At 33.6% G+C, this 62,568-nt stretch overlaps 4 protein-coding genes across 7 annotated transcripts; 3 read left to right on the top strand and 1 right to left on the bottom strand.

Annotated features, from left to right (window-relative positions):
* Positions 1,539-5,561, top strand: LOC109353835. The gene is made up of 8 exons (XM_019596196.1): positions 1,539-1,580; positions 3,125-3,235; positions 3,429-3,494; positions 3,851-3,970; positions 4,444-4,527; positions 4,613-4,731; positions 4,817-4,918; positions 5,420-5,561. The coding sequence occupies exons 1-8, from the start codon at positions 1,557-1,559 to the stop codon at positions 5,559-5,561; spliced, it is 768 nt and encodes a 255-aa protein (XP_019451741.1). The 5' UTR covers positions 1,539-1,556.
* On the top strand, positions 15,549-28,571 carry LOC109353765. The gene is made up of 7 exons (XM_019596132.1): positions 15,549-15,662; positions 26,407-26,475; positions 26,565-26,631; positions 26,733-26,786; positions 27,421-27,510; positions 27,648-27,683; positions 28,216-28,571. Exons 3-7 carry the CDS (start codon positions 26,575-26,577, stop codon positions 28,309-28,311), a joined length of 333 nt encoding a protein of 110 aa, XP_019451677.1. The 5' UTR covers positions 15,549-15,662; positions 26,407-26,475; positions 26,565-26,574; the 3' UTR covers positions 28,312-28,571.
* LOC109354276 (zinc finger CCCH domain-containing protein ZFN-like) lies at positions 33,264-40,135 on the bottom strand. Of its 4 annotated transcripts, none has more exons than XM_019596656.1 (7): positions 39,849-40,135; positions 38,040-39,433; positions 37,433-37,495; positions 36,539-36,658; positions 35,949-36,239; positions 34,842-35,171; positions 33,264-33,804 (listed from the first exon to the last, which is right to left on the bottom strand). In XM_019596656.1, exons 2-7 carry the CDS (start codon positions 38,427-38,429, stop codon positions 33,523-33,525), a joined length of 1,476 nt encoding a protein of 491 aa, XP_019452201.1. In that variant the 5' UTR covers positions 38,430-39,433; positions 39,849-40,135; the 3' UTR covers positions 33,264-33,522. The 4 variants fall into 4 exon arrangements, with proteins under 4 accessions (XP_019452201.1, XP_019452202.1, XP_019452205.1 ...); XM_019596657.1 differs by having other exon boundaries at positions 38,040-38,197; positions 39,849-40,132; XM_019596660.1 differs by lacking the exons at positions 37,433-37,495; positions 38,040-39,433; positions 39,849-40,135 and adding an exon at positions 37,404-37,427.
* On the top strand, positions 51,830-53,753 carry LOC109353659 (probable tyrosine-protein phosphatase At1g05000). The gene is made up of 5 exons (XM_019596004.1): positions 51,830-52,130; positions 52,230-52,323; positions 52,564-52,621; positions 52,711-52,754; positions 53,301-53,753. The coding sequence occupies exons 1-5, from the start codon at positions 51,982-51,984 to the stop codon at positions 53,556-53,558; spliced, it is 603 nt and encodes a 200-aa protein (XP_019451549.1). The 5' UTR covers positions 51,830-51,981; the 3' UTR covers positions 53,559-53,753.

Below are 62,568 nucleotides of genomic sequence, written 5' to 3'. Positions count from 1 at the left end.
GTGCTCGTGAGAACTTGGAAGGGAACATAGTAGAAGAATTGCTTGGTCTTCATCTTCATTTTTAACATCAATATTCTTTAGATCAAGAATAATTTTGTTAAATTCATCCAGATGATCTTTTATGGACTTTCCTTCCTACATTTGAATAGTATATATATTTTTTCTTCAAATACAACGTGTTGGTGAGTGACTTCGTCATGTACAGGCTTTCCAGCTTCAACCATAATGAAGCAGTTGTAGTTTCATCTGACACTTCTCGTAGAACTTCATCTCTCAATCACAACAAAATTGCACTATGTGCTTTTTCCAAGTTTTCATCTTTCTTGTCCTCGGTCAGACTCTCTGTAACTTGTTTCTACCTTCCAAGACTTTGCTCAAGCCTTGATGAACTAGTAGAACTTTCATCTTCAATCGCTAGAAGTTGAAATCATTTTCTCCATTAAATTTCTCCAAATCAAATTTAGCACTCATCATGATAACTGTATACCGAAACAATATCGTAGTCCATGAACATACACCAGTTCCTAGGAAAGAGAGGTGAGTCTTAACAGACACGCTTAAATACCATGTTTTCCTAAGACAGAACTTTCATAGACATGCACTTTCACACTACTATACCTTTCCAATAACAAAAACAATGTTTTTCTGGTGTGTAAGATCAGACAATGCTGCAAACACAGAGCATACTAAGAATTTTCTTATCGTACGACTTAGCATGCAAGAGCTGTACGAGCTCTGATACTAGTTTGTTGGAGCGGAACATCCATGGAGAAAATATAATAGAGAAAATGAAACCGAGAATTTAATGTGGTTCGACAATTTGCCTACGTCCACAGCTGAAGAGCAAAAAAAATTATTTCACTATGATAAAAGAGAATAACAAGTGTTTCACTAACTTCTCAAAACAAACCCAAGTACAATCATTTCACTCTCACTCAAGTATTTCTCATACAATTAGAATAAGAGAACAATAAGACAATAAGAAAGAATATGCATGAAGCACTCCTATTTATAACCAAAGTTCTTGAATATTATGTGGTCAAGAGAAAATAACAATGTTGGTTTCATCATAGTCACTTCTCTTTTACTTGGTTAAAAAAAGTCTTTTCATCATTTTTTTTCTTTTGTCGATATTCAATAATATAACTATATTAGTACTCTAGTTATACGATAATTGTTACCATATTAATATTATTAATTGATTCGTTTTGATGTATAGATGTGAAAGAAAGCCTTATAGCTTTTTTTAAAGGAAAGAAAAGGAAGAAGAAGAACGTCGTATTTGTGTTATTGTTTTGTGGCGGTGATATGCAGAGATCCCCGCGTTGTTCGGTTCCCGCGCGGATCAGTTCCCGCTACTTTCGGCGTCAACTAACTAACTATTAATCTCCGATCTCTCTTAATCTATTTTCTCCTATTATCATTCCAAAACTTACCAATCAGAATCACCATAATCTTTATCATTATGTATCTTTTCATCCTTTCAATCTCTTATACCACTTTTATTTGAATTTTGATCTTGATGCACATAAAACCCTTCTTCTCTTCTCTGCTGAATGACAACAATGAAGTCTCCTCGGGTACACATTAGCCACACCTCTTTCCTTCTTTCTCTCTCTCTCAGATTCATACTATTACTGTTTCACGTTACTCTTTTCTTGCTTTTTAATCTAAATATTCATCCATCAACACCACACATATTTTGGTTGGTTGAGTGATAGATAGTTTTTCTTCCATAACCAATAACATCTCATGAACCTAATCCTTTCTAGTTTGTGAGTGTCACACTCATGATGAGTGTTATTCATACAAACTGAACCCTTTTGACTTTTAATCTACTTAGATTTAATAAGTCTTTATATAACTTATCAACTATCCCATTGGGGAAGTTTTTTTGTTACCAGAATTTTATATTATAACTTTTTGTATTGAATAATAATATCATAATTTTCTATCTGTTATTTCACAATATGTACCACTGTGTTAGTGATTATGATTAATTGAAAAAATGTATTTAAATTAAAATTTTAATAATGAATCATTTTCTGATCAATCATAAACAGCAACAACACAGTGAAATGAAATTGTACATCGTTACCATGATAGTTAGACTCTGGTTTAGTTTTACACAAAGTATAAATATATATGCAGATTAATTATTGAACAACTATATGTCACTGTAGCACTACTACCAATATCTGGATTTATATATTACATATGGGTTATATGTGGTTAGAGTAACACTATCTTTGCTATGACTTTTTATTTTAGTATAGTACAATTGTTTGGGCTTTTGCTTTTATATAATGACTTGTGCTAATTTTGCTAATATTTTTTAGCAAGTTCTATTTTTGACAAAAGAGAAAAAGATGTATAAGAGTTTTTTTACACTATCATTGCATCATTCACTACTATTCACTACTGATTATATATAAATTTTTATCTTGTCAATGCATAGATACTACACTATTTTGTAATTGAATGCCAGATTCATTTAATATATTTCACTACTTCAATCCACAATTGGGGTAATAAAATTTAGAAATATTATTATGATATATGGAGTGCATAGATACTACACTATTTTATAATTGAATGCCAAATTCATTTAATATATTTCACTACTTCAATCCACAATTGGGGTAATAAAATTTAGAAATATTATTATGATATAAAGTTTTACATATGGGGTGAAATTGAGCTTATTAAAGATAAATGGCAATGAAAAGAAAGCATTCCTTCTACATCTTACGGCAATAGTTTTCTTGTCCGGGTACATCTCTCATACTTAATAAAATTCTGGAATCTTTGATTACTAATTGCTAGAATAGTGATTTTTGTATACCAAGGATTTGAGACAAAAAATTACTGTTTCTTCTTTTTTTCTTTCAATTGGAGACTAGTACTTGACATTAACACACAAAAATTAAGGACTTAAAGACAAATGAAAATTACTTTTTCATCCACTATTCTATAGGACATATTGATATGCTATAATTGAATCATTCATTTTCTGATGCTGATTACTTGTTTAAACCTTCATGTAGTAGTGTTTCATTGATTCATTTACAACATAACATTACTTTATCTAATTAGTTAACCTCTGCTTATGTACTTGAACCAGGCACCTACGGTTTTTTATTCAAAATCATGTCTTTATGCCATCTTCCCAGCAATTTTTTTAATGTGTCTTATTCTGTTCTTCACTATTTCCTTCTCTCAAGGCTGCAATCAGGTATGTACATAAATCCATAACTTACCATAAACACTACTCACTGGTTTCTCTACTCAGTGTGTTTTAGTATCTGAAGTTATCATATTATCCATCTTGAAAATCAATGCTTGAAATTTTCGTGTCTTTTCTTAGTTCAAGTAATTGCATGGGTTTTACTTTGATTAAGTAGGATTCATGTTCTTCTATATCTCAGAGACTGCAGAAACTATCAAGCTGGAAAATGGAAAAACAAGAGGTGGCAGAAATTGATCAATGCAAGGTTTATCTCTAACTGTGCTATAGCTTGTTCATGGGAGCACCTCTCCCAAAAATTGTGTCACTCTATGTGTCATCATCTGTGATTGGTCGAAAAATATATATTTTAGTTAAAAGTTTAATTATTATGTATTTTCCTGTTCAATCACAGCTCATGACACATGAAGTGACATACATTGTGCCACATAAGATGTGTTCCCCTTATTCATCACATACAACCACCAATAACCAACCAAACCTTTATCCCACTAGATGGGTCAACTACATGGATCAATGACGTGATAATGCTTGTTCATCACATACTATTACTATTTCATAAGTTCAGATTTGGTGCTTATATTTGTTTATCTTGTTTAGTAGAACCAGTGCAGGCCTGGAGGAAGTGAAGCATTACCTGCTGGTATAGTCAACAGCACTTCCAGCTTTGAAATGAAACCTCTGTGGGAACTTGCTAGGAGGAAGCGTCATAACACAGTTGATGTAAGTTTCATTGGGTCATGACCAATCAACTTTCTGTATATGAACCTATGGAGAATAAATTATTAGTGCAATGAAATCTTGTTAGTTGTGATATGTGTTTCTGAATGCAAAGTGTCAAGGTCACATCATACTATCCTTACTTTGGAAATGTAGTCTAAAGAAAAAGCAAATAAATTATGTTCTCAATTATGATCATAATATACTTAGTTTTCAAAGTTGGCTTACTAATATCAGTTTAAAGATACTTTGTTGTGTTTAAGTAAGGAAGAATTCAGTATTCCGATTTAGTGTCCATTAAATATCTTTCAAGTTTCTACTCTTATATTTTTTGGCTTGAAGTTATAGGTGTAGCCATGTATAGCCTAATGTAAACTCTGTATTTGGTATAGAACATATATCACCATCTTTGTTCAATGGTCTATGTTATTTTTTCTTTGGTTAATGTATGCACTGACTTGCTTACATTTGAACAGGTTAAGGCAAATGCAACAACCAATTTGTTTGCAATGGCAGTAGGGATAAAGCAGAAAGATCTTGTGAACAAGATGGTCAAAAAGGTGTTTTTTAATGAGTTCTGCAAAGCTTATTCATTACTCATTACTAATACTCTATTTTGGGACCCTCTTTCTACATGAATTGCAGTTTCTAGATTGTAATTTCATGGTGATGCTCTTCCACTATGATGGTATTGTGGACAAATGGAAGGATTTTGAGTGGAGTAATCATGTCATTCATGTAGCCGCAATCAACCAAGGCAAATGGTAGGTCATTTCCCATTCATATTTTCAATAATTTCAGCTATCCTAAATGTTTTTTTCTTCTCATGGACATGTTTTCAATGAATAGGTGGTTTGCCAAGCGTTTCTTGCACCCAGATATAGTTGCAGAATATGATTATGTTTTCCTCTGGGATGAGGACCTAGGAGTCGAAAATTTCCACCCAGATAGGTATGTTGAGTACTTTTTTAACTTCTTTAAAATACAAGTATATAGTTTAATGCACTTGTATTTAGTTAAAATAAGCTATGATAAGTTTGTTAAAATAAGCTATGATAAGTTTATATATATATATCTTCTGGTTTTTAGTTCTGACCATCTGAAGATAATATACTTAAGAACGACATGACATTTAAGATAATAAACTATGCTCCCATCAAGTGGGGTCTAGGACTAATAGGTATACATTGACCTAGTACACAAGTCAAGGTTCACATCTAAACCATTGACCTAGTATACAAAGCTTTCACCTAGTGAGTGTGTGGAGCGTAAATGTACATGGCCTTAGTCACTCAAGCAAAGAAGTTATTTTTAAGATTGGATACATTATCTTCAAAACATAATGTAAACAACCTTATTGTTGCCCGAGAGACATTTAAGAAAAAGAAACACTTATATTTGTAGACCATCTTAAGAGCCAGTGCTTGATATGTGTTCTTAAATGTTTTTTAGGTATGTTTCTATTATCAAGCATGAAGGGCTAGAGATATCACAACCAGCACTGGATCCTAAGAAATCAGAAGTGCATCATCAAATTACTGCACGTGGGAGGAGGTCAACAGTGCACAGGTTACCCTTACTATGTTGTCAATAGTGATATTTTTTAAATACTTTTCTAGTTACAACTTACAAACCCAAAATTTAAGGCATTAGTTCCACGAGTTTTTTTATTTATAATCTCTTTCACTCATCCTCGTATATCCAATGTGAGATTTCACACTTGAATAAACTCAACAATCTCCCGCTCAAGTGTGGGTACCACATACTTACGAGTTCACCCCTCTTAAGTTCACAATGTCTCGGCCGAACCATCGGCTCTGATACCAGTTGTTGGACCAGACTGCACTGGGGAGCCTCCAACCATCGGGAAGTTTCATTGTTATTAGGTATGGGAAGAGTGAAGAGCCATAAGTGAGACATCACGTCTTGAATCAAAACCTTAAGGCATTAGTTCAATGAGTCTTTTCAATTTATAAACTTTTTCACTTCTCTCCTCATATCTAATGTGAGACTTCACACTTAAATAAACCTAACAATTACAAATACCACTTTTATAAAGAAATGGGTTCTCTTACTAAAATCCAATCGTCCGAGGCTTCCTTCAGATCACCAAATACATGATTAGAAAGAAATGTCAACTAGGAAAAGGTCTAGGAAAGTATGATTAGGGTCTCGAGGATATAATAGTGCTCAACGCCAATAAAGACTGATACAATTTAGGATACAAGTCCATTAGAGATGTCAAAATAAGGATTGTAGAAAAGAGAAGAAGAAGAGGGTGGCCCATTAGGATGGCTTGGTTATGAACTTGAGAGCATTCATACCCAAGCCATCCCAAGTGGGCCAATCTTTTCTTCTTCCTCTTTCCACAATCCTTACTTTATCATCTCTAGTAGGTATGTATGGTTTGTATCCTAGACGGCGTTGGTCTTTAATAGTGTTGAGCACTATTATCTCCTCAAGACACCGCTCTTACTTTCCTAGACCATTTTTCAATTAATACTTATTTCCAACCATGTCTTTGGCGATCATGAGGGAAGCCTCAGATGGTTGAGGTTTTAGTAGGTGGAACCCCTTCCTTCGCAAAAGTGGTATGTGCAACCTCTAACACTTGGAATGAGATCTCAAGGTATTCTTCGATGGCTTCAATATATGGAGTGTTGGTGGCAGGGAGACTAACATTACTTCTTCTCCTAACATTGTTATGAGCTTGCCACCTACAAAGAACATGACCTTATTATGGTATTGGGTTGAGAGTATTGTTGTTGAGCAATAGATCCAAGGCCTTCCCAATAAACAACTATATGACACGTTGATATTCATTGTTTAGAATAGGACCTCTAAAGTGAATGACCCTATATTTATTAGTAATTTTATCTCTCTCACTAACTTCTTATTTAATCCATCAAAACATTATGACATTTGATCTCAAATGAGCAGAATCTACTGACTACATGATCATGGTTTCCTAGTCATGACATTTAGCGAAGAACCATTGGCAATAAAAATTTTGTCAAACATGTGATCAAAATGCATTACACACACATGAAGGGGTTGACATATCAACCCCTTCTTGTGTCTGTAATGCATTTTGATTGCATGCTTGGCAAAATGCTTATTGACAATGGTTCTTCGCTAAACGTCGTGCCTAATAGGACCATATTGAAGTTGTAAGTGAATTCCTCTCATACGAGACCAAGTTCCATAATCGCTAAAGCCTTTGATGGATCCAAGAAGGAGACAACGAGAGAGTAGAATTGCCAACAATGATCGGGCCATGCACTTTCCAGATCTTATTCTAAGTGATGGATTGGATCTATTGCTCAAGAGAAATACTCTCAACCCTACACCATAAGGTTATGTTCTTTGAAGTAGGTAAGCTAATAACAATGTTAGGAGAAAAATATATTTTTGTCGCCATGCCATTCCATACCCCATATTTTGAAGATAGTGAAGAAGTCCTTGAGGCGTTTTCCACGTGCTAGAGGTTGCAAATATCACTTTTTTGAAGAAATGGGTTCCCCTACCAAAACCTCAATCGTCTGAAGCTTCACTCATGATCACCAAAGACATGATTAGAAAGAAGTGTCAACTGGGAAAAGGTCTAGGAAAGTATGATCAAGGCCTTGAGGTGATAATAATGCTCAGCGCCAATAACGACTAATACATTCTAGGATACAAATCCACTAGAGATGTCAAAGTAAGGATTGTAGAAAAATAAGAAGAAGAAGGTGTCCCCTTGGGATGACTTGGTTATGAACCTGAGAGTATTCATATCCAAGCCATCCTAGACGGGCCAATCTCTTCCTTTTCCTCTTTCCACAATTCTTACTTTATCATCTCCAGTAGGTATGTAAGATTTGTATCCTAGATCGTGTTGGTCTTTATTGGTGTTGAACACTAATATCTTCTCAATGCACTGATTATACTTTCCTAGATCATTTTCCAATTGATACTTATTTCCAATCGTGTCTTTGGCGATCATGAGGGAAGCCTCAGATGGTTGAGGTTTTAGTAGGTGGAACCCCTTCCTTCGCAAAAGTGGTATGTGCAACCTCTAACACTTGGAATGAGATCTCAAGGTATTCTTCGATGGCTTCAATATATGGAGTGTTGGTGGCAGGGAGACTAACATTACTTCTTCTCCTAACATTGTTATGAGCTTGCCACCTACAAAGAACATGACCTTATTATGGTATTGGGTTGAGAGTATTGTTGTTGAGCAATAGATCCAAGGCCTTCCCAATAAACAACTATATGACACGTTGATATTCATTGTTTAGAATAGGACCTCTAAAGTGAATGACCCTATATTTATTAGTAATTTTATCTCTCTCACTAACTTCTTATTTAATCCATCAAAACATTATGACATTTGATCTCAAATGAGCAGAATCTACTGACTACATGATCATGGTTTCCTAGTCATGACATTTAGCGAAGAACCATTGGCAATAAAAATTTTGTCAAACATGTGATCAAAATGCATTACACACACATGAAGGGGTTGACATATCAACCCCTTCTTGTGTCTGTAATGCATTTTGATTGCATGCTTGGCAAAATGCTTATTGACAATGGTTCTTCGCTAAACGTCGTGCCTAATAGGACCATATTGAAGTTGTAAGTGAATTCCTCTCATACGAGACCAAGTTCCATAATCGCTAAAGCCTTTGATGGATCCAAGAAGGAGACAACGAGAGAGTAGAATTGCCAACAATGATCGGGCCATGCACTTTCCAGATCTTATTCTAAGTGATGGATTGGATCTATTGCTCAAGAGAAATACTCTCAACCCTACACCATAAGGTTATGTTCTTTGAAGTAGGTAAGCTAATAACAATGTTAGGAGAAAAATATATTTTTGTCGCCATGCCATTCCATACCCCATATTTTGAAGATAGTGAAGAAGTCCTTGAGGCGTTTTCCACGTGCTAGAGGTTGCAAATATCACTTTTTTGAAGAAATGGGTTCCCCTACCAAAACCTCAATCGTCTGAAGCTTCACTCATGATCACCAAAGACATGATTAGAAAGAAGTGTCAACTGGGAAAAGGTCTAGGAAAGTATGATCAAGGCCTTGAGGTGATAATAATGCTCAGCGCCAATAACGACTAATACATTCTAGGATACAAATCCACTAGAGATGTCAAAGTAAGGATTGTAGAAAAATAAGAAGAAGAAGGTGTCCCCTTGGGATGACTTGGTTATGAACCTGAGAGTATTCATATCCAAGCCATCCTAGACGGGCCAATCTCTTCCTTTTCCTCTTTCCACAATTCTTACTTTATCATCTCCAGTAGGTATGTAAGATTTGTATCCTAGATCGTGTTGGTCTTTATTGGTGTTGAACACTAATATCTTCTCAATGCACTGATTATACTTTCCTAGATCATTTTCCAATTGATACTTATTTCCAATCGTGTCTTTGGCGATCATGAGGGAAGCCTCAGATGGTTGAGGTTTTAGTAGGTGGAACCCCTTCCTTCGCAAAAGTGGTATGTGCAACCTCTAACACTTGGAATGAGATCTCAAGGTATTCTTCGATGGCTTCAATATATGGAGTGTTGGTGGCAGGGAGACTAACATTACTTCTTCTCCTAACATTGTTATGAGCTTGCCACCTACAAAGAACATGACCTTATTATGGTATTGGGTTGAGAGTATTGTTGTTGAGCAATAGATCCAAGGCCTTCCCAATAAACAACTATATGACACGTTGATATTCATTGTTTAGAATAGGACCTCTAAAGTGAATGACCCTATATTTATTAGTAATTTTATCTCTCTCACTAACTTCTTATTTAATCCATCAAAACATTATGACATTTGATCTCAAATGAGCAGAATCTACTGACTACATGATCATGGTTTCCTAGTCATGACATTTAGCGAAGAACCATTGGCAATAAAAATTTTGTCAAACATGTGATCAAAATGCATTACACACACATGAAGGGGTTGACATATCAACCCCTTCTTGTGTCTGTAATGCATTTTGATTGCATGCTTGGCAAAATGCTTATTGACAATGGTTCTTCGCTAAACGTCGTGCCTAATAGGACCATATTGAAGTTGTAAGTGAATTCCTCTCATACGAGACCAAGTTCCATAATCGCTAAAGCCTTTGATGGATCCAAGAAGGAGACAACGAGAGAGTAGAATTGCCAACAATGATCGGGCCATGCACTTTCCAGATCTTATTCTAAGTGATGGATTGGATCTATTGCTCAAGAGAAATACTCTCAACCCTACACCATAAGGTTATGTTCTTTGAAGTAGGTAAGCTAATAACAATGTTAGGAGAAAAATATATTTTTGTCGCCATGCCATTCCATACCCCATATTTTGAAGATAGTGAAGAAGTCCTTGAGGCGTTTTCCACGTGCTAGAGGTTGCAAATATCACTTTTTTGAAGAAATGGGTTCCCCTACCAAAACCTCAATCGTCTGAAGCTTCACTCATGATCACCAAAGACATGATTAGAAAGAAGTGTCAACTGGGAAAAGGTCTAGGAAAGTATGATCAAGGCCTTGAGGTGATAATAATGCTCAGCGCCAATAACGACTAATACATTCTAGGATACAAATCCACTAGAGATGTCAAAGTAAGGATTGTAGAAAAATAAGAAGAAGAAGGTGTCCCCTTGGGATGACTTGGTTATGAACCTGAGAGTATTCATATCCAAGCCATCCTAGACGGGCCAATCTCTTCCTTTTCCTCTTTCCACAATTCTTACTTTATCATCTCCAGTAGGTATGTAAGATTTGTATCCTAGATCGTGTTGGTCTTTATTGGTGTTGAACACTAATATCTTCTCAATGCACTGATTATACTTTCCTAGATCATTTTCCAATTGATACTTATTTCCAATCGTGTCTTTGGCGATCATGAGGGAAGCCTCAGATGGTTGAGGTTTTAGTAGGTGGAACCCCTTCCTTCGCAAAAGTGGTATGTGCAACCTCTAACACTTGGAATGAGATCTCAAGGTATTCTTCGATGGCTTCAATATATGGAGTGTTGGTGGCAGGGAGACTAACATTACTTCTTCTCCTAACATTGTTATGAGCTTGCCACCTACAAAGAACATGACCTTATTATGGTATTGGGTTGAGAGTATTGTTGTTGAGCAATAGATCCAAGGCCTTCCCAATAAACAACTATATGACACGTTGATATTCATTGTTTAGAATAGGACCTCTAAAGTGAATGACCCTATATTTATTAGTAATTTTATCTCTCTCACTAACTTCTTATTTAATCCATCAAAACATTATGACATTTGATCTCAAATGAGCAGAATCTACTGACTACATGATCATGGTTTCCTAGTCATGACATTTAGCGAAGAACCATTGGCAATAAAAATTTTGTCAAACATGTGATCAAAATGCATTACACACACATGAAGGGGTTGACATATCAACCCCTTCTTGTGTCTGTAATGCATTTTGATTGCATGCTTGGCAAAATGCTTATTGACAATGGTTCTTCGCTAAACGTCGTGCCTAATAGGACCATATTGAAGTTGTAAGTGAATTCCTCTCATACGAGACCAAGTTCCATAATCGCTAAAGCCTTTGATGGATCCAAGAAGGAGACAACGAGAGAGTAGAATTGCCAACAATGATCGGGCCATGCACTTTCCAGATCTTATTCTAAGTGATGGATTGGATCTATTGCTCAAGAGAAATACTCTCAACCCTACACCATAAGGTTATGTTCTTTGAAGTAGGTAAGCTAATAACAATGTTAGGAGAAAAATATATTTTTGTCGCCATGCCATTCCATACCCCATATTTTGAAGATAGTGAAGAAGTCCTTGAGGCGTTTTCCACGTGCTAGAGGTTGCAAATATCACTTTTTTGAAGAAATGGGTTCCCCTACCAAAACCTCAATCGTCTGAAGCTTCACTCATGATCACCAAAGACATGATTAGAAAGAAGTGTCAACTGGGAAAAGGTCTAGGAAAGTATGATCAAGGCCTTGAGGTGATAATAATGCTCAGCGCCAATAACGACTAATACATTCTAGGATACAAATCCACTAGAGATGTCAAAGTAAGGATTGTAGAAAAATAAGAAGAAGAAGGTGTCCCCTTGGGATGACTTGGTTATGAACCTGAGAGTATTCATATCCAAGCCATCCTAGACGGGCCAATCTCTTCCTTTTCCTCTTTCCACAATTCTTACTTTATCATCTCCAGTAGGTATGTAAGATTTGTATCCTAGATCGTGTTGGTCTTTATTGGTGTTGAACACTAATATCTTCTCAATGCACTGATTATACTTTCCTAGATCATTTTCCAATTGATACTTATTTCCAATCGTGTCTTTGGCGATCATGAGGGAAGCCTCAGATGGTTGAGGTTTTAGTAGGTGGAACCCCTTCCTTCGCAAAAGTGGTATGTGCAACCTCTAACACTTGGAATGAGATCTCAAGGTATTCTTCGATGGCTTCAATATATGGAGTGTTGGTGGCAGGGAGACTAACATTACTTCTTCTCCTAACATTGTTATGAGCTTGCCACCTACAAAGAACATGACCTTATTATGGTATTGGGTTGAGAGTATTGTTGTTGAGCAATAGATCCAAGGCCTTCCCAATAAACAACTATATGACACGTTGATATTCATTGTTTAGAATAGGACCTCTAAAGTGAATGACCCTATATTTATTAGTAATTTTATCTCTCTCACTAACTTCTTATTTAATCCATCAAAACATTATGACATTTGATCTCAAATGAGCAGAATCTACTGACTACATGATCATGGTTTCCTAGTCATGACATTTAGCGAAGAACCATTGGCAATAAAAATTTTGTCAAACATGTGATCAAAATGCATTACACACACATGAAGGGGTTGACATATCAACCCCTTCTTGTGTCTGTAATGCATTTTGATTGCATGCTTGGCAAAATGCTTATTGACAATGGTTCTTCGCTAAACGTCGTGCCTAATAGGACCATATTGAAGTTGTAAGTGAATTCCTCTCATACGAGACCAAGTTCCATAATCGCTAAAGCCTTTGATGGATCCAAGAAGGAGACAACGAGAGAGTAGAATTGCCAACAATGATCGGGCCATGCACTTTCCAGATCTTATTCTAAGTGATGGATTGGATCTATTGCTCAAGAGAAATACTCTCAACCCTACACCATAAGGTTATGTTCTTTGAAGTAGGTAAGCTAATAACAATGTTAGGAGAAAAATATATTTTTGTCGCCATGCCATTCCATACCCCATATTTTGAAGATAGTGAAGAAGTCCTTGAGGCGTTTTCCACGTGCTAGAGGTTGCAAATATCACTTTTTTGAAGAAATGGGTTCCCCTACCAAAACCTCAATCGTCTGAAGCTTCACTCATGATCACCAAAGACATGATTAGAAAGAAGTGTCAACTGGGAAAAGGTCTAGGAAAGTATGATCAAGGCCTTGAGGTGATAATAATGCTCAGCGCCAATAACGACTAATACATTCTAGGATACAAATCCACTAGAGATGTCAAAGTAAGGATTGTAGAAAAATAAGAAGAAGAAGGTGTCCCCTTGGGATGACTTGGTTATGAACCTGAGAGTATTCATATCCAAGCCATCCTAGACGGGCCAATCTCTTCCTTTTCCTCTTTCCACAATTCTTACTTTATCATCTCCAGTAGGTATGTAAGATTTGTATCCTAGATCGTGTTGGTCTTTATTGGTGTTGAACACTAATATCTTCTCAATGCACTGATTATACTTTCCTAGATCATTTTCCAATTGATACTTATTTCCAATCGTGTCTTTGGCGATCATGAGGGAAGCCTCAGATGGTTGAGGTTTTAGTAGGTGGAACCCCTTCCTTCGCAAAAGTGGTATGTGCAACCTCTAACACTTGGAATGAGATCTCAAGGTATTCTTCGATGGCTTCAATATATGGAGTGTTGGTGGCAGGGAGACTAACATTACTTCTTCTCCTAACATTGTTATGAGCTTGCCACCTACAAAGAACATGACCTTATTATGGTATTGGGTTGAGAGTATTGTTGTTGAGCAATAGATCCAAGGCCTTCCCAATAAACAACTATATGACACGTTGATATTCATTGTTTAGAATAGGACCTCTAAAGTGAATGACCCTATATTTATTAGTAATTTTATCTCTCTCACTAACTTCTTATTTAATCCATCAAAACATTATGACATTTGATCTCAAATGAGCAGAATCTACTGACTACATGATCATGGTTTCCTAGTCATGACATTTAGCGAAGAACCATTGGCAATAAAAATTTTGTCAAACATGTGATCAAAATGCATTACACACACATGAAGGGGTTGACATATCAACCCCTTCTTGTGTCTGTAATGCATTTTGATTGCATGCTTGGCAAAATGCTTATTGACAATGGTTCTTCGCTAAACGTCGTGCCTAATAGGACCATATTGAAGTTGTAAGTGAATTCCTCTCATACGAGACCAAGTTCCATAATCGCTAAAGCCTTTGATGGATCCAAGAAGGAGACAACGAGAGAGTAGAATTGCCAACAATGATCGGGCCATGCACTTTCCAGATCTTATTCTAAGTGATGGATTGGATCTATTGCTCAAGAGAAATACTCTCAACCCTACACCATAAGGTTATGTTCTTTGAAGTAGGTAAGCTAATAACAATGTTAGGAGAAAAATATATTTTTGTCGCCATGCCATTCCATACCCCATATTTTGAAGATAGTGAAGAAGTCCTTGAGGCGTTTTCCACGTGCTAGAGGTTGCAAATATCACTTTTTTGAAGAAATGGGTTCCCCTACCAAAACCTCAATCGTCTGAAGCTTCACTCATGATCACCAAAGACATGATTAGAAAGAAGTGTCAACTGGGAAAAGGTCTAGGAAAGTATGATCAAGGCCTTGAGGTGATAATAATGCTCAGCGCCAATAACGACTAATACATTCTAGGATACAAATCCACTAGAGATGTCAAAGTAAGGATTGTAGAAAAATAAGAAGAAGAAGGTGTCCCCTTGGGATGACTTGGTTATGAACCTGAGAGTATTCATATCCAAGCCATCCTAGACGGGCCAATCTCTTCCTTTTCCTCTTTCCACAATTCTTACTTTATCATCTCCAGTAGGTATGTAAGATTTGTATCCTAGATCGTGTTGGTCTTTATTGGTGTTGAACACTAATATCTTCTCAATGCACTGATTATACTTTCCTAGATCATTTTCCAATTGATACTTATTTCCAATCGTGTCTTTGGCGATCATGAGGGAAGCCTCAGATGGTTGAGGTTTTAGTAGGTGGAACCCCTTCCTTCGCAAAAGTGGTATGTGCAACCTCTAACACTTGGAATGAGATCTCAAGGTATTCTTCGATGGCTTCAATATATGGAGTGTTGGTGGCAGGGAGACTAACATTACTTCTTCTCCTAACATTGTTATGAGCTTGCCACCTACAAGATTGGATACATTATCTTCAAAACATAAGGTAGACAAGCTTATTGTTGCCCGAGAGACATTTAAGAAAAAGAAACACTTATATTTGTAGACCATCTTAAGAGCCAGTGCTTGATATGTGTTCTTAAATGTTTTTTAGGTATGTTTCTATTATCAAGCATGAAGGGCTAGAGATATCACAACCAGCACTGGATCCTAAGAAATCAGAAGTGCATCATCAAATTACTGCACGTGGGAGGAGGTCAACAGTGCACAGGTTACCCTTACTATGTTGTCAATAGTGATATTTTTTAAATACTTTTCTAGTTACAACTTACAAACCCAAAATTTAAGGCATTAGTTCCACGAGTTTTTTTATTTATAATCTCTTTCACTCATCCTCGTATATCCAATGTGAGATTTCACACTTGAATAAACTCAACAATCTCCCGCTCAAGTGTGGGTACCACATACTTACGAGTTCACCCCTCTTAAGTTCACAATGTCTCGGCCGAACCATCGGCTCTGATACCAGTTGTTGGACCAGACTGCACTGGGGAGCCTCCAACCATCGGGAAGTTTCATTGTTATTAGGTATGGGAAGAGTGAAGAGCCATAAGTGAGACATCACGTCTTGAATCAAAACCTTAAGGCATTAGTTCAATGAGTCTTTTCAATTTATAAACTTTTTCACTTCTCTCCTCATATCTAATGTGAGACTTCACACTTAAATAAACCTAACAATTACAAATACCACTTTTATAAAGAAATGGGTTCTCTTACTAAAATCCAATCGTCCGAGGCTTCCTTCAGATCACCAAATACATGATTAGAAAGAAATGTCAACTAGGAAAAGGTCTAGGAAAGTATGATTAGGGTCTCGAGGATATAATAGTGCTCAACGCCAATAAAGACTGATACAATTTAGGATACAAGTCCATTAGAGATGTCAAAATAAGGATTGTAGAAAAGAGAAGAAGAAGAGGGTGGCCCATTAGGATGGCTTGGTTATGAACTTGAGAGCATTCATACCCAAGCCATCCCAAGTGGGCCAATCTTTTCTTCTTCCTCTTTCCACAATCCTTACTTTATCATCTCTAGTAGGTATGTATGGTTTGTATCCTAGACGGCGTTGGTCTTTAATAGTGTTGAGCACTATTATCTCCTCAAGACACCGCTCTTACTTTCCTAGACCATTTTTCAATTAATACTTATTTCCAACCATGTCTTTGGCGATCATGAGGGAAGCCTCAGATGGTTGAGGTTTTAGTAGGTGGAACCCCTTCCTTCGCAAAAGTGGTATGTGCAACCTCTAACACTTGGAATGAGATCTCAAGGTATTCTTCGATGGCTTCAATATATGGAGTGTTGGTGGCAGGGAGACTAACATTACTTCTTCTCCTAACATTGTTATGAGCTTGCCACCTACAAAGAACATGACCTTATTATGGTATTGGGTTGAGAGTATTGTTGTTGAGCAATAGATCCAAGGCCTTCCCAATAAACAACTATATGACACGTTGATATTCATTGTTTAGAATAGGACCTCTAAAGTGAATGACCCTATATTTATTAGTAATTTTATCTCTCTCACTAACTTCTTATTTAATCCATCAAAACATTATGACATTTGATCTCAAATGAGCAGAATCTACTGACTACATGATCATGGTTTCCTAGTCATGACATTTAGCGAAGAACCATTGGCAATAAAAATTTTGTCAAACATGTGATCAAAATGCATTACACACACATGAAGGGGTTGACATATCAACCCCTTCTTGTGTCTGTAATGCATTTTGATTGCATGCTTGGCAAAATGCTTATTGACAATGGTTCTTCGCTAAACGTCGTGCCTAATAGGACCATATTGAAGTTGTAAGTGAATTCCTCTCATACGAGACCAAGTTCCATAATCGCTAAAGCCTTTGATGGATCCAAGAAGGAGACAACGAGAGAGTAGAATTGCCAACAATGATCGGGCCATGCACTTTCCAGATCTTATTCTAAGTGATGGATTGGATCTATTGCTCAAGAGAAATACTCTCAACCCTACACCATAAGGTTATGTTCTTTGAAGTAGGTAAGCTAATAACAATGTTAGGAGAAAAATATATTTTTGTCGCCATGCCATTCCATACCCCATATTTTGAAGATAGTGAAGAAGTCCTTGAGGCGTTTTCCACGTGCTAGAGGTTGCAAATATCACTTTTTTGAAGAAATGGGTTCCCCTACCAAAACCTCAATCGTCTGAAGCTTCACTCATGATCACCAAAGACATGATTAGAAAGAAGTGTCAACTGGGAAAAGGTCTAGGAAAGTATGATCAAGGCCTTGAGGTGATAATAATGCTCAGCGCCAATAACGACTAATACATTCTAGGATACAAATCCACTAGAGATGTCAAAGTAAGGATTGTAGAAAAATAAGAAGAAGAAGGTGTCCCCTTGGGATGACTTGGTTATGAACCTGAGAGTATTCATATCCAAGCCATCCTAGACGGGCCAATCTCTTCCTTTTCCTCTTTCCACAATTCTTACTTTATCATCTCCAGTAGGTATGTAAGATTTGTATCCTAGATCGTGTTGGTCTTTATTGGTGTTGAACACTAATATCTTCTCAATGCACTGATTATACTTTCCTAGATCATTTTCCAATTGATACTTATTTCCAATCGTGTCTTTGGCGATCATGAGGGAAGCCTCAGATGGTTGGGTTTTTTAGTAGGGGAACCCCTTCCTTTACAAAAGTAGTATGTGCAACCTCTAGCACTTGGAATTATGTCTTGAGGTCTTTTTTAATGGCTTCAATATAGGGGTATTGATGGCAGGGAGACCAACATTACTTATTCTCTTAACATTGTTATGAGCTTGCCACCTACAAAGAACATGACCTTATGGTGTTGGGTTGAGGGTATTGCTCTTGAGCAATGGATCCAAAGTCTTCCCAATAAACTATAAGTCAGATTGATATTCATTACTTGGAATAGGACATGTAAAGTGAATGATCATTCTTTATTGGCAATTTTATCTCTCTCAGTACCTCCCTATTTAATCCATCAAAGGTATTATGACACTTAATCTCAGATGAGCAAAATCTATTGCGAAGAACCATTGTCAATGAACACTTTGTCAAACATGTGATCAAAATGCATTACACACACATGAAGTGGGTTGACGTATCAACCCCCTTCTTGTGTTTGTAATGCATTTTGATTGCATGCTTGACAAAGTGTTTATTTGCAATGGTTCTTTGCTAAACGTTGTGCATAATAGGACCATATTCAGGTTGTAAGTGAATTTCTCTCATACGAGACCAAGTTCCATAATCATTAAAGCCTTTGATAGATCCAAGAAGGAGGTAACGAGAGAGTAGAATTTCCAACAAAGATCGGGCCATGCACTTTCCATATTTTATTCCAAGTGATGGATATCAACGAGACATACAATTGTTTATTGAGACAACCTTGGGTCTATTACTCAATAGTAGTACTGTCAACCCTATACCAGAAGGTCCAGTTCGTTGTAGTTTGTAAGCTAATAACAATGTTAGGAGAAAAATATATGTTTGTCTCCATGTCATTCCATACCCCCTATTTTGAAGGCAGTGAAGAAGTCTTCGAGGCATTATTCCAAGTGCTAGAGGTTGCAAATACCATTTTTATGAAGAAATGAGTTCCCCTACTAAAACGCCAGTCGTATGAGGCTTCCCTTGTAATCGTCATAGACATGATTAGAAAGAAGTGTCAACTAGGAAAAGGTGTAGGAAAGTATGATCAAGGCCTTGAGAAGATTATAGTGTTCAATGCTAATAAATACCAATACTGTGTAGGATACAAACCTATTAGAGATGTCAATGTAAGAATTGTAAATAAAGGAAAAATAATAGGGTGGCCCTTTCGGAATGGCTTGTTTATGAACCTGAGAGTATTCAAATCTAAGCCATCCCATGCGGGCCAATCTTTTCTTCTTCCTCTTTCTGCAATCCTTACTTTGTCATCTCTAGTAGGTAGGTAAGGTTTGTATCTTATACCGTGTTGGTCTTTATTGGTGTTGAGCATTATTATTTCCTCAAAGCCTTGTTATACTTTCTTAGACATTTTCCCAGTTGATACTTATTTCCAATCAAGTCTTTGGCAATCATGAGGGAAGCCTAAGACAGTTGGTGTTTTAGTACGGGAACCCCTTCCTCTAAAAAAGTGGTATGGGTAATCTCTAGCACTTGGAAGGATGTCTCGGGGTCTTCTTTGATGGCTTCAATATATGGGGTCTTGAGGGCAGAGAGACCGACATGATTTCTTCTCCTAATACTATTATGAGCTTGCCACCTATAACGAACATGCCCTTATGGTGTTGGGTTGAGGGTATTTCCCTTGAGCAATTGGTCCAGGGCCTTCCCAATAAATAACAAGTCATGTTGATATCCATCACTAGGAATAAGATTTGTAAAGTGTATGACCCAATCTTTATTGAGAATTCTATCTCTCTCGTTGTCTCCATATTTAGTCCATCGAAAGTATTATGGTGCTTGATCTTAGGAATCTACTGACCACCTGGACATATCTCTTAGTCATGACATTTAGCGAAGAACCGTTGTTAATAAGTATTTTTCCTATCATGTAGTCAAAATTTATTACAGTGTTCCCTCAGAAGACATTTCCTAGTTGTTGAAGGAGATATGATTATCACCCACAATATTATTAACAATACCTCCCAATATTAAATATGGCACTTTTCAAGGAGAAGTGCCATATTTCAAGATGATTTGGACATCAAAACATGGGATGCCGAGGTGGATTAATGATGAAGAAAATGGTTCATAGAGACATATGCTTCTTTTGTCTTAAATAAGATACACTTATAAGGTTTTGAAGAATTTTAAAGTAAAGTATTACAATACCTCTATAGTGGACTTTTAGGAGGTTATAGACCTTTACAAGGTTCCTAGGTTGCATCCAATATTAAAGAAAGGAAACTCAAATATCATAGGTTAGAAATGAGACATCCATTTTCTCAAGTGCTAACTCATGATACTAATGATAATCAATATGACCCATCATGTAAATACAAGTGAGAAGTGATGTCCATGTTGACACTCTGGTACCCTATAATAATGTCTAATATCTGAGTATAGGACATATATATGTCAAGATGTGTGTCAAAAGCATACAAATAATAATAAAAAACTCTAAGCTACAAAATAAATTAAAATGTAATATTTTGATATTTGGGAAGATTTCACAACAATAAAAAAACAAGCTTTAAATGTATAAATATATCCATGTAATCAAAGGTTTTGGTCTCGACTCTTTTATGAGTTTTCCTAGTGGAGCCTCAACTATCGCGTTGGGCCCCTCGAGTTGATTGGGAAGATGTGGTGGTCGGGTTAAGATTTCATCCTATACCTAAAAATTGGAGAAGTTGCTAAGCTTTTGAGGATAAAGATAAGAAAACTTCATTATGTCCAATTGGGTAAAAAATATATTTGTGGTTTGGGTGATTTTTAATTATATACGCATTAAGAGAATAGAAACAATATCAACCGTAATTTATCATCCGCACCTTGAGAGAGTAAAGTAGCAACCTGATGTGTGTTACCACGTCTCAAATCAACGAGAGAGAAATTATGATGTTGACTGTCTTCGCTCCTCCAATATTTATAGGATTTTCAATATAAGGTTAAATGCAATGTTATGAAACCCGACTGGGTACTAAAACGAAAATGTCTCGTATAAGGTCTGGCCGGTTCAACCGAGTAAGTCGTTTGTTTGAACCGTACAAGTGTACAACGTCACACAAACACACACATATATATAATAAAAGTATTCAGAAGAAAAAAGGCCCAATAACCTCCTCAACTAAATATCCAGCCCAACATTTGTTAAAAAACCTAAACCTAGTATTATAGTGACCAGCCTAAAAAATGTTTTTATTTTTTCTTCTTTGGTGGCGATTCTACTTCTTCTGCTTATTCTCCTTGTTATTTGTTGTGCTTCTTCTCATTATTACCTATTGTGCTTCTTCTCCTCATTACTTGTGCTTCTTCCATTAATAAATATGCATTCTTCTTCTATATGCACCCCGTCTCACCAACCATAAACTTGTGTTTTTACTTCTTCTACTATTGTTCACGGATCCCTTTTCTTTGTCATGTCATTTCCTTATATTGGATTGAAACCGCCCGATTTACTGATCTGGGTTATTCCAAGTTATCTCGGGTTAACCCAGTTGAGTTGGAACTTGAACGGTCTAAACACCATCTGGTTAACTATTCTAGTCATGGTCGCTTCCGTCATTCAAATGTTCGACTGGTCAACCGATCGGTCTAATCCAAGTTGCATATCATTGGTTAAATGAATGTTCAAAATTTATCATCAATTATTTATCTACTTGAAGTGAGTAAAGTAGCTATTTATGTCTGTTACCACATTTTAATTTGAAGTGGTGGAAAATATGATCTTAGTCACTAGTGCCTTTTTAATTCTTTAAGCATTTTTTATTTGCAATTTTTAATTAATTAAATATAATGAAACAACTGAATTTACATCTGAATTGTTGTATATTTTTTATTATTAAATAACTTATTTTATGAACAAAATATCAATACATTACATTTTAGGAATGTTTCATTAAGTATACTTTTATTACTATTGTTATTATTATAAAATATATCACTTTAATTATTACTTCAAAGAATAAAGTCTGAATTATATGAAAAATAAAGAAGAGAAAGGGAGAGTCCATTGTGTTAAAGTCAAATGACATTTCTAATCATTATCGGTGTGCGCAAATATCAAAATGACGATTACAACATGTTAGATTGTATAAATGCAGTGTCAGCACTTAATACATGACAACCAGCGAGATGGGTCAAGTTGTGTGAGTGATCTGTGGCCGAAGGTAAACACTGCATTATTATCACTAGGGTGGCAATACGGGTCAGCCCGAGAGCCAGCGGATTATAATTCTGTTGTGCCGGTGCGCAAAGCAAGCACGCTTAGATTGTGATGTGCAATCTTTGGTCTGCCTATCATTGTCCATTAAAGGCTGACTCCGCTAGGCAGGAGGACGGACTGGCCCGCCTTTGGCCCGTCAGAATATGGGCTGGCCCGACCCGGCTCTTATTGTTAAAATGGCTCAAAATGCCAGTTTGCCCCATATTTGGCAGGGCTGACCCGTTTTGTTTTTTTTTTTTAAACAGACATTAAAGATTTTAGACAAAAATAAATAATTCAAACAATTCAAAAATGTCTTTTAAAACAAAAAAAATCACAAACAAAAGACACAATCTCATTATAACATATTGCATTAGTACAAAACTTGTAAATTCTAAACAATAAACCATCATAGTCTTAAACTTTTAAACTCCTAGTTCACAATAGAGCTTACAACTCTTAAGTTTTAAAAAGTGTATAAGAATCAAAACTATTATATTATAAATCAATCACAATAAAGTATATATATTACTCAATTTAATTTGAATTTGACTACATTAAAAATATAAATTGAAACCCAGACGAATTCAATTAATTTTCCAAAAGAAATCAAAATCAGTAGTTCTGTTTGAGTTTCCAATTTTCCATTTCAATTAATTAAATTTTTAAATTTGATTCAAACACCCCTAATTGTTAGTGAAACTCCACCTTTATCCGATAACAAGTACAATAATTGGATAAGAGTGAAGATAATATATAACTACATAATGAGATATTAAATGTTCATTTTACAAAAAGAAAGAAGAATTATATGCTTAAGCATCCAAACATAAGTTAAAATTGTAAAAGTTTAATCATAATTGCAATGGGCAACATGATAGACAAATGAACTTTAATCTTAATGTTGGTCCGCTGGGCCAGCTCGGCCCGGCCCGACCCTTCGTGGCCCGTCTAAAAAACGGGCTTCCAAAACGGGTTGAATACGGGCTTTTGGGCTAAAACCCTCAGTCTGACCCGCTAAAAACACCTATCCGAACGGGCTGGCCTGTCGGGCCAAGCCCATTATGCCATCCCTAATTATGACATTGGTGTCTAATGGGTAGCATATAGACAAAGATTTATAGTAAATGATCCTTGTGAACATATAGAAATGAATTAACATTGAAATTGAGGCATGTCAATGTGGTAAATTCGACCTATCAAAATTGATGCACCTTTTTGTGCTTTTTGGTTTTTCTTAGTGTTTCTTTAGTGTCTTTTGAACCACTAGAAATTGAGTAGAGTATTAATAATCGGAAATATATGCTAACCAGTAAATAGGAGTATAAATACTACTTAAGTGTCACAAAAATATAGAAATCAAGTTTTTTTATCGTCTCAAAATACTAGCAAGTGGCAAATAAGTCCATGTCTAGCAAATGCACTATTTGCTGAGTAATGTAAGTTGACGCAAAAAGTAACTTACGCAAATATTCTAAAATCATGCAAAGAGTTGATCAAACTAAATGCAAGTTGTAAGTAAAGACAAAACTCAAATTGAATCGAACTTCATGGATTAATATTGAATAAAAGTGTTTACATTCAACCCCAACTAAAAAGTGTTTAGCTACTCATATCCACACAATGCAAGTATGATAGGGATAACACACTCGTTGAGTAATAAAACCATGCACAATTGAGTAACGATTATCACCTATAATGCTTATACTTAGTTTCAATGAACTAAGCGCTAAACTCACTAAAATTTAGCTAAAATAAAATTACAATTCGAAGAAGAAGTAAGTGTGTTGAATGAAGTGGTTTAGGAGCCTATAAATATGTTTATGATGTTGGCTTCTGTGCTCAACGCACCACTCGTGTTTTGATTGTGGGATTCAGTTGTTTAGGCGCGACTCTTGGACACACCAGGTTGCATTGAGCGTGGGATTCGCGTTGAGTGTACTGTGGACATTGAGTGTGGCTTCTCTTCTTCTAGGGGCGGATTCGGCGTTGAGTGCAACTATTAGTATCTATCATTTTCACTGAGCATGATTTTGGCACTGAGTTTGGCCGATTCTTGCCTAGTAACTTACAATTTTGAGCTCCTTTGTCCGAATTAAGCCTACAACATTATTTAGGGGTAACACCTAGCCAATTAAATGAGTTTTTAGGGAGCACATCTTCTGTTCCATAATGAGTGTGACTCTATGTGTCATAAGCTATAATTTGTCAGAAAAATACTTAAAAAATAAATTTTAACTTAAATATATTTTTTCAACCAATTACAAGGTTATGACGCATGAAGTGACACTTATTATGAGACATGAGATGTGCACCCAAGTTTTTAAGGAAATGTGAGTACATTCCCAATTATTTTAGTTGATTAAATTGTAAAAGTTTCATAGAATAAATGTAAATACAATATGTCATTTTCAAATTAAGGTACTCATAAACTTTTTATCGTACTTTAAATAATACTGATAACAATCAGTAAAATTTATTAGTATTTATTTGAAAATTTGATTATGCACCCTTATTTTTAAAAAATGTTTTCTATCATGTAAATTGAACATTGTAAATTATTCTCTATTATTTTTTATTTAAAAATCACTAAAACATTTTTATTTTCTTAAAAATTTATTTTCTCCGGGAAAGCACCCAAATGTCCTTATTTATCATGTAAATTACCAAAATGTTCCAAATGGATAAAACCCATAATATCCTAAAATTACCATGATATCCCGGTAAATATAATTATTTGACATTATAAAACCAACTCAAACTTGATGTTTTTTATTTGTTCTCAAGTTTCTGAAGAATCTAACTTGCATTCATGATGGTTTTGTTATGTTCTTATTTTCCAAGTTCTAATAATACCCTGTCTTGCGATAATGAATGTAGTCAAAACTCAATGCAAATTATGATATTGTGTTGTTACCGTAACTTGCAATAATTCTAAATAACAAGAAATAATACTTACCGACTGAATCTCCAGATCGTTCTCTTGACGATGTTTTGTGATATTGCCCAAAACGTTTAAGCAGACTATCAACGACGTCATTCCTAGGATAAAACAACACAGTTCTTTGTTATCGAATTCTTACTGTACCATACCTACAATATGACTATTCGTGCCAATTCTTTTTCCACTATCTGATTTTCAATGGCAGTTCTCAAAATTCCTATAATTTGGTTACCTAGGGAGAGAAGTTTGCAAAAATGCATTGACAAAAAGTATAAGAGAGAAAAAAAAAGTTGAGTAAAAACATATTCTAACTTGGGACAAGAAATATAAAGGAATGAAACCTCTATTTATAATATGATTTTTTTTTTCATGTTCCTCCACCATCTAATGTGGGACTTGTGAGTTCTTTTTTCAAAACTTTTCTTATGTGGGACTGAGTTTTTTGATTTCACACCAAAACTCTTCACTAATGACCTTCAACAAAATAAGTTCCAACATGTTGGTACACATATCTAGATAAAGAAGCATTGTCATGTAAGTTATATCCACCTTCATGAAATTAGCGTTCAATTTTTATTTGTTACATCAAGAAATCATTCAAACTTCAGTTTGATTGTTATCTAGTAAGCAACAATTAAAAAAGAGTAATATTGAACACCTATTTTTTCCAGCATAAAGTAAAAAAGAGAATAGAATAAAGGACAAGAGGGTAAAATTTGTGGCTTTATGAAAACAAATTATTACTTTTACTGGTAGGGTTGCTACTTTACTCTCTTGAAGTCTACATTTGACTGATAGTAAATGTTGGATGTGATCAATTTCATATTTTCTCTCTCCATAAGTTGACAGTAATAGAGATTGAACTGCTATTTCACTCTTTTGAGCTAAGAGATCATAGATTACCTAAGGTCGTGACTCGATTTTTCGTTGGAAGAACAGCTCTGCGACTCCTAAGTATTGATTTCATTCAAACTCACAACATTTTTTTACTCAAGAACTACCAAAGTATTGATTTCTTGATTATAATGATAGAGATATTTTTGAGTAAGATAAACTAAAAGAACAAAAATCCTATGAAATCTTAACATGTCCATCACTACTCAACTCTAATGTTGTGCATTGCTTTGGTCATTGTGGTTGCAGAAGGACATACAAACCTGCAAATGGTGGTAAAGGCTGTGATAAAAGCAGCACTGCTCCTCCTTGCACTGGGTAAGAGTTTCTTGTAGTAACCAGCAACTAATTTAATGTGGATTTCCCTTATTCTACTGCAATTGAAGGAAGTTTAACCATTTTTTCAGGTGGATAGAAATGATGGCTCCTGTTTTCTCAAGACCTGCATGGCATTGCGTTTGGTATATGATCCAGGTGCACAATTCTTTTCTATTAATGTTGCTCCTAAGCACTACCATAAAGCATTGTTATATAAGGGTTGCACATATATTCACCATATGTGGTTTATTTTACAGAGTGATTTGATCCATGCCTGGGGTCTAGATATGCAGCTTGGCTATTGTGCTCAGGCAAGTTAAGCTCATTATTTTTTGGTTCAATTTCATGATTTCCTATTTTGAATATTTCTCTGATGTAACTTTGTTATATATTTTTTCCCACTACAGTGGATCTATGCAATAAAATCTTTTATTTAGAATGGTATTAGAAGTCAATAAATCTCAATGTATAAAAACAATAGGATCATGACTATATAAACCATTGAGGGTAATTCTATATATGATCCAAGATGAAGTGAATGCATTGAAACCTGAAAATAGTAAAGTAGTTGTAGGGTGGAAAACCACTCTCTTGATTGGTGTTGCAATAACTCTATTTGGGATATTTCTAGTATTTTGGAGATTTATAATTAGTTAAATAGATACTCTCAGTCCCTCGTACTTTTTTGACTTACCAATTTGATCCCTCCAAAATTGAAAATCTCAAAATGGTCCCACAATTTTTAAATATGGGTTAAATTAGTTAGGTTTAGCATATATTACAACATTTGATAGATTTGACCATAAGACTAATTTGATTTTTTGGGTTTTTCATTTTTTTTGAAGAACCAAACTAGTAATGTGAGAAAATATGAGGGACTAAAATGTGTATTTGATCTAATTAGTTGGATATGAATTTCTATCTGACCTTATTTGTGGTGGACAGGGTGATCGAACAAAGAAAGTTGGTGTTGTGGATGCTGAATACGTAATCCACTACAATCGTCCTACTCTTGGAGGCATAGATAAGACTACGGTCAGAAATGTGGCATATGGAATGTGTCTCTTATTTTTCTTAAGATTATAATTTCATAACATGCTTCATTGCTTCTTATGTGGAATGTGTCTCTTAGTTTACCACCCTTGAAATTGAGACTTATCTGTGACTTGCAGGTTACATCTAATAAGGAAACAGATCATAGAGTTGATGTAAGTCCACAATCCAGTCATGATTTGTCAATTGATTCTATTGTCTTAAGTTTGCTTATTTATGTTAAAAGTATGTTTCACTTTGCTCTTTGAATGATTTGTTCTTCTTTGCTCAATTGGAAAAACAAAATAACTCTTGTTTTAGCATTAGAAAATTGTCCACGAAACAATTACTGTCTCACAACAGTAGTAAGGTTGTACCAACAAGATCTAGTAGTATAAGGTCCCGCTAGATACCATGATGATCAAAAGGTCAAGGGTTCGATTCCTGGGAGCGACACTTGTTGGGAGGGCAGTCACACATTTCGAAATGTATTAGTTTCTCACCCAAAAGGTGAAGAGATATTATTGGTAGTACCAAAAAACAACATGGAGGTTGTTGCTTAGTGACAATGAGGTCATAGGTTCAAATCGTGAAAACAGTCTTTTCACTTGCAGGGCAAGGTTGTGTACATCTACGCTCCTGCATTGTGCCGCCCTTTTTCTCATTATCTTTTTTTGTTTCTGAGATATCACTTTGGTGGTGTTGTAGGTAAGGAGACTTTCCTACAGGGAATTAGATGTCTTTAGAAAACGTTGGGAAAAGGCAGCTGATGAGGATAAATGTTGGGTGGATCCATATCAATAGCCAATGCAGGAAACTTATCATCAAAGTTTTGTGTATATTTGTGAAGACACTTCATTTGTGCACAGGGAAAAAATGCATGTGGCAGCTACAGCAAGTGTTATTGATCATGTATGTGATGAGATTTAGAATGAGAAAGCTCATAGGATTTCAAGGCCAAAGGCAACATGACTCCATGGATAAGATTTTATCTGAAATAAGTTGGAGCATCTTGTGGATTTTTTTCCTAATTCAATCAGTTTTGAAGCTGAATAAAATAAAAATGTGGTTTGAGACTTGAAGATGATAAATTTGGTTAACACAATTTGAAAAAGTGAGAAATAATATAAATCATATATATACGGAAGTTATATGATTATCTACCACAAAGATAATAATTTATATGATTATCTACCAACAAAGACAGTAATTAAAAATATGGAATAACCTTAATATTTGAAGACATTGAAATGTATATTGTGAATTTTGAATAAGAACGAACAAAATAAATAGTCAAGTACATTTTGAATTTTTTTAATTGATTGATTTTTGTTGTTGAACGTGTAGATTTGATTCCCTTAAATCATGATGTCATTAATGTCATGCTCTTGATTCCCATAAGAATTAATAGTAAAATTATTACGAGAATTACAATTATGGTTATTAATGCTAATAACAACCTCCTTATTAATTTCAAAAAATTAAATAGACTTAATGAACCTTCAATTTTTGCTATTATAAGAATTATGTTTATTGTTATTAATGTTAATAACACTTTCGTTGTTATTAATACTAATAACATCTTAAAATTAGGAATTAAAGTTGAAACTGATTTATTCTCTTTGGCGTTGGCGAATGAGGAAAATGGATTAACATCTACCACTTTAATGTCATTAATATTGACATATTATTTCTTGACAATTTTCTTCTTCTTTCTAGTAACAGTAACTAATTTCTTAGGAATATTAACAACATTTATTTTATTATATGTATTTAATATTTTTAATATATGAAAATTATTAATAGTTTAATTCGTTTTGAAATACTTTTTTCATAATGAACAATAAAAGGAACGTTACAATGTACATATAATTATATATATAATTTTTGTTAGAGTAAAAAAAAGCATCCTAAGAAAGAGTTATAATTACACTCAAATAGTATTGGCAATCTCTAATTATTGTATTCTAGGAGGTGTGTTTTCTCTTCTACAAATGTTGAAACAAATATCACGACAGATCCATAATTTAAGTGAGAACAATAAACATATAATAAAAAATACAATAGTCTTGTACACTTATATAGAAATTGCAAATTATACCTCAACAAATGAAAATCTGAAAGAGTCTACAAAGAAAAAATTGAAATAATATAAAATATATCTAACAACAAAGACAATAATTAAAAGAATAGAAAATTATACCTTGAGTGAGTTTGAGAGTTAAAGATGATAGATTTGTTGAATAAAATATGTGAAATTTATATGATGAATAAATTATATCTATCACAAATGAAGAAAAAATTGAAAGACAACAAAAATAAAATCATGCCTATGATTTGGTTTGAGATTTGAAGATGATAAATTTGGTTAACACAGTTTGAAAAAGTGAGAAATAATATAAATTATATACATATGCGAAATTTATATGATTATCTACCAACAAAGATAATAATTAAAAAAATATGCGCAATTTACATGATTATCTACCAACAAAGATAGTAATTAAAAGTATAGGAAATTATACCTTGAGTGAGTTTGGTAGTTGAAGATGATTGATCTGTTGAATAAAATATGTGAAATTTATAGGATGAAAAAATTATATCTACCACAAAAGAATAAAAAATTGAGAGACAACAAAAATAAAACCATACCTATGATTTGGTTTGAGATTTGAAGATGATAAATTTGGTGAACACAATTTGAAAAAGTGAGAAATCGTATAAAATATATATATATATATATATATATGCGAAATTTATATGATTATCTACCAACAAAGACAGTAATTAAAATAATAGAAAACCATACCTGTGAGTGAGTTTAAGGCTTGAAGATGATAGATCTATTGAATAAAATATGTGAAATTTATATGATGAAAAAATTGTATCTACCAAAAATGAAGAAATAATTGAAAGATTATAAAAATAAAAGCATACATGTGAGTTGGTTTGAGAATTGAAGATGATAAATTTGATGAATACAATTTGAAAAAGTGAGAAATAATATATAATATATCTACCAACAAAGACAAAAATTTAAATATTATAAAATCATGTAGTGGCAACAAAGTGTTGAAGATGAGAGATGTGAGAACAAAATATGTGAAATCTACATCATGATATACCTCAAATGAAGAGTATATATTATATTTACCACAAATGAAAAGTGTCATTTTATTAATTTTACCAACCTTTCATATTGACAAAAATGCCTTTAAAATATCTAGTTTTATAATTTCACCGGCCCTTTCTTTTCTTATATAGATAATAAAAGAAGTCATGCTTCTATCATGTTAACCTTATTTGCTGCACAGCAACTTCAGTTATGTACTGCATTTGATTGAAAATATTAAGTACCAGTGGTTGTATTGTACATCTCACATTAAGACCCACGTTTATTCTTAAGTCATGACCACTTACCTTGTGCAAAATTAACCAATGCAGTAACTAGTAACCAATGAAGATTCTCCACTCACGAGGCATGACAAATATCAAGCATGCAATTCAGTAACAATGTAGAAAGATCCACACAAGGAACAATATGAACAAAGACTATATCGAGTATAATAATAAACAAGATATTATTCCCCATGTTAAAATGTATTACTTCCTCAATCTCATAAAAACTAAAAAATATTCGTTATCCAAATTAAAATTATGATAATAAATAGAAAACCAGGAAATTACAAAGGAGTAAGAGCAACCATAATGGTTGTTCTTAACTGAATAAAACATTTTTACTCTATTATCCATTGTGTTGTTATTATTTACTGACTTTTGTTCTTAAATAAGAACAACCCTAAACCCAAAAAAAAATTAGGAGAGATGTGGATGTTGTGGAAAAAAGGTAAATGATGTAAGACCCAAACAAGAATAACAATGATGTTTCTCGTTACGAGAAAAAAATGAATATTGTTCTTTTTTCATGAAGAGTTGTAATAAATTATAAAATAATGTGTGAGACTCAAATAAGAATTAAAAAGTTGTTTATCAGATGAGTAATAAATGGAAAAAAAAAGTTAAAGTGGGAACTTGATAATTGACTATTTATTATACAAAACATTACAAATGTGTTCTCTTATTTCTCCGGACTTTTTAAAGTTTTGCCATCTTTATTTAAGGAAGTATTATTTTAAGATACTAAAATTCAAAGTTTGGTGACCCTTACTTGGTCACTTTAAAAAACATTAAAAAAATCTAAAGTAGGGAAATCAATCCAATAAATTGTGCTTTTCAATATACTACAAACTTACACAATGGACATAATCGAGTAAGTACCTGCACAAGATTATCCATATCATGAACTAAAATTGATAGCAACACAAAATTATCCCCTCGTTTTGGCCAAAACAGGAGTTTGTGATCCCAGCCTTAGATTAGTAGGCATTCTTGGTCAATGGCTCATGACATATTTAATCTAAAGACACTATTTCACTCTAAAACTAATCTATTAGATGAAAATGCTCATGGCTTAAGTAACACAACATTGAGTTTGCTATATTGTCCAATGCGGTACTCCTAACAAGTTCTCCTTGGCCAAAAAATTTCATCCCATATAAATAGTCATTCCTTCTTCTCTGGTTGCCTCAAAGGAAACAATCTCCCTAGCCCAAACTGGCTATTCACCATTGCAGCTGGCAAATCCATCAAAGCCAGCATTTTTATATCCAGAAGAGAGGGATTTGAGCATGACCCCATTTCAGATACTCTCATTTTCCACAACAGGGCCAAGTGGTTAAATCATCTCAACAAGGTGTTCCTTTTACTGCCTCCAACATTCGCGATAAAAAATCTTTACCATTCGACCTCTGCAAAATAAACTCTATCAGGAAAATCAGTACAGATGGGATAAGAAATAATGAAAAAATATAAATTACAAATTAAATTCATTTCCTGCAGTTATCAGTAGAACTAGAATATATACAGATATAAAAGATCAAGGTGGACCTTATTGGGATGCTGCTAAATTCAGGCACTGATACTGCTGGTTTGCAGCTTAAAAAGAATTCTAACATGCACAGTAGACAGCATAAACTCAGGTGTATTGAGAAAGTAAAGGTTAGTGTTTCAATCCTGCAGGCATGGTTGACAAGATCAAGATTTTACGTAAAATCGAGAGAGGGAGATAAACGCATAAAACTTATGATCGTAACACAAGTTTCGATAACATCGTGATTGTAGCAATCTTGTGATTCAGTAGCTTCCTAAAAAATGTAAGATCGAGGGATCCCACGAGGTAAATTGCGATCTTGTCAAGCATGCCTGCAGGTCCAGCAACCAACAAAGATTTTGAGCAGGTAAAATTTGGTCATTATAGATTACCAAAAAAACATTTTTTTCATATTGAGAAAAGGCTCATAAGGAAGACCGGAAACTTTAGGACAAAAGAAATGCTCATTGGGTTAGATCAAAACATGAAATATTTTCTTAATTTATGCAATGTGCAACAATAACTCCAGCAGTTGTCATTTTGACTTGAGGGAAATATACAGATATACAGAATGAAGGTTGATTTCATTCAAATTCGGCTAAACTCAGGTATCGATGAAACTGCTGGCTTGCCGCTAAAAAGAATTCTATACATGAACAACAGACATCATAAACCCAAGTGTATTGAGAAAGTAAAGGCTTTGTAATGTGTTTCAAACCTGTAGGTCCTGCACTCAACAAAGATTTACAGAGGTTAAAATTTGGTCATTATATATTTTCCAGAAAGAGATTTTTACATAGTAAGATGAAGTTAATAAGAATGACTCAAAGCTTAAGGACACAAGAAATGTTCCCAATGGATTGGCTCATTCACCAAATGTGACAGTATTTGCTTAAATTTACATAATCTGGCAACATTAAATCCACAGTAATTGAAATCTGTCAACTGCATTTAATTTCAGATTGACTGAATCAACTTGACATGAGCACTGTACATCTCCAGCAATGCGAAAATAACTTTACAGATTACTTGATTCTCTCCCCCAAAAAAATTGTAAAACCCAAATGACCCGTTTCCAAGAATCATCACTCATCATCATCAATGTCATCATCATCAGAAGGAACCTGTCTTGTCTCTGATATTGAAAGCCTTCTGGGCTTTGCTGAGCCTGACTCGGCATGTCCTTCTGATGATAAATTTAATGCAGCTGTTCCTGATGAAGAACCTAACAGACGCCGGCCTGGGGCCTCGGTGGAAGGCGATGCAGATAAATTATAGGTGAAGATTCCCATTGGATGGTCAAACTTGCAACTTGGGCCAAATTTACATATGCCGTAACGCGAATAGAAGACACACAATGGCTCTCCCTGCAGGAAATGAGACACTGAATCTATCAACTTCTACTAAATCGAGACATCAAAATCTGAAGAGAATAATGACAAATATTTGCAGAGGAACAAGTATACATATAATAAGATACTCTAAAAATTTCACACATTTAAAAAAGGAAATAATATCAAAATTATAATGTTTAAAAATGTTGTGGATGAAATGATAGATCAAGAACCGTAGGGAGCAATCACAACATTGCCAGACATCATAGTTTGATTTATATAAGTATACCGAAAAATCATACTTCAAAGAACTCAAGATGGTTATCATTGTCTTCAATTATCTCTCATGTCTTAATTTTTATAATTGCTGCAAACCATTCTATCTTATGCTGGCCTCAAACTATGGTTACGCTTAAACTAATTTTTTTCTGTATCCACATCCAAGGACTCAGGCAACTGAGCAATGCTACATGCATAGTTCAATATAAGTTTTTAAAGCAATTATAAATGTTATATGTAGAATTAGGATATGCCACTCCCTAATAAAACTTAGTTCAAAATAATAGTGATCCGATCCTCAGTTTATGAAAATGTTACTTCCACACCATGAAAGAAATGTCAATATCCAACCATTTTATGTTCGAGGATACTTATTATTTGTTTGAGACCTGATTACTCTGGTGAATAAAACATGTTAGTAGGGGAAGCAAAAGTTACTAGCTATCTTAAACCTGTGCAAATATTGCTGCTCATTTTAGCTCTTAACATGATTGTGTCAGTGGAATAGAGATAGACACAAAACCCTGATGCCGGGGACCCATATTTCCTGAAGTGTCCAATATTCAGAGTCCCTCAGTTGTGTCTATGTCTCTCCTAAATGACAAGGTCATGTTAGGAGAAAAACAAGAGGATCCAATTCAAAACCAAAAGACTATAAGAGTAATAGAGTGATAAATCAAATAAACCAACTTATGAGAAGTCTACTAAAGTATAAATTCAAAAATAATAAAATGTAAGCCTTGGAAAAAACAACATAGTATATAGAATTCCACAGCAAGAACTCCACTCACAGGACGTAAAGGAAGGCCAATTGGACTCAAGACGCAGTCGGGAACAGGAACCAGCCTCTCACGTGGATGGTGGAACCGACAGACTGCTCCGAACTTACAATCTCCAGTCTTCATGTAGAATTGGCATTCAGGCTGACCAGGTCTCTCAGGAAATATGTTCTCCCCCTGCAACGCATAAAACCCTACAGGAACAGAGCCAGAACGGAATTGAGTATATGCCCCGTGTGTTCCTGCATTTGCTACTTCATCTTGGCGAGAAGTTCCATATGTTTGACCATTTCCTATTGTTTGCTGTGGATTATCTGAAGTAGGGATTGATCCCATTTGACCCTGCAAAATAAATACTCTGTTAGGATGTAGGCACAATGCAACATCTCAGCAAAAGCAGGTTCTTGCGAAACAAATTAATGCATATGTGCCATGTTGCACTGTACTAAGGGTTAAACGATTGATCACCAGAGTATTCTTTTGAAAAATAAATATGAAATTTCGCACCAACATAGACAGAGTTCAATATGACAGAGGAGGAGCAATACTTGTGTTAAGGTTCCATCTCAAAACCAATTGACAATGAGAGGAGTAACCCAACAGATATTTAAAACACATCCGGAACAATGAAGGTGGGTGATGCGGGACTTACTTCCCAACATGCCCCCTTCAGAGAAGCCTGCCACACCAGGCGAATATTTACCTTTGACCCATGACAAAAGTGCATCTTTTGGACCATGACAACCGGAAAAGTTGAGTTTTGGCTCTGATACCATATTAAGGTTCCATCTCAAAACCAATTGGCAATGAGAAGAGTAGCCCGACATGTATTTAAACCACACCTGGAAAGATGTGGGACTTACTTCCCAACAACCTGCATGGGGTAGGAAATTGGGAATACACCTTACATGCACTACAATATTAAAATGTACGCGAAAATGGTCATGTAACAAAGACTGGTCAAAATCAAAAAGAAATATAAATGATGGAAGTAGATGCCCTTCTATACATGTTTAACATAAGATACAACTCTCCTGAAAAAGCGTCAGCTACAAGCATAGAATAAGAGTTCTTTATATTTCTTCCTTGCAACCGATAAGAAGGAATGGGTGAGCTTACACTGTATGCACTCCAACCAGGCACTGAAACAACTCCTTGAGGTAGAATTAAAGGTGTGTAACTTGAAGGGCCTTGCCAGCGTGGACTAGCAATATAAGATGTTCTTGACCAATTTGCAATTCCTCCAGCATATGGCTGTGGACCTGGTGTAGTTGGAGATTGAGCAGTAGGATAAACGGGAGAATCCCTTAATGAAAGCATCATATTACTAGGTTGAGGATGGTGGAATTTGCAAGTGTTCCCGAATTTACACTGTCCTGTTCTTAAATAGTAAGTGCATTCAGGCTCATTCTGCAGAAGAAGCAGGAAAATAAGAAAATATATAGCAAGTTATAAGACAATTAACATAAACAATCCCATAAAATAAACAAAATTTTGGAAAATATATTAAGTAGCTGCATGCAAGAACACAATTCTGGAAAATATAAACACGACATACATGAGGAACATAAACAGGACATACATGAGGAACATCTGAATTAATTATTAATTGTAGGTCTGAAAGTGGATAAGGTAGTTAATGGCTACTAAATAAGCAAAGAGAGGATAATGAGCTACAAATGAATGAAAGAGAAACATTAAAAACTAACAGGGCGAAGCGGATAGCCTAAAATATTTAAGGCAATTCTTCCAGACATTCCAGCCTGGTCTCTAGGATGATGAAACTTGCATGTAGCTCCAAATTTGCAAGTTCCAGTCTTCAAATAGTACTGAAAAGCAGAACAAAAAAGTATTAGTTTTTGTTATGATTAATGTTCAATATAATATGCATATTGAATGTCAAGGCATAAATAAGTGCTCAACAGTACAAGGTTCATGTCAATATTTATGCCACTCATAAAGATAAGATGTTACCAAATCCTAAAAGAAAATCTGTCCAGAACAACCATTGAAAGTTTGGTATGAATATTACAAACTAGTAAGGCTGTATAGCATAGAAATATATGGATTAATCAGCGCCTGAGACATGTGAGAATAAGATTTAGTTTTAATCCACCTTGTAAATTGTTTACCTGGTTTTTAGTAAGATGAAAGATAAATTGAACAAAAATTTAAATAGATCAATTTCAATTACCTCAAAGTTTAGGCCAAGTCATGTGTACATAAAGCAACATCAATTCTACGAACTTTAGAGCCAAAGTATATACCAATTTTCAGATAAATATAAATAAGCAATTCCAGAGAAAAGGGCGCATAAAATAAATGGCATGCAACGCACGTGGACAGCTTGCTCTATTCCCCCTATCTTCACCTCCACTCACTACTGTTCCATTTTTTTTCACTTTACTAACATTGTAGGCATGCCCTTACATTACATGGCCGTAGGACCAGGGAAAGTGTTGACTCCAAATCCAATCACCGCCGACATGGATTGTTAGGAATTAAAGGAATTACATAATTCTACCTTAAAACGAGTAGATTCCCAAATCATACACATAAACATGCAATATGCACCTTATGCATGTTGAGAAACTAGTACATGCCTGACATTCTGGTTGCCCTATTCTTTCTGGGAACTCGCCTTTCATCCTTGCCGTTGCAATAGCCTGATTTAAGCAGAGAGAAAATACTATCAGGTATGCATATTCTCCAAGTTATAAAGTGATATCAAAATGAAAAACACCAACAGCACAGCATGGAAAATTTAACATTATATAACCCAGATACAAGAACAGGTATATGTAGATTGATATGTGGTTCCGAGCATGCGACAAAAAATTGCTATAGACTAGAATAGAGGGAAAACAAAAAAGTGCACATGCCAAACCTAATTACAAGTGCTGCACCGAGGAATGAAAAACATATGGATATGCTCCCTGGAGCGTATATGGATCCAGAAGGAATAGAAAATGCAATTGTTTTGAATAGAAATGAAGTAAAGAAAGCATGCGTGTTGCACAGAATATTAGAGGACAATAAAAAATTGTTTGAACTGCCCATTGCTTCCATCTCATATGGAGATTATTTGTTGATAATATAATAGTAATGATTTTGAGCGAACTCGTCTAAGAACCTCGAGAATTATCTAATATGAACACGTATATTATAAATTTATGAATACAAGTTTTGTGAATAAATTGGAGGTTATACCAGCTTCCTGTTAGGAGGGTGATTAAATCGACATGTTGCTCCAAATCTACAAAGGCCTGTTCTGATGTAATATGAACAATCTGGCTCTCCAGGACGCTGTGGATAAGTTCCAGCTTCCATTGTTTCACTAGATGTCAAATTCATTTGCTGTAGTGCATCTGAAATAGGATGATATGAATAAGTCAATTTTTTGAAACACGCATAATCTAAACCTATATGTGGGTGAATGAAGTAATACAAGCATAATAACATCATATATTCAAGAGCAGCCTGAATTTTAAAAAAAATTGACGGAATTCCATTAGTGACTTTCTTCCAGTCAGTGTCACAAATTAGGCTCATTAATGAGTATCTGACAAATGGAAGAACAGAGTACTCCATGTGAAACATCCCTGAGAAATTATGATCCACTTTAAATATGTGGAGTACCTTCCTACCAACTCTGGGTCCTTAGTGGCCCGTCCTGTATGAAAATTTTACTTTGATGAAATCAGAATTTCAATGGCATTACAATCTTCAATTTGATCTAACTATGTATCACACTGAACACTTGTTTTCGAATGCAATGAGTCTACCGCTTGTCAAAAGATGTTGTGCCCTATTTGCCCTGTGCTGTAGGTGCTTTGAAAAAGTGGTTGGGAAGGTTAAAAATGTCGATAAAGTTTATCCTGAAATTATAGAAGTTTCTACATCTACCATTACAAAAAAATATTGTGTCTGAGAAAAGGAATAGAAACTATTCTAAATTAGGAAAGGAAATTGACTTCAACTTAACATAACAGTATATTTTCCTAGGGTGATTCTGAAAAGCACCTTGAGCAATGGCTTTTATAAAAACAAAACCAGAACAAATACTTTTGTTGCGGTTTTTTTGTCAAAAAGCACTAAAACCATGTAGCACATGATTCTATGTTATGTTTGGATATAGTATTTCAAATTTTAAACACTTTAAAATTCAAGGAAACACTTCTACAGCTGGCTCAACAACGCCCATGTCAAGTCCCTGGATGTCCGGGCGGCGCATCTTGTATTTTATGAGGTAGTTATGGCTGCGACAAAATTACTTAAAAAACAAGTTGTTACATGTAATTTTCCCAAATTTTCTCGAAATCCAAGTTTGTTACATATGACTTTCTTTAAGAAACATAATTTTTTTAATTTGGCCCCTCAAAATAAAGTATTGCTCTTCTTCGGCTTCTCCAATACAAATGTTCAAGCTCCATCCCTGACTAGATGGCCTTTGGTACACCACAAAAGCCAGATCTGGAATCTTACCCAAATGTTCCGATCACTTCCTCAAATATATCATCCTCATGCTCTCTGACGACGATGAAAGCAAGGAATATCACAAACTCCACATAATTAAGTGGAATTTGAAAATCTCCAATTTTGATCTTGAATTACTCAGTAAAAAACCTCTTGAATTTCTTTCCTTTACTGCTTCACAGATCATCATAAATCCTCTTACCTCAAAATTCTCTAACCAAGCAAACACAAGCTACCTAGATTCCTAAGAATCTAAATAAACAAATAAATATAAATAAATTCCAAGCCTTGAATGCATATGTAATGAACTAATGATAGTCATCAAAGGACATAAAATAACTGAAAGTACAAGTATGATTGTGAATTATGAAAATTAAAACTTTGGATCATCAAGACTCAGTTAATGATAAAATAAAGAAGAAAAAAACCAAATAAAAGTTATGAAAATGTTGGTGGATGATTGAGTTAAGATGATGAATATATTGAAAGATGATCATAATTAAAGGAATGTTAATTAAAAAAGAGAAAGGAAAAGAAATTGACCTTGTTGGTAGATATGAATTGCAGGGTGAAATTCCATGAAGAATTGGAAGGTTAAGGTTCATATTCTCCATTCATATCATATCATCATAAATTCATTTCATCATTAACAACTACAACCATAAACTCTCTATTTACTATACACAAATATAACAATAATAATAATAATATAGTTTATAAAAATAATTATTATAATGAAATGTGAAAAGAAAGAAATAAATGAAGTGTGTGTGAAAGGAAGGAAGAAGAAGCGTTGTCTTCTCCTCTCCACAAACCAAACATCCACAACTACAACACTCTTTTTCTTTTTTCCTTATTTCAACCAAAATATATCATTTCATTAAATTATGTTTCTCTCTACTCGTGCTTACACATCGACACGTGTCCACCCCACCATCTCTTTTCTACTTTTTTTTTTTGTGAGGGAAGATTTGTACACAGTTATTTTGATTACTTTTTTCAAAATTAAATAATAATTAGAGATGAATAGTAGATAATATAGTGATATTATATAAAAATTTTATAAGTTCGGTGTATAAATTTTTTTCTCTTTTTAATTCAGATATAATATAATACTATTTATTTTTTGACTTTTCTGATTCACGCTGATGAATAAACATATTTCAGTTCCTGTGTGCCAAAAGGTGTTGCAATGGATTGTGGAAATATTAGCCTTTTAAGATGGGGATATTATGGAAATGTATTTTAATTTATATCAATAGACATTTCTATGCAAATAATAAATATTGAATTTATGATATTAAATTTAAGAAAGTGCTCTTTATTAACGAGGGAGACTTTATTGATATATATATTTTAGTTTATTGAAATTATGAGAAAAATACTTCCTAAATTTAGTTGAGTTTGTTCTAAAAGGATATTGGTAGATTGTTATGTTAATTGATGAGATTAAAATTCATTAAACACTGCTTACTTAATGATACTTTCCTCCTTCAAAGGCCACAGCTACATATTAATAGCCACTTCAAAAACAACAACACATTAACAGCTGTTACACTATAACAATGGCAATAAAAAAGTTACATCAGATTATGTCCGTAATTAATATATATATGTATAAGAGTTTTTTCTGATAGTCTTATTCATATATTTTCTATTGAATACTCCTTGTTTGGGTTTAAACTTTAAATACAAGAAATCTACTTCAAGTGGAGGTTAATAGGTTAAATTTAGAAAAGTGCTTCTCGTTTAATTTTGACTTCTTTATCAAATTTCCATGGTGTGAATTTAGCTTGTGTTTAAAATTCCTATATATCCAGTATGTACTCAATTTTGATAAGTTAATGGAGCTAAAAGTTGGTATAGTTTTTAGTTGTATGTTTTGAAAAATAATTTTTTTCAAAGTAACTTTTACTGTTTTTCTTTCTAGCTTTAGTTTTTTTAAGCTTTTAATTTTGCAAACTTTCATTTTTGTCAATGCACTCTTTGTTATTGTTTTTGTCCTTCAATATCCTTTACCACCAACATTGCCCACTTTTGAAACTCCACCGTTGTTGTTGTCATCCAATACTATGTGGTAGTTGATGGTCCGATCTTAGTGGTCAAGGTTGTGGTGATCATATAATTGATACTTTATTTTTAAAAGGAGAAAGTAAAATGATACAATTTTTTATTTTTTTAGATGGGGTGAAATCATTTTTTTTTTTAATTTTCAAGCAATTTTTTTCTATTTTGAATAAAATTATTATTATTCGACTGAAGCTGGTGAAAGTCTTATAAAAAGAGAAGTGGGGGAAGAAATAAATCAAAACAGGTATAGTAAACATTTGAGGGTTTAAGGGTTTAAATCAAATATTCTCACTTTATATATAGAATAAAAGATCCTATTCGTTTTCACAAGGAAATTAATTAACATCATCCTTTTGATAAACCTATTCTAATATATAAAGCTAGTGTATCTTTTTGTGTTCAATTTTTTATTTTAAATTACTATTATTGGTTGTTGATACATAAAAGAGTGATGTGCAATTTTTAAGTCTATGATATCAAAATTTGTTTCTTGATAATATGATAAATAGGGATGGCAAAAAAAACTCAATCAATGAGCATCTGTCGAAATACTTGTAACGGTTACCCATAATAATAGTTTTTGAGTGGAAATTAGTTTATGATATTCGCTCTGTGGGTACCCGCAAATTTACAAATTTAGTTTTTAATTAAAAAAATTTATATTATTATAGCTTTTTATTATTATTTTAAAATTTATATCATATGCTTTATTATTATTATTATTATTAGTAACAAATTACACATATTTCATGATGATTATAAATTTATCATATAAATATTATATTATTCATTTAATAATTATTTTTACACATTTAATTCTCACATGTTATATAAATATATAATTAAAACTAGAGTAAATTACATTAACACCCCCTGAGTTTTAGTAAAATTACACAAATTACCCCTCATTTTTTTACACCTACACAAACCCCTAAAAATGAGGGGTGATTTTGTGTAATTTCGCTAAAACTTAGGGGTGTCAGTGTAATTCACACATATTGCAAATTTGGGAACGAGAAAGTCATACATGTGTCCATCCGCACCAATTGTCTTCCCTAACAACAAGTATGATTTTCTAAGTTTTTATATCTTGCTTTAAAACATCAACAATATTCTTTTAAATGTTAATAAATTCAATATTCTAGATAATACAAAAAACCCATATATTTTTGGTACTACCACAAAAAAAACATATTTAATTGTTGAAATTTGTCTTTTATAGATACTAATGAATAAAATATATAAAATGTGAATTAACATGCATTGGTGCCTTGTGGCCACACTAACAAATAATCACTGATATAATAAGATTGGTAAAAATGCACATCTTATAGAAATGAAGATGTCTTAAACTTTAATTTCTACCAAACTCATGATCTCATTTACACAATGAAATTCTTCACTTTTACTACTTAAAAGGTATATGAAACAAACACTATCAGAATTTTTTTTATACAATGAATAAATAGGTACCCAAATTACTTTTTCATCCTAATTATTCGTGAAATTCGTTCATGCATAAAAAGAATGTTAAATTAAAAGCAATGAATTTTTTTAACCAATGCACTTTTGTTAATTTTATTTTATTTTTGTATATAACAATATTACTGTATTAATCACGGTTAACTCTATAATTTACTTTTTTATTCTTTTCAATCAATTTTATATTTTGACGACATTTTCCTCCAGATATCAATGTTGTCTAGCATGCATTGTTGTATTTTTACTATTATGAGTCTGATTGCAACAATTTTCATGTTATATATGATAATTTATCAATATATTTAAACAATGACTAATTTCACCAAATAATAAAGTTTATGGGGTATTTAAGGGAAAATAGTTCATAGTACTTACTTGTAAAAGGCTTCAAGTTTAGAGGACTATATGCAATTTTCTCTATAATCAATAACGTTCCATCCCGATCATCCGGATGTCTTGGTTGCCTGGGATGACGTCCACTCTGACCGAGGAATCGGGTATAACCAATCAAAAGGCTCATTCGGAGTCATTGCCCTCATATCGGAGATCCTAGGTTAGGGTTATGACCACTTTCCATCTACTACACCGTCAACAACACATTATCACGTCACCTGCAATCTCGCTTACCCCTACGAACACGACAAGGACAGACTGCAAAACTACTGTTAGACCTACCATAAGTTATAAGTCAACTATCCACATAGTACAACTCTGTCAAAGTCGTCTGACATGGGAAAAACAACCCCCGGCAGATTAGAATAGTCAGTCATGCCAACAGTAACCTCCCGAGCTACATCATTCATCTCAACCACTATAAATAGCGGTATCCCCCAATAGAAAGTATCGTGCTACTCATTCTCATTATTCCCTCATTACTTAGAACCCATCACTTATCATTATTACATTTTACTTACTTCACACATCTTGTTGTTGCAAGTTTAGGATGATGTAAAGGGGTTGGGGTAGAAGGCTATATATTTATGTCATGTAAACCTAATGTAAGAAAGAGAAGAATAGTTAAACACAAATCCTTATTCTCTATTAAAACTTAGTGGTAGTCTCTCAATGCTCCCGGGGATGTAAGTACAATTGGCTGAACCTCGTTAACAAATTCTTTTGTTTCTTCTTTTCTATTTATTTTATGCACTTTATTTGATGGTTTGTGACCAACGCTGTGCAATGATCGCTTCTGTTGTACCAACAATTGGTATCAGAGCCAATTGGTATCATATGGCTCTTAACCCATGTGCCAAAATCGAGGTGGGGAAGTTCGATGGAACTGGTAATTTCGAATTGTGGCAAAGGATAGTTAAGTATGTGTTAGCTCAATAAGGTCTATCAAAGGCGTTGCGTGAGAATAAACCAGATGGTTTGGATCAACTGGATTGGGAAGAGTTGAAGGAGAAGGTTGCGGGAAACATATGACTTTGTCTATCAGATGAGGTGATGTATCATGTTATGGATTTGACGCCACCAGTAGTGGTATGAGAGACATTAGAGAAGTGGTTTGTGTCCAAGTCTCTAACAAATAAGTTGTATTTGAAATAAAGACTATATGACCTGAAGATGCAGGAAGGTGCTGACTTGCAACAACATTTCAACAATTTTAATCAAGCGATGAAAGACTTATAGAAAATTGATGTGAAGGTTGATGATGAGGACAAAGCAATAATATTTTGTGTTCTTTGCTAAATTCCTATGAACACATGGTGACAACATGGACGTACGAGAAAGACTTAATCAAGTTGGATGAGATCACATCTGCACTTATGTTCCACACTCAAAGAAGATAGAATGTAAGGGAAGGGTGTGAGGATGATGGTCTGCATGTGAAAGGGAGCCAAGCGTGTGGGAGTAGACAAGGCAGGGGGGTCCTGCCAAAGGGAAAAGACCAAATTTCAGGGGCAAAACACTAGTATAGTGCTATAAGTGCAAACATACTAGGCATTATAAAAAAGGATTGTCCCAATGAATGAAGTCCTAGAAAGCCGGTGGGGAAAGATGAAGTATCTACATTTGCAAATGTTGCACAGAAAGATGACTCTAGTTACAACAGTAAAATTGATCTACTATTTGTATCATCAAATCATAGTACAAATGAGTGGATACTTGACACTGGTTGTTCCCACCACATGACGCCAAATAGAGAATGGTCCACCACATATATGGCAAGCAATTTTGATTTTGTGTATCTCAGAAATAATAAAGCATGTGGAATTATTGATACGAGAGAAATTAGAATTATGATAGATGATGGTGTAGTGAAGATGTTATGTGAGGTTAGACACATACCAGATTTGAAGAAGAATTTGGTTTCTTTGGGGATGTTGTAGACCAAAGGATTTAGCTATAGAGCTGATGGGGATAGTGATATTCTTCGAGTATGCAAAGGTGCTCTGACTGTGATGAAGGGTAAGAGGACTGTTGGGAACACTTACAAGCTGTTAGGGAGAACAGTTGTAGGTGGAGTTGCTAGAGTGGTTGAAGATATTTCAGTAAATTTAGACCATGGTCCTACAAAATTATGGCACATGTGTTTGGGTCATATTAGTGTGTGGTATGAAAGAACTATGCAAAAGAGGATTGTTGAGGGGAGTCAGCAAATGCAAACTAGATTTGTGCATGTATTGTGTGCTTGAGAAACAGACACAGGTTAGTTTCAAGGCTGGCCAACACAGGACTCGGGGTATTCTAGACTATGTGTACACTAATGTATGGGGACCCCGTCAGGAAGCATCCTTGGGAGGTTCTAGGTATTTTGTTACCTTCGTTGATGACTTTTCTCATAAGGTCTAGGTATATTTTTTGAAGCATAAGTCAGAAATCTTTGCCAAATTCAAGGTTTGGAAGACAAAGGTAGAGAAATAGACTAGTAGAAAAATCAAATACCTAAGATCAAACAATGGTATGGAATACAAAGACTCACAGTTTCAGAAATTATGTGAGGAACATGGTATTCAAAGGCACTTTTCAGTGGAAAAGACTCCACAACAAAATGGTGTTGCAGAGAGGAGAATAGAAATCTTATAGAGAGTGCGAGATGTATGAGACTGAATGCTGGACTTTCTAAAGAATATTGGACAGAGACATTTAGAATGTTGCACAGAGACATTTAGTATTGATGTACATATACCTAGTGATGAACGATTTAAACTTGATCCTAAGTCAAAGAGATGTATTTTCATTGGATATACCAAATGTGTCAAGGGGTTCAAGTCCTGGAATCTAGTTTCCAAAAAGGTGGTGCTAAGCAGGGATGCAGTTTTTGATGAAGATTTCATGCTGAAACAGACAGTTTTGACAGAGGTGCTCAGGCCAAATGGAGAGACTTTGGGATCAAATATGATTCCAGTGAGCAATGAAACGGTTCAGGTAAATAAAGGCAAGGAACCATGCACTAGTTCAAGTCCAACGACATATGAAGAGAAGAAATACATGTCAAACGTTTCATATGTCAGTGCAGTGGGTTGCTTGATGTATGTTATGGTTAGTGGTGACAAAATTATCCACAATCCACAATCCATCCAAATTAAATTCATCCAAATTCATCCGTTAGGACTAATGGATTTAAATGGATGTAATCCAATTGATATTGTTGATAATGGATGGATTCAAATCCATCCATTATATTCAATGGATATCCAATGATATATTTGTTTGGATGAATATCCAATTCATCCAAAAATAAAAATAAAAAATTATTTTTATTAAATTGATATCAATTATAGGAAATGTGTATGTAGTTAATATCAATGTTGTTAAAACTATTTCGTATCGTCCGATTGAACCGGCTCCAATACCGATACAGTATAATAATTATATCAGTCATGCAATCATACCGGTCAAAACCGGGCATAACGGCTGGTTTTCAATTGAACCGTACCGGTAATACCGACCGGTTTTTATATAAATTAATTTTTTAATGAAAATAAAAAATATATTGGGTTTTTATTGATTTTTCAACATTAATGTTAATATATTACATATATATATATATATCTAATTTCGCCGGTATGCGATTAACTAGTGAACCACCGGTTGAACCATTATATCAATACGACAGTACCCTGACTGGTTTGTTCACCGATACGGTATTAATAACACTGATTAATATTAAAATTCTATTTTTAAGTACATAACATATAGATGTATGATAAAAATGTACGTACTGTACAATGTATGAGTTTTATACATTATCACTGCATCATCTATCATTTATATCTAAATTATCATTGACTATTCAAAAAAAGTAATTCAAATGAATAGTGAATGATATAATAATTATGTATAAATCTTTATACTAACAGTGCATAAAGTATTACACTCTAAAAATATATGTTAAATAATTTACACGTAGAACCTTAAATGACACATTTTCATAGATTTTTGAAAAAAAATATTTTCCATAAAAGTTCAAAAAAGCACTTTTTAAAAAAATTGTTTTCTAAATTATTTTAGAAGTGTTTTTTTTAAAAGGTGATTTTAAAAAATGTTTAGTTGAAATAGTACTTTTTAAAATAATGATTTTCTTCAATAGATTTTTCTAGTTCCAATAAAAAGAATCAAATGGATTGGATATCCATCCATCCAAATCCATGAAAAAAGAGTCATGGATAAATTGGATGAATTGGAATCCATTGGATATGGATGGATTGAATAACCTAAAATGTAGTTTAAATGAATTTATATGGATTAATGGATAGCTTTCCATCCATCCATTAACATCCAAATCCAAATTCATCCAAATCCATCCATTTGCCACCCCTAGTTATGGTTTGTACTAGACCGGACTTGGCACAAGTAGTTAGTCAAGTATGCAAGTACATGTCTAAACCATGGAAGCAACATTTGGAATCAGTCAAATGAATTTTCAGATATTTGAAGGGGACTATATGTCTCGGTATCATGTTCGGCAGCCAACAGAGTAAGCCTTCAGTTATTGATTATGTTGATTTGGACTATGTAGGAGACCTAGATGATAGAAGGTCCACAAGAGGTTTGTCTTCACCCTTGCAGGTGGACCAATTATGTGGAGATCATCAGTTCAGTTTGTTGTTGTTATGTCTATAATTGAAGCAGAGAACACGACAGCTGGTGAAGCTTCTAAGGAAGCCATGTGGCTTATGGACTGGTAAATGAGTTAAGTATTGAGCAAAGTGGAGTTTCGCTGCATTATGACAATTAGAATACTATCTTCTTGGCAAAGAACCAGATGTATCATGCTAGGACCAAACATATTGATGTGAGATTTCACAGGATCATAGAGTTGGTAGCTTGTGGGCAGATACTATTGCAGAAGGTTCATACTTCATAAAATGCAGCTGATATGTTAACCAAACCGATTACCGTGGACAAGTTCAGGCATTGCCTGAGCGTGCTGAACATTCACTGATGCTAGACTTTGGAGCGCCCCAAACCCAGTGGCGGAAAATGAAGATTGATGATATTCGATAAGGTGAAGATTGTTGTGCAATAACTCATATCTCTATATAACAGTAATACAAATTATGGGTTTGGGCTGATGTAAAGATGTTGGGGTAGAGGGCTATTTATATATGTTATGTAAACCTAATGTAAGAAAGAGAAGAATAGTCAAACATAAATCTTTATTCTCTAATAATATATAGTGATAGTCTTTCAACGCTCCTGGGGACGTAGGCACAATTGGACGAACCTCGTTACCAAATCCGTTGTGTTATTCTATTTTCTCTATACTTTTTTATTACTTGATTGTTCGTTTGTTTCCAACACATCACATTTATTGCTCTCAGTCATTACCTCTTTAGTTTTAGTGACTTGATGTTGGAGAACCTTTTCAAGTACCTCCATTGGCGAGTCCAAATCTACTTTCATCCAAAACTAGAAGACCTCTTACTAAAACCTTTAGTCTCTCTCCAACGCCTCATCCATGAAAGAACAAATAATGAAATTTTTTTTCTATAAAATTAAATTCTTGTATACTATAAAAACCACTTATATATGTTATATAACATGATTTTACATATATCACTTTTTTATAATAATAAGAAAGATTTATGGATTGATTTATAACAAAATATGATATTTTTTCCTTTCTTTGAATTAAAAAATAAAATGATAGTCTAAATCGCAAGTGATTCCTTTCCTATGCCGTTTATAGCTGCCGCCAAATTAAAACCACAAAATCTCCCACCCCCGGTTTTTCTACTGCTTTTTGTTTTTGTTTTTGTAAATTTCCCTGTCAATCCTACTCTTCACCTTTCTTTTATTTACGTTAAAGCTGTTCCTTTTAAAATTATGACTAATATATGTTTTTCTACGTTGAAATTTGACAACTTTGTATTTGAGAGAAAAAACAAGAGCTTCCTAATGTAATTTTTATTATAATCAATATGACATTAAATAAAAAGGAAATTACCCTAATTTTGTTGGATTGACTCTTATGGGAATGGATGTGAATGTTTTTAATGTAAAGATGATAGATAGATGTGAACAAATGACATATAAGAATATTTATCACCAACAATGTTAATAATCTAAATAAGAAAAAAAAAAGGCAAAAATAGTAGATTGACACCCAGTCACGCACTATTAAAAAAATTAAAATAAGAATAAGTAAAAAAATCACAAGTAAAATATTGGAGGTAGAGTTAAAAAATTACACTACTCAAGTTGAATACGGAGTAAAATCAATTTGTCTTCATAATAGTTAGCTCAGTTGGAAACTCAATTTAACTTTGTGAACTATTTAATTCAATTCATCAACTCAGATTAGTTTAATTTAATAAGAGTATATAAAGTATTAAGTTTAGTTCATTAGTTGTCATTTAATTTGTTAGTTTTAATGTGATTATTTACTTCTTAAATATGTTAGATTTATATATCTTTACCCTCCTAATCAGCAAAGAGATTGTTACATAATTTTAAAAATTAAAATGACCTAACAAATCAAAGCCCTCCCGCTTTAATTAATTTTTGTTATTTTTATTTGGGATGCACCCAAAAAATCAAAGTCCTTTCAAAATGTCAATTAAGAATCTCAATTCATTACTTTATTATAAGCTTTTCATAAGTCAATCTTCATTAAACATGTAGTGAGATACCATTTTCCTCTTCTAAAGTATGTGTAGTTCTTGGCTGATAAGTATATTGTGAAGGATGGATCTGTTATCATAAATGAGCATTGATTCTAAATTAGCTTCCCCTTATTGGCCAGAATATCCCTAAAAAAACACTACTGCATTTTATTATTGTTAATTAGAATTTTAAATAAACTAAAACAATATTATTGTATTATTACTACTGTAATTAACCCTTTATTTTTTTCTTATCTAAATTTCACACTCTCAAATAAGATAAATATTTAGCTTTAATTTACTTTCTTTTTTATCTCCCTTCCATTCTGCTCCTCGACCTATATCATTTTTTCTCTGTCATAGTTCACAAACTAAACTTTGGTATTAGGTGATATTTAAATTAATAAAACATTATATTATACAGATTTAGTTAATTTCATTTTATTAAATTTATTTATAATTTATGTTATTAGTTATTATTTGAATCATTCTTATCTTGTCCTTTTATATATAATCAGGAAGAAGGTGATTCCCGCCTTTGTGTAATTCATATCTAGAGATTATTAATCTCAGCCTCAAACTTTTCATTAAAATGAATTTAAATTATCTATTAAAAACGGATTGTTTACTTTTTATTTTGATAAAATCTAGTCGTCTGTAAGTGTAGCTTAACTCACATGCTACATACACCTTAATTCGTAAGAATATTGGTTAAATTGATTATAAGGTTGTTGATGTATTAATTTATTATGCTTCTCAATTGCCAAGTACTAAAATTATGAAAATTTAAAAATACCCGTGACTCTACAAGTTGATAGATAATTATTTACTTTTGAGTTAGCAGAGAAAAAATCAATGTTCTGAGATTGTAAATACTACAAAAAAAAAACAGTATTAATTATCTTCTTGATATAAAAGTGGTTACTTGTGGAAGCAATAAACAAACGAAATAGAGTACAAAATCGAAGAATAAGATTGGAATTTCCTAACAATTTTGTACTTTCATTCAAACTCAAATGATTATTAGTCACATGACCAAAATCAAGAATTATAAAAAACACATTTATATAGTCAAAATACTTGATGTGAAGGTCTTCTAACTATAAGTGTTGTGATTCAATAGTCTAACGAATTTACATGGAAATTCTATAGAATTTTTCTCTTTCTCCCTTTGAAGCCATCTAAACTTTTGGATTATATCTTTCTTTAGTTAATTGGTACAAAGCTTGAAAGAAATTAATCGATACGTTATTATCCAAAAATGTATGCTCCAAATACAACAATGGATTCTGAATAATTTAATATAATCATAAAATAAAATTCATGACTCAAATTATAATTTTGATAACACTTTTGATACAAAACTACTTTTGGAAAATATAGATTTACTTTACTATAAAATAATCAATAAAATAATTTGTTTTAAAAATGAAAAACCACCAACTTATTGGATAATAACGCAAAAATCGTCTACTAATATTTAAAATATTTTTATAAACATACAAAAGTTAATCTAACCTTAATTTAGGCGGTGTTATATGATAAAAAATAAATAATTTATGTGATGATTGCTTGTTGTTTAGATTATAAATGTTCATCTAGAGATTCCAATCATTTTAATAAATTCAGTTACAAAAAACTAAAAATTTAATATACGAGCATAACTCATATTATTTTACTAATATCATGGTATTCTAATCTCATTCTGAGCGTATAACTGTTTCTTCTAATTTTTTTGCATCCCAAAAATCTAACTAAACTTATATCACTAAATCAACATTATCTTACTAGTTTATCACTAAATACAAATGAAAAGATTTATATTTATCCTAACAAACTCCTCTTTTTTAAAGGATAACTCAACCGGATGACGCCGTCATCTCTTTTTCAAAGAAGCTTCCAACTTGATAATAAATTCGAAATTGAATGAGAAAAGATTAGTTAAGAACTCTATCTATAATCCATGAATATAAGGAGAACCCTTATCGCTTATTCCTCATTGTGTGTATTTAGATTCTACACCAAATCAGCGAAACCATAAAGAAAGAAAAAGAATTGAGAACATAACAATGAAGACGACGATAACAGAGGATGGAAACGACGCCGTTCTAGTTGCACCACCAAACTTTTCAATGGTAGAAGATTGCATTTATCGCTCCAGTTTCCCTCAACCTTGCAATTTCCCCTTTCTTCAAACCCTAAATCTTCGATCCATAATGTTAGTTTTGCACTTTCTGAATTCGCTTCTTTCATTCATTCCTTTTATATGATTGAAACTCATTCATGACACTTTTCTTTCTAAATTTGGATCCTGCAGATACTTGTGCCCTGAACCCTATCCGCCACAAAATTTGGATTTCCTTCAATCACACAATATTCAACTCTTTCAATTTGGAATTGAGGGCAAGACGGTAATTAAATCACTTCGTTCTTTTCTTAATATGATTGATTGAATTAAAATCCATTGTTTTGGAGTGTAATATTAATGCACCACTAGAGTAAAGATTTTTACACGATTAATACATAATTTTACATTTATTTATATTATTAATTAAAAAAATAGATGATGCAGCCACTATTATGTGGGTGTATACATTTTTTCCTGATCGTTTTTATGCTTATTGATTAACCATTCCTTGTATATTTTGCAGGATCTTTCTGTATCTACTGGCCAGGATACTGTAATGGAGGCTCTCAAAGTTTTAATTGGTATTGTTCAATTATGTTAATATAAGTATTGTCATTATATCTTGTTAATTTATCATTTATTTAAACTTGTTTTCATTAATCGGTTTCAGATGTGAGAAATCACCCGGTTTTGATTCACTGCAATCGAGGAAAGGTACTCAAAATCGTATGAGAAAAAAATGCTTATTTTATTTCATGAAAATTTTCAGTTTTTAGTTTTTAACAATTCCAAAATTTTAAGTTTTCTATCCACAGGAAAAAGTTATTATTAAAAAAATCACTTTTGACATTTGGACGTGTTTGGATGGGCTTTTGCAAATAATTATAAGCCCATAGAAGTAAAAAAAATCAGTTTTTTAAGATTGTACCCCTTTTAAGCTATTTTCCCTTTAAAAAGTGATTATTTCCATTAAAAATCACTTCTGCCGGAATTTAGGCTCTAACAAAAAATGCAAAAGTTGCAAGAAAACAATTAAATTCAGCTTGTTGAGAAGTTATATTTTTTAGCTTCTCACAAATTCACTTGTCAAAATCTCTTTTATTATAGTCCAAACAAAAGGGCTAACCTTCTGTGGATAGAATGTTATGACTTCGGTTTCTTAAGGACTGATTTGACTAAATTTCGCAGTTACTACTTTGATTTTCATACTTGGTTTATTTTCTTAAGTTAAGGTCTAATCTTAGTGTTATATTTATGCAGCATCGAACTGGTTGCCTTGTTGGTTGCTTGAGAAAATTTCAGAATTGGTGTTTGACTTGTGTGCTTGAAGAATATCAGAGATTTGCTGGTCCTAAATCCAGGACCACAGACTTGAAATTCATAGAGACTTTTGATACCCTAAGCTTGAGGCAGTGCCTTTACAGCATCATCTATAAATACCAAGGATATGCTTCCATGAAGCCACGCTTGATGTATAAAGATGACAATTTACAAAAGCCTCAATTAGCATCAGCATAGGATTTTACAAGAATCATTTTTTTGAAAAAGAAATTATTTGTATTTATGAATCAGTTCTGTTTACTCAGAACTTGATTTTCAAAAAGAAACTAGTACATGAAGTGCTCTTTAGAATAATAGGATCAATTATTTTCAACTCCACCTTACTTTTTGTTGACAACCCAACAACTTGATGATTTTTACAAATTCTGTAATTAAGACCGTGTACATTTGACTCATTCAGAAATGTAGTCTCATATTTTTCTACGTTATCCCTCTGTTTCTAACAAGCTTCCCTTCGAGTTTTTAGTTATTGTTTTTTTGTGTGCACATTTTCAGAAACTGCGGTGCCAAAAATTGTAACATAAAAAAATGTGCATCCAACTGTATGCTTCCTTGTACTCAATGCTCGGAAATATCTATGCGTCAATATAAAGATTTATACACAATAATTATATCTTTTATTTACATTACTTCTTTGAAGAGTCATAATAATACAGATAATGTAATGATAGTGTATAGAAATGTCACTGCATATATCATATTTGCATATATCACCCAACATTTGCCATCCATTGCAATGCATGTACAATTGAACTTTGGGTGTAGTGCATGGGATGCAAATGGTTTGGGAGAAAACTTGTTCTAGAATGTGACTCTGACAATTATTAATTATCTGAAGAATGCGAAGATGGTCACAAACAATGGGGAATACTTGCCCTCACTTCATTGCTTATATGAGCTCAACATGGGCTATGCTTTGCATAATATTTGTCACTCCAAATCACCAGCTTCCTAAGCTTTTACTTGACGACTTGTGCAGTGTGGCCTTATTTAGACCAGTTTCGTACTTTCCTTGATGCAAGTTTCTTTGTTTTCTTGGGCTTTTTAGCCTCTTTGTAACGCAAAAAATATATAATATAAAATTTACTAGATGGATATACATAGTATTGGTAATTAGGGCTCCTCTGTCTGCCATGTCGATGTTTATACAATGCCCATCAAAATTAGACTGGACATAGGCATGCCCATTTTTCAATAAAGCATGAAAAATCATGTTATGTCTGCGGCAGAGCGGGCTTGCGGGTTGCCCTAAATAAAAAAACTAAAAGTGATCTAGTACATGAAACATTGCAAGATATTATATATTGTTTCTTATTTTTTATTTTACTGCTGAAACATTGCAATATTCATGTTATCATACTTAAGATTATATGGATGCACAGTGTGACAGTATGATTCAAAACACAAAATATAACACATAGTTTACATAAACCAAACATGCAGTTAATTTGTAAGACATTATATTTTGAAAAAAAATGTTACATTGTACTCGAGTGGTGAGAATATGAATTACCTCTGCCATGTTTAGAAAACCGTTAATCAATTAACAGTTGCGTTAATCAATTAACAGTTGCGTTAATCAATTACTTGGGTTGAATACATTAATCGATTAAATGGTGAGTTAATCGATTAAGGTGGTTAAGTTGATAATTGTTTCCGTTTTCTGTTATTTTGAAGAAACACGTTAATCGATTAAGGCTTAACATAATCGAATAACTGTAGTTAAAAACAGAACAATATATTAGCCCAAGTTTTTCATATCGGTTCATAACTTAACTTTGAGAAAAACTCAGAGGGTTAGAACATATTTTTCGAAAACATAGAGTTTACAAATTATTGATAAAATCTAGAGCTCAAACTTTCATATCCTTTATAAATATTTTATAAGCATTCTTTCAAGAAAAGAAAAGGGTGAATCTTTACAAGATACCCATTGATCTTTCATTGTCAAATTTGTGAAAAAGAAATCTATATCTCATGCATTGTATTTTATGTATTTGTGAGATCTTTTAGGGGTTCTTAGTTTCGTAGAAGATTGTATAATCTGCACATTGAGGTGTATATGTAACTTGAAAAATTATTGTTAGACTTAGACAATAACACATTCTATTGGTGTGTTGTATCACCAAAGAAAGAGAATAGGTTTGGGAAAACCCTTGCTGCGGTTAGGTACGTGTCTTCGCGGGAAGCAAGAGGTCTTGGTTGTAAGCGATATTTAAGCTGGGGCTAGAGTCGCGAACGGTGAGGTATCATACTAGGCGAGCTTTGTAGTCAAATCGAAGTGGGCTTTAAGATCCAAGAAATGAGCATCTTGATTCTTGTATTGGAATTGTGTTTGTAAGAAACATTGAAGATTCTATAGTGAAGATAAAATCTCTAAAGATCATAAGGTAGTCCTAAATGTAGTTTGTAGTGGACAACAAACGAACTAGGATAAAAAGCCGAGTCTTCTTCTTCTTTCCGTTATCTTTTTACATTTCCGCATTACTTGATTTACTTAACTTGATATGCATATAATTCTTTGATACTTGCCTATTATGTATAGTGCATTTGTTGTTCTTAATTGTCTATATAATTGCATGTAAGTTTGGTTGAATCTTGGTAATCTTGGATGACCAAAAGAATTTTGTTTACGCTGTAATTGAACCAGTTAATCGATTAAGTGGTTTAGATAATCGATTAACATTAGATGATTTTATGGATTAAGTTTGTCGTTAATCAATTAAACAGTGTGTTAATTTGTATAATTTCTGTGTTTATTGAGTGGCAGTAATTGTGTATTGTATCATCTATTCATCCCCCTCTAGGTGAGTGGCAGAGCCCTATGGGACCTAACAAGTGGTATCAGAGCTAGTACGATCGTGCTAGCTTAGCCGCTTAAATCGTTGATCCTAGGCACTTTTACCATGAGCTCTTCTAACCCGTTTAGCGGTGATGGTGCATCCATCGACTGCCCTCCGATTTTCAGTGGCAAGGGTTATGCCTATTGTAAAATCCGAATGAGGATGTTTATTGAGTTCTTTAGAGTTTCTCAGTGCCATAGTGCCAAAGAAATGTGGAACACTTTACAAGTAATCCACGAAGACACTAGTTAGATCAAACGTTTTAGATTAAATACATTGATGCATGAGTATGAATTGTTTCGCATGTTTCCACACGAGTCTATTTCTATTTTACATAAACGATTTACTCATATTATTAATCATTCCACTGCATTAGATAAATCACTTGCCAAACATGAACTAACTGTTAAAGTATTGAGATGTCTAGACAAGAAATGACAACCCAAGATGACTGCCATTATAGAGTCAAAGGACTTGGAACAAATGACGCTCACAAATCTATTTGGCAAACTTCAAGAACATGAGCAAAAATTAAGACGTTTGACACTTAATGAATAAATGGACGAGAACATTAAAGAAACCTCCTTCAAAGCAACAAGATTGCAAGAAAGACTCTCAGGACATCAAAGCTAAGAAGGCTTATATCATCTGGGATGAACCCGAAGAGGACGATTCATCAACAAGCATCTCAGAAGATGAAGAATCACACAAGATTTGTCTAATGGCTCAAAATTCTAACTCTTGTGAAGTAAGTGAGCAAGATGAGCCTAGTGAGTGATAAATGTGAAACTATACTACATTTGCATTGCATTTAACTTGCATTTTAGGACATAATTAGGACTTTAAGATTGTTTTTAGCTTTTATTTCTCTTTGTTCGGGTTGATCGGGTGTTTTTAGCTATGTTGTGCAGTTTGGATGGATTAAAGCAAAAAATATTAGAGATTGAGTGCAAGGAGATTGAATTCAGTGTTGAGGCTATGCGAAAAACAATTGAAGGACCAAAAGAAGTCATAGATGTTATATTATATTCCTATTTTTTAGATTTGTTTTGTTAGACTTAACCCAATATTTTGTAATTAGGATAAATAAGGGTTCTCCCTCAAGGATTTTACACTTTTTTACATTACAATTCTCTAGTTTAGAATTTGGGATTCTCTTCTACATCATGACTGAGTAATTCCCTTTATTTCTAGGATTGGAGCTATGCCCTTTTACATTCAATAAATACTTATTCTTACTTCTATTTCATTGAGTGTTGTGATTTGAATCATTAAACTGTGTTTTATTCGTATGAGTTGTCTGACCAACAAATTACACCTCTTAGATACATTAGGGAAGGACCGAGAGGTGAACCCAACTATCCGACCATTCAGTTATTCAAACTAGAATCCTAATTCACGAGAGTAGTATTAGGATTCTCGGGAGTTTATGGAATTCACCTTGGGTTGGTATGAAGCGATTGGATAGAAAGATCCAAGTAAAGGATTTGATTGATAATCGTACCACGAGAGTAGGGGCGACTTCAATTGAGTACACGTGTCAGAGCTCGAGAGAGGATGACACATATCAAAGAGTAATTCAGCCTCACAACTTAAAGTTCATGAAAATGAGCAAAACAAGGATTTGGGAGTTAAAGGCGGTAACCCTTATCCTAGGAACTCTTCCTAAATTAAATTTCAATCCCTTTTGATTATTTTCATAATTATTCTTGGCAATTGTTCTAAATTCAATTTTATTCCTTATTTGAGTCAAGTATAAATTAATTGTTATAATTAAAGGAGTTTTCCAGTTCTCGTGTGATCAATATTTTATTATTTGACGACATAATCGTGCACTTGCGATTTGCCCTATCAGTGAGGTATACTCATATGATTCTAGTTCAAATTCTGATATATCTCTCATGTATAACATGTTATATGATGTTTATGTTGAAATGCATGAAGAACTTAAAATGTTAGCTAAAAAAGTGCATGAATAGCAAAATGTTAATTTTAGATCATGAAAAGAAAATATGTGAATTGCAAAATTTCATTGATATGCTAAAAATTGAAAATGAAACCTTAGATGCTAAATATGCTAACTCTTCATGTGATTGTACTTCTAACTTAAATGTGACATTTGTTTGTGAAAATTGCTTGAAAAATGAACATAAAATGTCTTAAATGATAATCTTGCTAATTTCACATTTAGTTATCACAATTCAAACAACTTACTTGCTTCATATGAAAATGATGGGATTAAATCTAGTTTGGAATATATGCATGCAAATAACACATTTCACAAGAATCAAGTAAATGTTCTGAAAATTTCATATCTTGAGTCTCCTACCTATTTCTATTGTGGATTGTATGGTCATACGTTAAATGCATGTAATGTTAGAATGCATGATGTTCCAAATGGAAAGTGTATATGGATTACAAAGAAACAAAATCCCCAAACTACTAACAGCAAGGGACCCAAGTTTAGTTGGGTACCCAAGAAGAGCAAGTCATTATGTTTTGTAGGTGTGCTTAAGGACATATTCACTTCAACTCTCATTATGGACAACAAATGTCTCAGGCACATAAGAAGGTGAGAAAATCAAACTTCTTTGCCCTATCACCAAAGGAAAGGAGACTATGACACTTATGAGCAACTTGTCATCACAAATGCTTGAAGAAAGGAAGCATTGTACAACAAAGGTAAAACAAGGTATCGCTTCTTAACTATAAGTACTAAATACTTTAAGTGTGATAACTAAATTCTAAAATGAAATCCTAGCAAGGCCATAAACTCAAAAATCGTGAATTCCCTCATAAATCATCTTTAGACATAATACTTTGTATGTTACATTTACATGCTTTTAAATGTAAACATGATATTATTGAACAAGTATAAGAATCTCTTAATCATGTTTTGATTAATAAGTAAATGTAGAAATACCATATATTATTTTCTAATCATGTTGAATCACAACAAGTTAAATATCACATTAATGCAATCAACCAAAGCTTTTTCTCTTTGAAAACCTATAACAATTTAATGCTTGATTAAACCATCTGCAAAAGAGGAGAGGAAAGGTATGTTTACTGTTTTGTATGGAATAATGAGGATAAATGCTTCAATAATTGATATTCTATGCAAAGAAAAATACAAGAATTAAGAATGGAAGAAAGGCCAAAGAAAACGTCAAAGAATGGCAAACCTCCAACATCTTGATAAGAATGAGGTAAAGCGTATGAGGTAGCCAAATATCGTGATAAATATTGCTCTACATTGTCTAATCACATGTTATATCCAATATATTACCTAAATGCTTGAGTGTATGCTTGACTTTTAGATAATCCTAACTAAGTTCACTTATCGCCATTATATACATGTGTTCTTAATTGTAAAATACATTCTTGTTTGAATACACTTTCATACTCTTTTGGCTCCATGTTAAGTGCACATTAGGTGTTTAGAATAGATCTATATCTTAGAGTCTTAGCAAACCTATAAACTAATTCAAATTGTGTCAAAATCTATTTTTGTGACGTATTTAATCGAATGTTCTGTGTTTTAATCGATTACCTATGCTTTTTTAAATTGTCTTAATCGATTAATTATTCCCTTAATCGATTACCTAAGCTAAAATGTTTTAAAATCTTAATCGATTAAGTTGGAACATAATGGATTAACTGTGTTAAAATTTTAATCCCATTAATTGATTAGCACATAGGTTAATCAATTAAGTGCAGTAATAAAACAGATTCAAACACAATTATGTGGTATGCTCCTTCAAACCCTCAAACTCGTATTAGAGCTACCCAATAGGTTTTTCCCAACCACCTCCTAGCCAGTGTAGGATGTCTAGAGTGTCCTAGTTAGTTGTTGTTTTAGGAGTCTTGTCGTTTGTGTAATCTTTTGGGTGTTGCACTGTAATTTCTCCAAACTTGTTAAGTTTGTTTTTGTGCTTTGATATGAACAATGTAATCATAACATACTATGAATGAATTGGTTTTGTGCTGTGAAAATCAAATTGTGTACTACTTTTATTACTTTTGTAAATCACTTGATCAATGGATGAAAAAATGTTAGAAATTTTCAAATCTATTTGCATTGATCTAATTGCGTATAATTGTCATTTAACATGTGGTATGAAAAGTAATATCATGAATATATGTCATTAACAAATAGTACCAACAAGTGATACAAGTGGTATTAACAAGTAGTTAAACAAAGCTTTTTTCATAAGATGTACGTAATTGACATGAACCAAGTGCTAATATACAAAAATAAGTGCATGAAACCACTAATAATCAAATTGTATAAGCATGCTGCCAATAGCATGTAGCCTACACTGTTTTCTGCCATATCAGTTGCTTTAATCGATTAGTAGCATATCATAATCAATTAACCAATATATAAAATGCAAGATGGGCAAAATTGAATAAGACATAATCGATTAAGTAAACGCGTTAATTGATTAATTCTAGTAAAAAAATTGCACTATTTGTTCTTTCTTTTGGCAATATACTTTCATATATGACTTTACTTTTTTATCATGCTAAATGGGGGAGAAAAGTTGTTGTTTATGTTTTGCAGGACGTACAAGAAAAGATAAGTTGAGGCTTCTGCAACGAAAAAGAATAAATCACCCAATGCTCAAATTGAGGGGGAGCAAGAGCAAGAGGGTGAAACATGCATCAACTTACAAGAATAAAGAAAAACAAGTTGATTGCCATCAAGCAAATCCAACAAAGAATTGTTAGATCCAACAGGTTGTTAACAAATGTCAAAAAATGTATGTCATATGTCAACAAGTGTTTGTCATCATAAAAAAGAAGGAGAATGTAAGCATGCATGAATGCAAGATTGAAGAGGCAAGAATGCATCACACAATGGTTTGATGAAGACAAAGGACACACAAAGGTTGATGAAGACAAAAGAGTGAAGAAGGAAAAGGATTGGCAACATGCATAAATGTTGAAGGACAAACTTGAGAAGATGAGCAAATCAACAAACAACAAAGTATCAACTAAAGTGAAGACTCAAGAGTATACAAGGCAAAGCATACAAAAGAAGATCTAGGTGTTAAATATTGTTTATGTCTTTATTAGATCCTAAGTTGCTTGCTTAGTAAGAGTCTAGGCTAGGATGAACCCCAATGAAAGTCTTACAAGCTAAAATCAATCATATCTAAAACGAGACATACATACATACGTACATGATTTACATGCACATACATGCATACATATATACATGATTTACATGCACATACATGCATACATACATACATGATTTACATGCACTTAAATACATACATGCTCTTATGTTTTGTATGCATTTAAAAAGAATTTTTAAATCATGCTGCATCATCATTAGGTTATAAATCATATAGGAGTTTCATTAATTATTTGAAATGTGTTTTAGAAAATTGTTAATCAATTAACAGTTGTGTTAATACAAGGCAAAACATGCAAAAGAAGATCTAGGGGTTAAGTATTGTTTATATCTTTATTAGATCCTAAATTGTTTGCTTAGTAAGAGTGTAGGCTAGGATGAACCCCAATGAAAGTCTCACAAGCTAAAATCAATCATATCTAAAATGAGACTTACATTCATACATACATGATTTACATGCACGTACATACATGATTTACATGCACATGCATATATACATGATTTGCATGCACATACATACATACATACATGATTTACATGCACATGCGTATATACATGATTTACATGCACATGTTGTTAGGTATCAGTGGCCTAAGAACACCTAGAAGGGGAGGGGGTTGAATAGGTGTAGCGGTTATCAATCGTCACTTCTTGAACCAAAACCCAACTGCTGGAAACAGCTCAGTTAATCGATTAACAACAAGGTTTAATCGATTAACTATTGCACATAACAGAATGATCAGTTAGGCAATTTGCACAGTAATTAAAACAGAATTGAATAGATATAATATAGATATTTTTACGCACAATTATTAAGCATATGGCACTAAACAAATATCCAGAATTTCAATTACAGATTCAAATTATAACAGCAAGAAACTTAAAGAAGATAAAGAGAGAAAGAACAGTGCACAAAGGATTTTTATCCTGGTTCGTTTGCGGTCCACTACAAACTACATCTAGGCCTCCCCTTCTGGTTCAGGGAGATTTTATTTCTTCACAATATTGAAATATGGATACAAATACCAATTCAATTACAAGCACAAATGACGCTCCTTTCTTGAAGTCTAGGACCTCTAAATCCTTGGTTTGACTCTAACCTTTGCCTGAGAAAACATTTCTCGCAAAACAGCCCCAACCAAGATTCTTGTCCTCAAATCAAGACCTCCTAGCCTTAGTGAAGAACCTCAATCTCTGT

The sequence above is a fragment of the Lupinus angustifolius genome, chromosome LG08 (genome assembly GCF_001865875.1).
Source record: "Lupinus angustifolius cultivar Tanjil chromosome LG08, LupAngTanjil_v1.0, whole genome shotgun sequence".
In the NCBI taxonomy this organism is placed as follows: Eukaryota; Viridiplantae; Streptophyta; class Magnoliopsida; order Fabales; family Fabaceae; genus Lupinus; species Lupinus angustifolius.
Note: the sequence above shows the minus strand (reverse complement) of the source record. Positions and strands in the feature narration are given on the sequence as shown.

Excerpts from the sequence above, each read along its gene's own strand:
- LOC109353835 (XM_019596196.1), top strand. The coding sequence starts at position 1,557 with ATGACAACAATGAAGTCTCCTCGG. Across the intron at positions 3,971-4,443 it reads AGCGTCATAACACAGTTGAT|GTTAAGGCAAATGCAACAAC; the intron begins GTAAGTTTCATT and ends ACATTTGAACAG. Across the intron at positions 4,919-5,419 it reads GAAAATTTCCACCCAGATAG|GTATGTTTCTATTATCAAGC; the intron begins GTATGTTGAGTA and ends AATGTTTTTTAG.
- LOC109353765 (XM_019596132.1), top strand. The coding sequence starts at position 26,575 with ATGATGGCTCCTGTTTTCTCAAGACCTGCATGGCATTGCGTTTGGTAT. Across the intron at positions 26,787-27,420 it reads AGCTTGGCTATTGTGCTCAG|GGTGATCGAACAAAGAAAGT; the intron begins GCAAGTTAAGCT and ends TGTGGTGGACAG. Across the intron at positions 27,684-28,215 it reads AAACAGATCATAGAGTTGAT|GTAAGGAGACTTTCCTACAG; the intron begins GTAAGTCCACAA and ends GTGGTGTTGTAG.
- LOC109354276 (XM_019596656.1), bottom strand. The coding sequence starts at position 38,429 with ATGTTTCACATGGAGTACTCTGTTCTTCCATTTGTCAGATACTCATTA. Across the intron at positions 36,659-37,432 it reads TAGGGCAACCAGAATGTCAG|TACTATTTGAAGACTGGAAC; the intron begins GCATGTACTAGT and ends TCTGCTTTTCAG. Across the intron at positions 36,240-36,538 it reads TAGGCTATCCGCTTCGCCCT|AATGAGCCTGAATGCACTTA; the intron begins GTTAGTTTTTAA and ends CTTCTTCTGCAG.
- LOC109353659 (XM_019596004.1), top strand. The coding sequence starts at position 51,982 with ATGAAGACGACGATAACAGAGGATGGAAACGACGCCGTTCTAGTTGCA. Across the intron at positions 52,131-52,229 it reads CTAAATCTTCGATCCATAAT|ATACTTGTGCCCTGAACCCT; the intron begins GTTAGTTTTGCA and ends TGGATCCTGCAG. Across the intron at positions 52,324-52,563 it reads TTGGAATTGAGGGCAAGACG|GATCTTTCTGTATCTACTGG; the intron begins GTAATTAAATCA and ends TATATTTTGCAG.